We start from the raw sequence: 72,089 nt of genomic DNA on the forward strand, positions 1-72,089 counted from the left end.
TGGTCAGTTAACCAACTTTTTCGATTGTGATCTTGCTTTGAAACAAGGCTGCTTATTAAGTCCTATGCAGTTCTCATTTTTCATTAACGAGTTAACATAAGATGTTGTCAGACAGAGGAAACATGGTGTTCAGCTGTACCTAGACATTGTAAACCATCTGGACATCTTAGAAAAGTTTACAGATAAATGGAAACTTACAGTAAACCTAGATAAAACAAATGTGGTTGTGTTTAGGAGAGGTAGTCGACTCCCTAAGTCCGGAAACTGGTTTTACAAAAACACCCCCGTTAGTCTTGCAGATGAATATAAATACCTGGGGATTTATTTACTAAGACTTTTAATTTAGGAAAAACAGTCTGTCATTTTATACGGCTCGAAACTTTGGGTTTTTTAAAAATTATGAACCAATAGAGAAAATACATTTATTTAAGAACTGACCTTCACTGTGTGTGATTTCAGTGGAGTATGAACCTTCATAGAGTGAGGGCCAAACTGTATGAACGTCGGAGCTTGCGACGACGTTCATACAATATTTGGCCCTCACTCTATGAAGGTTCATACTCCAATGAACTTACACAAAGTGAAGGTCAGTTCTTATATTTTTTTTATCACAATTTCTTACCTCAAAAGATGTAGGCCTAGATCTAAACACAATTTTATTTAGTACGTGTGCCTAGGCACGGATCGAGTCGATACTACGATAGTTTAGATGTGCATTTCTTCGTTTGTTCATTAGGATGGGCCGTAGCGAGGATATTCGTGAACAATCATGCAGTCACGCTCTCTGACATTTCTCAAAGTACACTGAAACGCTGAGACCAAGAATAAAGGTTCTAAATGATCAGAAAGAACGCTTATGCATGTTTTCGTGCTAACTAAGAACACTGACACATGTTAAATGTATAATAGAATGTTAATTCATAAAGTTTGTTGTAGAAGTATATTCGTTTAGCATTTTAAAAACTTATTTTTTATTACCCGTCACCCATACAATAGAAATGATGGCATGTTCGATTTCCAAGAAATGACCTCTCTCACAAAATTCCGAGAAATGGCAGCCAGTCCACAGTGTACAACAGTGTACAATAGTTTGGTGGAAATTAAAAGGAGTTAGGGAGTGTCATTTGTCAACTTCTTTTGAAAAAATATGTGTTTTGAACACTTATTGAAAAACTATGTGTTTTGAACACTTATTGAAAAACTATGTGTTTTGAACACTTATTGAAAAACTATGTGTTTTGAACACTTATTATGGTGTTTTTAATCTTGAACTTTAGTAATAATTGTTACATATATATGACTACTTGGGACCACTTTTCTTAATGTTTTAAGTTTGCAGACCTGTACACCTGTGTTATTACGCGTTGCAAGAGAGCGCCGTTTTCAGATCGTTGTTGCCGTCATAGTAGAATGGAGAATAAACCTACTGTGTGCGCTAAAGCGCTCGGTTCAAAATTATAATAAAGAGCATCTATTCTACAGTGGAACTACATCAAATTTCAAAACACAGTAGGTTTATCTCCTAATTATATGCTATTTTATCACGGTTTCGGTTATGTGTGGTTGTATCAAGGTGTCAGTAATAAATATGATTTTTTTTCCGATTATTTCATAGAAAGTCACTAGATATGTCTCAGAAGGATTGGAAATCGACACTTGAAGACAGTTCAAGAAATGTCATGTATAGATCTTTTAAATCGTTGATTGAACCTAAATTGTATTTAAATGTTACAACATGCAAATCTCTGCGCATAACATATTCAAGATTTCGTCTCGGATTGTCTAAAATAATGGTAAACATTGGATCACATCGTTCTATACCGAAGCCATTGAGATTGTGTCCTTTCAGTCAAACTTGTATAGAGGATGAACTTCATATACTGCTTGTTTTTACTGTTTATACTGATTTAAGGGATGCATATATTCCACAGAAATACCTGCGTTTATCAAGTATGAATTCATGTAAATCTGTTGATATCGAGTAATAGAAAAACAATTCTGAAGTTAGCACTTTTTGTTCATCATACACTGTCTTGGCGCAAGAATCTTATAGTTCATCATACACTGTCCTGGAGCAAGAATCTTATAGTATTGTGAAGCCACTTCGTAAAATAATTGTGTACACCCACTTTTTAACATTGTCTCCACATATGTATTGTATGCAGCACATCCCTTGGCTGTGTGGGGGCACGGGTGGCCCAGGGGCCGCGATTCGCTGTGCAGAGTTGCGTCCCTTGGGCACGCCAGAAACCTATGATTTCCCCGATTATGTTTCTAGGTTTGTCACCACCATACCCGTGCTCGTGGGTTTCGCCAAAGTGGTAAACGTATGTGACCCTTCATCACTTCGGGCTTTCCTCCAACATCAAGCTGACACACCGTGATATAACTGGAATACTGTTAAAAGCGACGCTAAACCCAACTCACTCACTTAGAAAATGTTTTTACAAAGTTGTGGAAATCTTAAACATGTCCTTGGTGCGTTACTGGCATGCACCGTCCTGAAGTAAAACGTCCACTGATCATATAGTTTAATGGAAACGAGAAGATTTTATGGTCCCTTCACAAAATATATCACTCGTTTCGAATGTATCTTCTAATTTTGCCTTGAATGTGCATATTTACGTATGGCTTAGACATGGGAGATGTGTGTCACTACACCTTTATTGGAACATAAGAAGAACAACATCTACAGTACTAAAGTACTTGTTACTGCATTCTCCGAAGCACTGTCAAATCGCCTAGGTGGGAAGGAATAACCCAGGCCATATTGAAATTTATTGTCTGTTTGTTAAATTTTGTTTAACGCCGCACTCAATATTCCAGCTATGTGACAGAAGTCTGTAAAAAAACAAGTATGGACCAGACAATCCAGTGATTGATATCATGAGCATCGATACGTGTAACTGGGATACGATGACATGCATCAACCATGTCAGCGAGCCCGACCACCCGATCCCATGAGTCGCCCAAGTATAGTCACCTTATATGGCAAGCAAGGGCTGCTGAAGACCTATTCTACCCTGCATCTTCACGGATGAGTTGTGCATTGAATGTGCATATTAACGTATAGAGTTGGAAGATGAGTATCACTGTTGGCACTTTAGCAGAACAATATCTACAGTACCTCAGGACTTGATATTGTTTTTCAAGAGCATGCCTCAAAGCAGCGTCAACTCGCTGAGATTGAAAGGAATTACCATGGCCATATTGCATTGCATTGCATCTTAGATATTATGGAAACTTAGATATTTTACAGACACTCCAGCCTGTAGATACAGATCTGCGGGTCTTAACATGATACCTTTGTAGAGAGAATATTGTTGGCACACTTTTATATTGCACATTTTCCCTTAACCGTCCTATACAATCGTTTTGAATCACCAGTCACGTCATGGTGAACTTATGGTTGAAAGAACTAGGCCTCTTTAAAGGAAATGACTCATATATGCAGAAATTGGATGAAACTACTTAATATCACTGTAATGAAGTTAGGTAAAATAGGGTTCAATGTCGCGTCCAAGATTATTGCACTTATATAACGACTTGTATTGTAGTGTGTGTGTGTGTGTGTCTGTCTGTCTGTCTGTCTGTCTGTCTGTCTGTCTGCCTGTGTGTCTGTCTGTGTGTGTATGTGTTCACTGTTCACAACAAGCATTAGAATCAACAATTATTCCACATAGACACTTTAACGTTTATGACAAGCATACGATTCAACAATTATTCCAAATGGACACTTCACTGTTCACAACAAGTTCAAACAAAATTCAACTGTACTGTCGGAAATGTTATAAAAATGTTTTTTGCCCGTTTACACATGACCAAGTGTTTCACACACATTTGCTATTAAAATATCAAGTAACTTCCGATCTACCTACATGTGGTTATTATCTGCTATTGATCTCTAAGCTGTCAAACTATGTTATTTCACTTACATGTACATTTCTTGATTGAAAACAAACCTTTAATTTATCGTATTCCATTTCTAAGAATTTGAATATATACACTGCTTTATTAATCTCCCTCTCAAGTTGTCCCTACCCAAACACCCCTATACCCACTGAAAATCTCTCTCAAACAGATCATACGGGTCAGTGACTGCACGGATTACACTGAGACACGGAGAAACCACTCATGCATGGTTAGACAACCCAGGCACAGTAAAGCTCTTAAAATTAGACGACCCGGGTTGTAATCGTTCATTTCGAGTTTGTCGGAGGTACTTCCAATTACCAAAAGAGTTCATGAGAGGTGCTCGGGAGAGAGTTTTTGCAGTTGCATCGTCCACACCTTCAATATGAAGGGGGTATCCTTGCAACAACAAACTCCATCAAATACTGGTAAGTGGCTTTCATTCTGTGAATGAACGTTGGCGAATAATGGTCAGGGTACGCAAACACTTGATCAGACGCTGATTGCATGTATACCGCAGTGTTTAATGGTATTGTGTGATAGGCATTACATAGAAGTTGGCGGATGACAAAGTAGACACAATGTATGGATAACAACTTCTTTATTTTACTCAAGAGCGAGGTTGGTGTAATGTGTCCAGACCACAAAGTGTATGGTTGACCATAGGGATTTGATGGCGAAAGTTATTGTAGACCAATAAAAACGTTCTTTTTTCGCAAATACAATACCAGTGTGTATGAATGATGTTTATTCTCGTATATCACGGCAGTGATACAGAGATGTAATTGGATACAGGAATTAGATACAATAGGAGAAAACATGTCAGTGGAACATTTCCATACATAATCTTATATAACTCACCAGTTTTGATAGCATTGGCTTATAAGTAATGGACATCAAATGAGAGAATTTACATGTACATTTTCTTTCCTCTTACAATATTATGTAAGGAATGTAAAGAACGTGAGAGAATCCTTAAGGACCTGTGTTCATTACCACCCCTCAGTGCAAGATGCATATCTAAACCTATACTTGAAGTGTACTACTCCTTTTAATTGTGGAATCAACTACTTATAAATGTACAATTAAAACTAACACGGTGCAGATAAGGATTTTCATAGAAGGCGGATGAAATAGCCTTTATCTATGTTGACTGATTGCTCATGGCAGCGAATGTGCACTGCTTCTGTTAGTTTTAATTTCGTGAAGACATGGAGATATGGAGGAGATGGACTGGGAATTCAATTACGTGATATATATATATATATATATATATATATATATATATATATATATATATATATATATATATATATATATATATTAGTGGGTCCATGAACATACTAAAGGACCTGTGCACATTACCATCCCTCAGCACAATATATACTACACATATACTTGAAGTGTACTCCTTTTAAATGTGGAATGTACAACTAAAACTAACATTGTGCAGACAAGGATGTTCAGGCATTGTTAAACATGGTGGAATAGAGCTAAAGTTCATGGATGAGCCGTAACAATCTTATTAAAATCAGGCCTTAGTGATCGCTACTGCAACACAAAAATCTGACGACATCCCATTACACGTTACAGGTCACGTTAAAACAATGTAAACTACGAACAGTGGCACCATCACAAACACATGCAAAGCCAAACCAAGTGTTCATCTGAAAAGAGCATCAGAGTCAAAATAGGAAATTGCATCGGACATAACTGTTGTCACCGATGCGTCAAATGTCCCCCACATGTCTGCTATAAAAACTCTTTTGAAAGCTTTACTGGGGCATTGAATATTGAAAACCTTGAACAAACAACGTGGATCTAAATATGAAACGGTCCTTGCTGTCTCACTGGTCTCAAGGGGTATTCCGTACGGCAGTTAGGGGCTGAACGATCGCGACAGGCTTGAAATGCTAAATAGCGTCTTATCTCTTGAAACAATTGCATAATCATTTAAAATGGGAAAGACTATGCACAGCCCAAGGATGGCATAAGGGACGTTCCATAGGCAGTAGGAACTACTGCAAAAAGTGTCACCATCTCTTATGACATTCCAGAAGTTTCGTTTGTTGTGATTTTTATTAAGATTAATAAACAAGAACATATTATCGGCAATACATAGAACATGCGAATGCTTCTATTCTCTCGAAAAGGAGGAAACAAAACACAGCAAATACCAAATTCCCTTTGTAAATCAACAAATACCGTCCAAAAGATAATCAAGCAAGTGTGCATGGTTTGCAATATGGTTACATTGTGTCACAAACATAAGATCACTGGATATTTTTCTTTATACGACGTGTACGTTATGCAACATACGTTTTTGAAACGTCAGCAAAAAGCGACATGAGGAGTACACAAGCCGAGTGACGTCAAATGTGTCACCCATTGTATGAAAGAAACGTCTGATACTCCGCTGACTGCGCACAATGACACAATGTTCTCATTGCTTTGTAAGTCCAAAACTCTTAAGCTCTGCTGTGGGATGTTTTCATTTTGCAGGGTTTGTTACCGAGAGTCAGTTGATCATGACAACAACGTTACATGGTGATGTACACTGCTGTGAGGATGGCGTCGCCAAAGAACCAGATGCTTTCCGGAATCGCATCCGGGTATCTGTCTGTGAAGTTATGTATGCTTGATCCATCTACATTTGATCCTAGCTGCAAGGAATCAAATGGAACATCCTTCATTATCCGTTACTGACGATCTCTAGCCCATTTTTATATTGTGATGTTCCTTAATACTTAATGCTTTTAAATGTTCCGCAACTAGTTTTAATCCTTATCTTTTTTCTACACTGAAAGGGACCGTTACAATTTAGTTTGTGATTTTTGTTAGTGCAGACTATCACGGTCAGGAACACCTACAAGTCTGCTGGACATTTTTGAATGTTATACAGTGGATAATTGCCTTCACTGCTTCAAAAACGTAAGTTGTCTTATTTAACTGTTGGTCAGACTCAGACGCAGTAATTACTTCCTGTTTGTGATCGTCTCAAAGCTCGCGTAGAGGATGTTTGAAGAAACAACAACATACCATGTATATGCCTCGGTCCAGTCGTATCTCCACCAGAGACTCTTTACCCACTGCCAATGGGACCGGCGATAGCCTAATCGCTGTTCCCCACACACCGGAGATGAGTGAGTTGAATACTAGACTGTTTTCATTCAGTCGGAAGGAAATATGATACAGGAGATTTCCTCCTCCGTAAAAATCTGTACTTAGTCTAAAAAAAAGAGGACATATTGTTAGTATATTATATGCTTTTAAAAATGTTTACAGCTCGAATACAAAACAAGCACCAATTTTGGAAAAGACGATGGTGGTTCTGCCAGTTTTTCTTTGCGCTGTAGAATCCTCATTTGATGTTTGATTAAAAAAGGTGTATGGAATTGGAGCAAAGTGATTACGTTCTTGACGAGATTGGTATAAAGGCTGTTTGTTTGTATTTGTAGCCAATCAAATATGTTTGATTTTGAACAGCTTTCTAAGAGGTTGATCTGCAGACCCCAGAATTAACATATGGAAAAAAATGTTTTAAGGCACTGAAACCCTGCTTCCTGTTTGGACGACAACCCCAGCTTCTGATGGGAAGCCTTTTCGATCCTGATTTTTTCGGGTGTGCGTGTCAATTCCCTTTCTTAAGACAACACACGCCGATTTATCTGTTTCGGTGCCTGGACTGAGCCCCGTTTTTTTCCAAATCGACACGACCCTTGTGTTTGTTTTTTCATAGGAACAAAATGCATTTTCCATTGGAGAGAAAGCACAAGTCGCTCAGGTGCTGTCTTCTGATTACTCGACAACCCATGGTTCTGATTGGCCAGATGTGTTGACCAATCAGAGACCAGCACAGACCCTGGGCCACCTTCTGATGGGTCGACAACCCAAGCTTCTGATTGGTCAGATTGGGGGAAGGTTTATCTATATAAAGGAGGGCAGACGTTCATCATGACTGGCAAACAGAGTACACCGTACCGTTTGGAGAAGGCAGAGACGTCTTGATCCCTATGGTTAAGAAGCGCTAACCATACTTACCGTTTGACATTGAACCTAAACTACTTGGAAACCGTACCGCCTGCCCCTAGAGCTACCACCTTTATTTTAAAGGGTGATCGAGGACTTCTATCAACAGATATTAGGCCAGAAGGGGGATCGCATTGGTCTGGGTATCCGACACCCCTCTTTGGACACCATTAAACGGATTCCAATTCGCCGCTTTGAAGATCTCCATGGCCAAGATATCTTGCTTGCCGTGGAAAACGTCCAACAGTCCAACAAAAACCTTGCCATCGATGCCACCATGGTTGCGACTTTAGTACACGTAACAGATCCTGGGGGGCTAGGATCAGGCAGTGGCCGACGTCTAACTAACATGCTGGGAGTGAAATCAGTTTTAGAACACAAAAAGTGCCTTGTACAGATCATGAACGAAGATCAATCCTGTTTGGGAAAGGCCATTGTGTTGGCACAGCATTATGCCCAGAAGCCCAACCCTCCGACCAAAGAATGGTCAAGGCTGAGAAAGAGACTGACGAGAACGGATCAAGCAGATGTTCAAGGCAAATAGGCACGGGGATTGTTTCAGCGCCTTGGCATTCCTGAAGGCCCCTGTCAGAGCCTGGTCGATCTAGAACGTGTGGGACGTGCCTTGGCCCAAATCAACTATCAACTGAAAGTCTACAGTAAAGATGTGTTCAATAGTCTGTTGTACAAGTGTGAAGAGGCACCACCCGACGCCACCGTGCTGCATTTATACCATTATCATGACCACTACGATGTGATCACTTCCATGGCAGCCTTTTATGGGTCTAAGCATTACAGCGAACTCTGCGGCCACAGTTATGTTCATCCCGAAAAACATCCCTGCTGCAAGCAATACCACTGCCACCGCTGCCTCCACTCTACCCCTTGTGGAGTCAAGGAAGATCTTGGGATGTCTTGCTTGACATGTCAAGGATGGTTCCGAAATCAACACTGTTACAACCGACCTGTTTTCAGCTTGTCTGCATCTTGGAGACGCCAATAAGCGGGCTTCATTCTTAGTATGTTGAGAACCCGTGACCCCAGATGATTGATGCTACGTCACCCATCTACGTGGAGCCAATGATGCAGAGGAGGGGGAGGCGGGATGCTACAACCAAGTCCGACGAGACAACAAATTCCTCTACTATGATTTTAAATGTACGCAAGAGACGGGGGTGCACATCCCGAATTTGTGCGTGGTGCATTTATGATGTGGACGGTGCATCGGTCAAGCGACAAAGGAGAGAAGAAGGTCATGGTTTCCAGCCGCGAGAAAGTGTTTCAAGGCCCCACCACGCTAGACGTGTGTGCATGGTTGATGACCCTGTCCAAAAAACCCAAGAAGAGGAACCAAGAGGAGGACGTACGCAAGGGGGCAGCAGCACACCTAGGCAAAAGAAAACATGACAGAACCCTCTCAAGCAAGCCCCCTACAAAGGAGGAGGGGGAGGATGCCATGGAGGTGGACGCACCCGCCCTGATTGAGGAGGAGGAGACAAAGGAGAACACACCCGTCCAGCCCCCTGAGAAGGATGACGTCATTTATGCTCATAACGCGCGGGAGTATGATCTACACTTGATCATGAAGGGCATGCTCCCACATCTGGTGAAACCCCCAGCTGAGATTCTAAAAGGGCTACAGATTTTACAGACGACCGTGGGATGCTTGTGTTTCAAAGACAGTTTGAATTTCCTGACAGAGTACGGCATGGATCCTTTTGTAGAGCTGGTGACACTCCCATCCTCTCCGCGAAAATCTTCCAAAACCTCTTTCTGAAATTAAAAACCATAGCCGTCATCCCAACTCAAGGCTACCAACCCAAGAGAAGATACTCCCAGGCCTTTATGAACTGGTTATGTTATCTCATGGAGACCGACCCTGATCTGCACATCTAGCACGCCAAGAATGGGGGTGAAAAGACGTTCACGTGCGGAGAGGGTAAACTTTGTTACAGTGTGGATGGCTACGATCCAGCGACAGTTACCGTCTATGAATTCATGGGCTGTTTCTGGCATGGGCGCCGGTCCTGTTACAAGACCAAACGTGGAGACCAAACGTCGGGGGCTAAAGTGACACGCTGTTAATCAAGTCACTGTGCCTGACCACTCGAACCGTTGCTTGGCAAGCATATGTTGCTTGAGACCAACTCTAACCCGGAATTCCCACGGAGACAAATACACATTCAATACATGTAACAACATTCTCTGAGCGCTCACTCTTGTTCTTTTGTTCACCATAATTATGAATGCAAATATCTATCCTTTACCGATTAGCGGCCTTTGGAGTGATGTTCGTTGCCACTTTGAAACGCCTTGAATTCCGACAAGGCACGACCAAGCGGGAGTTCATCACCTGTGTAAACAAAAAAAGTATGAATTATTTTTCACAAGCTTGATAATTTCTGTATCATTTTGTCAACAGTTTACGTACGTCTCGCAAACATCAACGTAATAAAGAAAGTTCCATGATAAGTCGTAAATAAACAAACATAACTCGGACAATTGAACATGTTTGAAGGCAACATACGGGAACTCAGGTCTTTTATGTTTAATTACCGCCTTTGATTTTATAACTTCTTTCGGGATATTTGGAAATCATTCTTGCTTATTTATGACATCAAACAATCCACCTTAATTTGCGGATTATTAATAAAAACTGTTATGGCAAGGACGTATTAATTGTACAATAACTATCTCTGTCTCGGCAACATCCAAATAATTGCATGCTCTTATATGCTGTTTATGGAACAGTTGTGCACAAATCTGTATTGCCAAAGCAAATTAATGCCGCTTCTCAGATGTGCTTTATTGTACGAATGTCTTTGTTGTTGCGTCGCTATATGGCTGAAATAATGACGTTAAATTTTAACTCACTCACTTTGTTGCTGATACCTGCCTTTGTGCGATGAACATCGAATTGAATTTCCGTTATACATTTATTGCCACATACTGTTCCTTCCCTCTCTTACACAGCTACAAGAATCGTCTTATAAGTAATAATTCACACAAGGGCAGACAGAACCAGAACAAGTGCCAAAGACCAAAAAAGCCCAAAATCTGCTTCTTCTTCCATTGCCTATATTCAAGAGTATATTGATAAGTGCACTACGTGTTGTTTCTTAATAAATTCTTAACGCAGTTTTATTTGGTCGATATTTTTCCATCTTGTCACAATCCTTATTATACACGGAGAAGGGACGGTCGGTGTTCGATCCCCGACCGCGTCATACCAGAATACGTTAAAAGTTGGTACTTGTTGTTGCCCTGCCTAGCGTGGTGCATTATGGACCTAAAACAATAAGTGGTCAAGCTAGTACGAGCACGCACGCACACACACACACACACACACACACACACACACACACACACACACGTACGTGCATGAACGTCGTTGTTAAAGTGTAATAATATTGAACGCGACGTAACACCGCATTTCATATCACCTTACCTTGAAGATACATTCACACTCAACGTTAATTTTACCACATAACAATCCTACCGGGTTGTCCCAACTGTACTGTGCGCACGGGCCGACAGAACCGTTCCAATTCCCTGTCAACTGGCAAACTCTGCTGTGTCTAGCAGTGCACATCATGAAGTTGTTCTTGCAAGTGTATTCTGCCACTGCTCCTTCGTACACTCCGTCATAATGCATCTCAGCATTGGCAACAGCAGGTGGTGCTGCACAGCCTTGAAACTCTGTAACATTAAATAACAACAAAAGCGATATAGATTTTACTTAACGAATCGGTCATAATCAGGATCTTAGATTTTAACCCACTAATAACATCAGATAAATGTGGTGGCTACTGATATATACCGAACGGCAAAAGAAACGTCACCCCAAGTAACATTGCGTGAAAAATGAAATTTGATGATAAAAAAACAAAGCAGATCACAATAAAACCGAGCCAAACGCATCACGGCAACGGCCATGGTAACCTGATGCATGTTAGTTCAGTGCAAATTTAAATGCACATGCGTTCCACCATTTCTTGCCCTATAGAAATCCACGCAGATCGGATAATATTCATTCGTTATTGAATTGCTACCACATACCAAGATTGACAAGAAATCAGCGACACCACGCCCTTGGACGATTGCAAACTGGACAAACCGCCTGGCAAGTAGCCAGTGGCAAGTCCACGTAAGGACCATATACAGGCTCCAGCAACGGTACCAGACCACCAACACAACAGATGACCAACCTCGTAGTGGAAGGCCAAGGGTCACCACCCGATGTCAGGATCGTCAGATTGTGTGACAGCATCTTCAAGATCGCTTTCAATTACTGCTGCGGAAACTTCTCGACAGACCATAGGGACACAACAGAGACGCATTAGTGTGGACACCATGCGTCGACGATTGACGAGCAGACACCTCCACTGTCAAAGGCCACACAGAGGACCAATTCTTACACCACGTCATCGTAGGGACCGTCTTCAGTGGGCAACACAGCACTAGCATTGGTGCCATCAGCAGTGGAGTCCTCTTCTCAGACGAGAGGAGTTACTGTATCTCAAGAGCAGATGGCAGAAAGAGAGAGTCTGGCGGCGCCGTGGGGAACGTTATTCGGATGCTTGTGTTGTTGAGATAGACTCGTGGCGTGGTCCAAGCATCATGGAATGGGGTGCACAGAGGGTCGGCCCTGTAGTCTTCCAGAACATCGGTCCAGGAGAGTCAATGGTGTACTAGCAGTTCGGCACATTGATCAAGCCTCGAGACCACACAACATACCTAATTTGGCATGTCGCCACAATCAAGAGTTTCAGCATGATAAAGGCAGTGCCCATACTGAGAGAGCAACAAGAGACTTCCTCCAGCAGAATGGCATCAGAAACATGCAGTGGCCTGCCCTCAGTCCCGATTTAAATCCCATTGAGCACCTGTTGGACGAGATTCAAAGACGGCTGAATGACGTCCGACCAAGGCCGACAACAGCAGCTGAACGGCGTCAGACGTTTCTCAGAGTGTGGGCTCAAGTGCCTATGGCCTTCATCAACCTCCTCATCCATTCCATGTATCGACGTTGCACGGCACTCATTAATGCATATGGCGGACACACGAGATACTGACTTGTGATGCTATTTTCTCCGAGACTAGTTTTGTGTTTCACTTTAAGAATTTTTGACACTTTAATTTCAACCTTGGTGATGAGTTTGGTCAAGTCTCAAAGTATGTTTAGTGTGTTTGGACAAATAAGGTATATCATATATCTATTCATGGTGACGTTTCTTTTGCGGTTCAGTATATTTTAGAGGTCACTGTCAGTAAAGAATCATTTATACTCGGTTGAAACTCGGTTTCTTTTCATGGGTATGGTTCTTGCAGGAGTTACATTGCTTTCAACATGATCAAGGTTTTTTGTTCTGGTCATGTGAACTGAAATAGGGTTCAACGTCTCGCCTTTCCGCGCGTGTGTTGCTGCTTGTTCTAGCCAGGAGTTATGCCGTGCCACAGTTTAACATGGATACTCCACTTAGACCAGTCCTTGCTTTATCCCCTTAATGCCTAGCACATTAGTAATAAATGGTACCCTCTTTTATGTCCTTTCGTATGACGCGGCTCGGGATCGAACCACTAACCTGTCCGGCCAGACACACTTTCTCATTATGCTTCCTCATCCAAATCCAAGCCAAATGATTCCAAATGAATGATAATGTAAAATAGTGTTGATGTTCTGTTCAAGTCAATAGCTTACCCGTCTCACATGAAGCCCGACCCAGTCGATCTAGATAACATCTGGACATTGGACAAGCTTTCTCCGAGCAGGCGCCAGCGAGTGACTGTGTAAAACAATACATGCATATGACATTACGTGTGCTTCCAATACACAAAAAGACTCAGCTGACCGTTCAGCCAGCCAAATTTGGAAATGTAAAATGTTTCAAAACCAATATTTCTTCCAGCTGTTTTGATATAGATGAAATGCGACTGCTAACATCCAATCGCCTCACAGGGCGTTGTATACTCCCCAGGGAGATGAGAATGAGAATGAAAAGCGAGTACCCACAGGTCAAATTATTGTTGGCGCTTTGAGCATGCACCGAGTGTGGAGGCCAGCGCAATATAACTAGCCACATTATGATAATGATTATGATTATGATGTCCAGATTAAATACAAAACGCAGCAAATAGGGTTTGGCACAGTCAGGCTGGTCAGACTCTTGCCCCTCTACACGCGACAGCGAATGGGACTTCTTCCTTGAAGTGCTGCCTAGTGGAACCCAGACTGAACTTTTCGGAAAATTTGAAGATTCCCTGCACTGCAGCCTCCTGCATTACCCAGATTGTCAGAAGGGCTGTATTCGTGGCAGCAAACCTGGGCAGTCTAGGATTTTCTGCTAGATCATGTTTAAGACTGACATTTTTTTATATCTATATGGGACTTGTAATCTTTGGTTTTGGTTTGGTTTGATGTTTAAAGCAACATTCAGCAATATTTCAGCTATATGACGGCGGTCTGTAAATAATCGAGTCTGGACCAGACAATCCAGTGATTAATATCATGATCATCAATCCACGCAATTCGGATAGATGACATGCATAAACCAAGTCAGCAAGTCTGACCACTTGAACCTGTTATTCGGGTATTACGACAAGCATAGTCACCTTGTACAGCAAGCATGGGTTTCTGAAGACCTTAAAACTGTATATATAGAAAATAACTGAAGATATCAATCTATGACCAGAAACCAGATTTTTTTTATTTTATGAAATAGGTGGTGTTAGAATATACCTCTGATATATTAGTTATTAACTGGTACTATACTGTTTTATAATTCATCTGTAAAACTTTTGAATGTCTTTGTACTCGTATGTATTTATCTATCTATGACACTTCTTTGAATACAACTTTAGTTTTGCTAAGAATGTTTTTTTTAAACTATTCTTTACAATGTAATTTAAATAGGGCAGATATATGTTAATACATATACAGGATTGAACTGACAACAATATATCATCAACGGCAGAGCCCAAGTACTTTTCAAATTTGTATTCCACAACACGAAAAATGATATGTACATGTAAAAACGCAAACGAAAAACCTCTAACCCTGACAAAATCGTCATCACTGAAGGCCTGACCAAACATCGCCATTCACTAATTAAAAGGCTCCTAGAACTCAAGAAAGCCACCTCAATGTACTCATTCTGGACCTTTGATGGTAGGATATCTGCATGCAAACAAGGCGGAAAGCGATTTTGGATCAACTGTCTTGCAGACATTGATGATTTGATAAATTCATAAATGTGTTGTGACCTCTTGACCAGTACCTGTTTAGGTATTATGCCAACGGCATCTATATTCTGAAAGTGACCATCATCTTCTGACTTCTTCCTACATTAAGATGTCATTAAACAGATGCATCTTGGTCACAGCTATAGCTGTACTTACATAGTCCCACCTAAGCCAACAAAATAAATTTGTGGCAACACACCCTACTTGTCGCCATCATTATGTTTCACACTGTACGCTTTTGTATCATATTTCCTCTATTCATTTTGAACAAGACCAAGCTTTTTCCTGGATCTTTTCTATGTTACTTGTACATACTTCATGTGTTTGTCCTTTGTCCACAAACAGACTACAGTTCAAGACTTTTGAACATTTTGTACTACACAATCAAGAAGAACTTATATATTCATTATGCCTCTACAGCGCGCTTAACATTCGATTAGTTATATTCTCCAGGGCGACGATTGGATTATTTTATAATAAATGTATGCCATGTATGTATGCCATGTATTCCAACTCCACAGAAAAGGGATATGCATGCCCTCTATCGACACACCAGCGGGCATAGCAGGCCCATCTATCCTCCTTCGTTTGTCGAATCCCTCTGCGAAGCCAGTATTGTGTCTGCAACTCGTGTAGGAATACCGGTCTTCTGGAGGCGATTCCTGACAGTGGCCAAGCCACCCACTGAATCCTAGGATTCGGGTGGAGTGCCCCATTCTAGGATAGGAGGTCCGGTCTTAAAGCTAATAGAACAGGAGGCTGAGCCAGAAACCTGAGTATTACGGGAAACCAACTCTGCGCCAACCAAAGAGGTGCCAGTAGCACAAGAAGCCGCGCAAGCTGAATGGCTAGCTGAGAAAGGACCCGGGGAATCAGAGGAACTGGTGGGAAGGCCCACAGAACTATGTCCGTCCAATTTAGCTGGAAGGCATCCGGTGCCACCGACCTCGGGTCTGGGACTCGAGAGCAGATTACTGGTGTCTGGTGGTTCACCCCAGACGCAAACAGATCCACCTGGAACGACCCGTATAATCGGGAGATAATCCCGAATATCCCCGGGTCGAGCCTCCACTCGTGAGGAGCGAGGATCAGGCGAGACAGAGCGTCCGCACGGACGTTGTCCAACCCCCAGGAGGTAAACAGGTATCAGCCTGATAGCGTGAAGGTCGCACCATAGGAGGAACTGTCACGTCTCTTGGAGAAGCGACGGAGAAACCGTTACCCCTGCTTCCGGATGTAACTCATCGCTGTCTGGTTGTCCATTTCTAGACGAATCACCTAGCCACGAAGCAGACCCAAGAAGCGTTCGAACACCAACCTGTCCGCTCTCAGTTCCAGCACATTGATGTGCAGCTCGATCTCCTGCAGGGACCACAGTCCCGAGGCAGTGTGATCGTTCAGAACGCCTCCCCAGCCGGAGAGTGACGCGTCTGTCTGAACCGTGAGAGACGGAACGGGAGTGTCGAGGGGGAGCCCCTGGGACAGATTCTCGTCCTTGGTCCACCACTGAAGGTGTGGAATGAGCCACTCTGGGGTCTCGAGAACATTCTCGATATATTCGTCCTGATATTACGTTGTCACAACGTTATTATAACGTCAACGTGCAACGTTATTTCACAACGTTATGACAACGTTGCACATTCACGGTGTGAAAACGTTGTGCATTGGACATCACACAACGTTTTGTAACTACTTTTCTGAAACGTTGGTGAAACGTTATAGAGTTTGCTTCTCGATAGTCATAAAGGAATAGAACTGCTTTATCAAAATCAACATGAATTTGTCAGAATATCAAGGCTGTAATGCATTACCTTTCTATATATTCGGCATTTGAATTTTCATCTCTTAATACTAAAATTTCCAGGACGTAATTGCGTATCTCTATGACACCGTTCTATCAGAATGACGTCACATTGTCGCGGAAGATTTGTTGTCAACAGGCATCTTAGTTCAAGCTCACTCTAGACGTATTAAAAGTGTACAACCAAGAAATTGTGCAGCAACTGGAACTGGACAGATGATCTGTGAATTCGGAAGAGGTAAGTTAATTTTTCAGAAGCAGCCTCCGCTTGTTGATATGTTTCTGTACATGCCGATCGTCAAATGATTTAAATATATCATATTATTCAGCAGTGGCAGGGTTTAGAATGCAGTTTGCCGGTCACTTTCACTGAGCGTCAGTGTTGATATTAATATTTGATATACAGAACATGATGTATATAGAGGTGAAGGAGAGCCAAGACTTTTTTCCATATTATTATTTTATGGATACCAAGGGTAATTACCAAGGGCAAGCAGTAAATGTTTGACCAGAATTCAGTCTGGCGGCGTTTTGTGGCCATCATATTATGTTCGGGTTTCGATCGTAAACGTGTAGGTCTGTAAATAGGCCTAACTTATGCATCGCCTACTGACCACTGACAGTTATCGCCATTTCTTCCGTGTTATTTCGGAAATCATTACTATTTAAAGTTTACATGTACTAATCTTCTGACTTTGATTTTTGTGAATGTAGCTCATTCAGGCTATGGGAAAGGTTAGGTTGATTTCTCTTATACAGCGAAGAGAGGGAATCAAAACAATGGAAGTATTTTCAGATCGACTCTCTGTAGGCTACAAGTTATAGCCTTAGTGTTAATGCGCTCAATGATGTTATGAAAAATTGTATTTTCGGGAAGAGACAGAAACATACTTGTTGTTTCCGAAAAGGCCTAATTAGCACTGACTGAAGTAGACTAAATGTGGACCATCAGGTTGTTGGTGCTGTCTATAAAGTTTATTTCAGCAAGACGCTTATCATGGTGTATTTTTATTATTTACAAAAAATAATCAATTCATCATTTTCCGATAACTAGATCTATGTCCGACTCCCTTCTAATGAAAACGAGCAAAGGTAAAACGAGTCTCTCGTCGCGCGCTTTAACGGTGTGTTTTGGGTATTGTCATATTGGTGATGATAAGCTAGTCGATAGTCAAAAGTTAAATATCACCATATATTGTCAGTGAGTTGGTCATCGTTTGTTTGATTATTAAGGTGAGATAGGTGTAGCCAGTGTGCACCAATGAAAAAATACAATGGAATTGATAGCAACTATATTCGTTCGGTTTTCGATCTCCATTTGTTGCCACTTAGGCTACCATACTACAGAATTATGTTTAACGATATTGAACTGTATTACAGTAAACTACGGTTATAACGAACTCAAAGGGACTACTAATTTTAGTTCGTTATAACCGTAATTCGTTATAAGCATATGTACAGCATAACTACATCATAAAGTCGGGACTTAAAATTTAGTTTGTTATATCCGTTAGATCGTTATAGGCGTATTCGTTATAACAGTAGTTTACTGTATATTAATAAACGTAGTAACAAATAAATTTCAAAAAATATTTACAGAGCTGTTTCAACTTCGTCTGGTATTGTATAAGCTATTGCATTTTGTTAATTTTCCCATGTTTCTATCTTTGTAAATGTTAGAACATATATAAATATCCTGGCATATTAATATGGAAAATATCAAGGTTAGTATTAAAAAAAAATAATCACAATTTTGATTAGGATAAATACCCTAAAGTGTTAACACTTCTATTTATAATTCATATTCAACATTCATGCTTCAAATATGGGAACTATATATTTTATTTGGCAATATATATTTTTCATTTATGTATATATTTTTCAAATAAGGTTTTAGAAACTTGGCCAACATATTCACTTGAATCACTAGTTTGTGATGTACAACAGAAAGGTAAAGTTACTGCTTTTGAATAACTACAGCTGATCTATTGACTGATAAAACTATTTGCCAATACTACCACCAGTTACATCATACTCTAAGTAAATGTGATTTATCTATACAGTACTGGTTTATTTAAAAATGTGATACTTTGTGGTTTCTGTTTTTCTTTCAGGTGGAGAAAACAGTATTGTGGGAGCATATTTGGTTCAAGTACACCACTGACAGAAAGGTATGTACATCAAAATATTATTTTGGGGAATACAACCATTATTTTGTTACATCAGAAATATGTCCCTTGCCTTGCCATTTTATAACATTTGTGTCATTTTTTATTCAGTTAACAAGGCATAAGGGGAGACTATGGATACAGTTGAATATCATCCCTGTGACTTTTCATTTGAGGACTGAAAAGGCTCCTCAGCCACTCAGCCCAAGTTCTAACTTATCATTTAATAAATAAATAAAGGTCACCTCAATCAGAATTCTGTTGTCATTTCGTTGCTGGGAAATGGATCTTAGGACATCAGATGCATAGACTATTCTGTTTGTCACAGTGTTGCTCTCAATGCTGAATGTATGGGGTAAGGACAAGAAAATTTAAATGTTTCAATTTGTGCAGGGCTTATTGTTTGATGGGTTTAATTTGCAAATTCGTGGGAAAATCAAATATCTTTTAATTGTGTTGAAACATTTGTGAACAATTTGCACATAGCCTTGAAAATTGATTGGGAAAATAAATATTATATAACCAAATTGTACATGTAATTTAAAACATTTAGATTTTTATCTTGGCCGTATTTCAAACTCTGCCAAAAGAGAGTGCATTTCATTGACTTGCTGTTTCATGGATAGGGTTAAAGTGAATTCAGTTTGCAGATTGTTTTGCTTGGTACCTGATGTCTTAACTAGATTTGTACAAACTTTTCAGGCTGCCTGGGAGGTATTGAGGAATAAGACAGGCGTTAATCTACATAGACATTGCAACAACATGCTGCAATGGCTGTAGTGTCGCCATATGTATGCGATACCTACGTTGTCGCGACGTTTTGGATAAACGTTGTAGCAACGTAAAAAACGGATGTTGTGACAACGTCTTGATTTGGCTGTATTTTGGTTTACGCACAACGTTGTACCAACCAATCTGGGAGTCTACAGATTTACGTTGTGACAACGTAACATCACAACGTTGTAGCAAGGAAAAGTCAAAGCTGTCACAACGTTGTCACAACGTAGAATTGTTTGCTGGGTAGGGTTCAGATCTGACTTCGTTAGGTTGACCATCCACCCGAGAGATACCAGAATGTCTAACACCGCTTGTGTAGCTATCTGACTCATATGATGAGATAGCGCTCGTAGCAGCCAGTCGTCGAGGTACGGATGACAGAACCGACCCTGCGACCTGGCCACTTGGGCAGGAATCAACATCAGCTTGGTGAACACCCTCGGGTACATGGAGATAGCCATCCTTGAGGTCTGTCGACGTCAGCCATTCCCAGGTCTCGACAGCAGAGATCACTGAGCGCAGTGTCTCCATCCTAAGGACGGTACCTCTATGAGTTTGTTCAGTTTTCTCAGATTGAGAATAGGCCTGAACCCTCCGTCTTTTTAAGTGACGAGGAAATAAGTCGAGTAGTAACCCTCTCCTTCCTGTCTCAATGGAACCGGCTTGATAGCAGCTTTGTCTAGCCGTGCTACGATCTCGGCACGAAGTATGTCCGCCTTCTCTCGGGTAGCGGGCACCAGAGTGTGCCTTATCCCGGAGAAGGGTGGCGGAAGAAGTTTCCACTGAGGTAAGTGGCCCTCCCCGAGTGTGGACATGACCCAGGGATTAGATGACACCTGCTCCCATTCCGTCAGGAAGAGAGAGAGTCGGCCGCCCACGGGAACTTCCGGCAACAGGCAATGAGCCCCAACAGACGGCAGCCCGAGGACTGTCAACGGTTGGGCCACCTGGGGCTTGCCCTTCTTGCCCCTCCCAACGCCCTTGCCTGAAGGAAGCAGCTGCTTCCAAACACGCTTGGACTTCCGATCCGGCGTATCGGCATAGGTGGAGGGAAGGGGGGAGGCCAGCTTGTGCAGCTTGGTGCTAGGCACCTCCAACAAGGCCTTAGAGTCCTTGATGGATGCGTATAACACAGCGGTCTCACGAACTACCTGCTGCGCCCCAGGGAAGAGGGTAGAACCAAACCTATATGGGAGCGCAAGTAGTTCTTGGCGTGTGGATGCCGAGTACATGGACACGGACATCCACAGCTGGCGCATGCCCATGACTGCACTCATCAACTGGGAGGCGCAGCTACGGATAGCATCCCTCGCCAGATGACTGTGGACCTCGGTGAGTGGCCAGGCAACTCCAAAGAGTCGGACTGCCCCTCCGCCACCAGCTCACGCTGCACAGCAGACAGGTAAGCTGAGTGGACGGCGATACGGAGCTGTTGGCCAGCTTTACGGTATTGCTCCTCAAAGCAGACGTAAGCCGCCTTTAGCTCCACCCCGCACATAGGGAAGGGTGGCAAACGCCGGCCCTGCTTAGCCTTGGCTAAGTGGGGGTCGAAGACATCACCAGGGTCACTGAAGTCCAGACGCACTCATCCACGACCGGCACCTCGAAGTCACGGTCCTCCGCCTAGTAAGTTTGGGAAGATCGAACCTTTTACGGGCACCCGATAGCAGAGGACCGATGACCTCGAGTACCAGCAAAGTCAGAATGCGGAGCCGCACCTGGGGCGCTTTGCACGGAGCAAACGCGTCCCCCAGAAGGCGAAACTCAGACGGATCCGAAATGGGCATAGGGGCAGCCACCTGAGGCAGTACTTGGACAATCTTATCCCTGACTTGCTTCAGCGAGGATGCGAAGGAAAAACTCCCCAGAGCCTCCGAGTCATCCCCTCCCTCCTCCATCCACTCCTCACCCCTCGACTCCGAGCCGAAGGTAGCCTCCGACTCCTCATCGAGAGAGGAAGTAGATGGAACAGGAAGGGGCGCCCTAAGGCCTGGGCCATCCCTCCGCCAGGGAGCGACCGCGAACCGCATCTGACGCCGACGCCCGGGGAAGCCCCGCCCGGAGCTGGTACTTGACATCCTCGAACATCGACGCCAACCTTCGACCGCAGAAGCCCCGAAACATCAGCAAGGTTAAAAGGTGCAGGGGAGGGGGGTACCTCGAGGACCCGAGAGCCGTCACCCCCGGACTGCGATACAGGCGCAGTGGAGGTGGAAGGGACCAGGGCGGAAGACTTGGTCGTCTTGCCCTTACCTTTTGACGGGGGGGGGGGGGGGGGGGGGGGGGGGGGTGGTCAGATTTTGCCGAACGAATGTCTGCCCCAGCCTCCAATAATCCCGTAAAATGAATTAAGTCAGCGTGTCTACGTTTTCTGGCCCAGGGAGTGAAGGCGCCACATATGGCACACGACTGGTCATCGTGGCCCTGCTCCGCCAAGCAGCGATTGCACTTAGGGTGGGAGTTCTGCGGTGGTATCGCCGCGTCGCACCCCAAACAACCTTTGAAAGTCTGCAAGAGACCGACAACTCTAAATGGATAGGGGATGATATGTATCAGTGCGAATTGCAAAAATTGCAGAAAGATATATGTATAATTACAACACAACATATGCAAAGGCGTAACGAAAATGCGACACGCAAAATCGATAGCCAAGGCCGTGTATACATTTGTAACATATAAAGGGAGCGTAGTAAACCTCCCCCCCGAGCGGGAAAAAAACCACAGTAACTTGCGCCCGCAGTGCAATTTATTAAAGTTACAGCCGGGTTGAAAAGCGAAATAAAGTTAAGATAAAAAAAGCCATGTAGGTTGTACCCGAACATGGAATTTTACCAAACAGAATAAGCTACACAGCGGCCTCCATACGAGAAACGAGCACGTGGCGGCCGAGGGACAACATATAAAACCAATAAATGCGAGGAATTACGCCTTTGCAAGAAAGAAAGGGAAAATATCACACATACAGATTGAGCCATGTCTTCAATATTCCACAATAAGTAGGACGAAGTTTTCAATTCTCAGCGGTCTTAGAAGTACGTCTGTACGCTCCCCTCGGCGTGTGTCGCCTGTAGAGGGTGAGGCCCCGTTGGGGTTGTCGTAAATCATACAAAAACGCTGTTTTTTGTGCGGTAACATTTTTTATTAAGGAAAATGGTTACAACTATGTCATGTAGATTTTCTTGAGCAAGGAAAATGCAATAAGTGCCCCAAGGAGGATTTAACCTGAAAGAGAATACAAAAATACGGTGTAACGGGCAAGCTATTACTATGGTTAGAAGACTATATTAGTCAGAGGAGACAAAATGCTTTTGTAAATGGCAGCTTTTCATCTTTGAAATTCACCAGAGCTGGTGTCACCTAGGGCACGGTATTAGGTCAGTTTTTGTTTTTAGTCTACATCAACGATCTCACTGATAATCTAGTGAATTCTACTCGCCTTTTGGCACACGATACTTCCATTGGTACATCATCTCTTCACTTACAAATGATAGAACACGGATTAAACAGTGATCAAGAGCTTCACAATACCTGGGCCAATAGATTGCTAGTTAAGTTTAACCCGGACAAAATAACATTTATTCTGTTCACCCATTGTCAAAACCTCCGTGCATATACTATTTATAACAATACTGCACTTAGCGCATCTATCTTGCACAAACATTTGGGCGTTACTCTCTCTCATGATATGAAGTGGACAACTCACGTTGATAACATTTGCCGTTCAGCTTACAAAATTATTTGTTCGTTAAGAACCGTTAAATATTTACTTGACAGACCAAACTTGTCCCAAGTCGATCTTGTTTTCGTAAGGCCTATATTAGAATATGCTTCAGAGGTATGTGATAACTGCAGACAAGAAAATTCGGAAAAAACTTGAAATGATTCAACTCGAAGCCGCTCGCATAGTAACAGGTCTTCCTAAATTCTCAAGATCTAATTTATATTTTGAGACAGGATGGGAATCACTATCTTATAGAGGGAAAAAAAACAAAAAACAATTGTACAATCTACAGTATTGTTAATAACCTATGTCCATCGTATTTACATGACACTTCACCACCCACAGTATCAACTATTAGTAGATATGAGTTACGAATTTAGAACACCATGAATTTGGCGCATGCATGAACAGTTACGTAACAACACTCATTTATACCTTCTTCAATCTAACTATGGAATAAGTTACCCCGGAATACAGAAGTGCAACATCATTATCAAATTTTAAACATAATATTAAAACAACCATTGCGGCTCCACCTCTATACTTCTCAACCGGTAACCGAAGAGCTAATATTTTACATACATGCCTAAGGCATTCTTGCAGTTCCCTAAATTCAGAACTCTTTAAAGTAAATTAATCTGATACTTTGTCCTGCTCTTGTGGAAACTTTGTGGAAACTTGTTTTTGCATGTCCCAATTACACTATTCCCAGAAATATCATGTTCGCTAACATTATAAAAGCTGAAACTACATGCACAATGCAAAATATTCTCTATGATGTATCCCTAGCTGAAAGTCACAATAACCTCATCTTCAACAGCATTCAAAAATAGATACGAGTAACCCTTCATCATAGATATAGAATATCGCTCTGCGACCACTTATTATGAATTATGCCATTAGTGTATAAAGTGCTTGCATGTATATGAATACATGGGTATCTCTGCCTCTGTCTGTAAGCATAATGTTTACGCGTATGTATATCTTGGTGTATGTTAGTAGATATGTATGCGTATGTATATATATGTATGCATGCATATACAAGGGTATATGTGTATGTATGTAGTGTATGTGTGCATATATGTACATGTATATAAGTGTATGTATGATTGTGTAATTATATATATGTAGCCTTGCATGTGTTTTGGATTAATGTGTATATACAAGTAAATTGTGTTTAGATAGGCATTTCTTATGTATGTCTATGTTATTCTTGCAAACATTCTGTTTGTGGTCTTGTGTAAATATAAGTCTCTTTGTTACTATAAATGTAATATCTGCATATGTTTTTGAGTATGTGTATGTATGTGTGAGTATATATGATTATGTGTATATATGATTATGTGCATATGTATGTATTTCTGTATACGTATGTATTAGTATGTGTGTATGTGTATGTGTATGTGTATGTGTATGTATAATGAATGTCTGTACATAGAGAGTAGGGAAAGGGCCACCTAAGTTGGATAACTTTTGCCCAATCCCATTGTCCATATATGTTAATAATATATGTTTAAAACAAAACAAACACTATATATCCCTGTCGAGGAGATTAAAATCTAGTTTAACATGTTTTCTATAAATGTAATGATGATCATCATGATCAATACGACCATCATGATCAACAACATCATCATCTCCAAATATATTTGTTTTACTCTGACGAATGTCGACAATATACGCAGTGAACTCTGGCATATTTTGTCACTTGTGACAGTATATGCCTGGCGACAAGATGTGCCGTGAACGTTGGCACACATGTATATTGCTTCGCGACAATATATGCGTAACATAGCCTTATTGTGTGTGAAACATAGCAATAATTAATGATATAACAGTACCTTAGGCCAGTGGTTGATGTCACTGAAGAGAAATCCCGACTGTGTTGTGACTGCCACCTGGTCACTGCTGTTGCTGTTGAGTTCACAGATGCGGGTCTTGGTCTCAAAGTTGAAGGACATGCAGACTGAAGACATCAGACATGCCGATGCACAGGAATAGACAGACTGTGACCTTACTTTCCTAAATATGTAACGTTCAATATGCGCATCTACCGCCACAACAGAAGAGGCGTTGAAGCAAGTGCAACATCCTGATCCTACACCAGTCAGGAATAGGACCATGGTAGAAAGTCTTAAATGCATTTCTGTTTTCTGAGAAACAAGATCGGTAAAAGAGAAGTATCAATGAAAGTTGCTGACGAAAACGTAGTTCTTGTAGATATATTGTCCATCCACCCGTCTTCTTTGTCAGCTTACTATGTTTGGCTTCAAGGATAAGACCGCCCCTTTTAGAAACAGTACTGGAGTTTGGAGTCACTTCTAGATTAGGTATTCTACAATAGGAGGTCTTGGATATTCTCTTTAGCAAAGTAAGAAATGATTGAGGAAGGCATATAGTCAACTAAACCTCTTTCATCTTTTCACCATTGTCAAAGAATCAATATAACTAAATTTTCCATGGATTTGCCATGAGATGCTACGCTTGAAAGTCTGAAAGGAGAAAGCCATGAAGCTTGCAAACAACGTTTTACAGTTAAAACACGGTGTTCTTTTGTACCAAACGACCCAGGGAAACAAGCAGAATAATCGATTGCAACTATGTTTCTCAGTGATATAGAGTTTGTTAAGCTGCTGAGTTCAGATTGAGAACTGACAGCATGACAAATATGGCATACTCACACTAGCTGCCAAATTCCGTTATTTGGATTCACAAGCATATACAATGTACTGACAAACAAACATTTAATGTCCCAGGAATTTAATTCAGGAATTTTCACCAACGATCGTAGGATGCTGGCTCGCGTAAAGGACAGCCTAGCGAATTCGACCATTGTAGATATGGATAGTTTTTCAGTAAAAATGTCCCAAGCGTTTTCCAACACATTGGTATGGTGCTGACATACCAAGGAACAAACTCGAGGGGCTGCTTGTACTAGTCCGGATCTTCTGCTCAAAGGGCAGACGCGAACGACCACTTGACCATGGAGGCGGTCTTCTTCAGAAGGGTTATGACGATATATAAATTAGATAGTGACTAAGGGAGCTCAACAAATTCTAATAATTGTCAATAAAATGAGACAAAACTGATCCTGATCGCTAACTTTTGTGTTCAGGAGATATTACATCATACATTCACATGAAAAGAGACTCATGATGTGGACAAAACACATCTGAACACATCAGCTGCATAGCATGTTGTCCTCCAGTTTCGTCTTTTGCCATTGATTCGTTACTTTTATCATGTTTATCAGGGACTTAATAATAATATCCATTTTAAAATACATTAACCTTGGATGTTATAATTAGCGCCTGTTAAAACAATGGCCAAAATAGTAAGAATAAGTATAGAATTCTATGGTGGATTGCAGAAATAGTGGTTAACAAACCACGTTAATTCACGCTGACCTTAAAGGCTGAAAACACAAACATCCACTTCGTCAATCAGCATCCAAGCCTCTCTGAGGTTACCGGATATAGCACTCTTCAAACAAGCTGGGGATCAGGACATGTTTATGCCATCTATTAGAACACAGATAAATTATAACGACAAACATCCCACACGAGAACGTTTATGTCTGTTACCTATAATACCAAATACATCCTATGGTTTCCATGTACCTCACGCAGTACGCACAGGCGTAGGGTGTCATTCTTGATTTTGATACTTTCAAGGATTAATCAATGTGGACCATTATTTTTCTCAGTCTTAGTTCTGTTCTTCATACAGTTGTGATTTACTTTATGTCGTTCATTGTTAGTGAAGAGGCGTCTGCAAAGCACGGAGTACCTACGTGCTTTCGACGCACTGGAAACTGGTAGTAGGCTGCAAAGCACGGGGCGTCTACGTGCTATCGACACGCTGGAAACTGGAATGCAAATGACGGAGCTGTCTACGTGCTATCGACACGCTGTAAACTGGTATGCAAAGGACGGAGCTGTCTACGTGCTATCGACACGCTGGAAACTGGTAGTAGTCTGCAAAGCACGGGGCGTCTACGTGCTATCGACACGCTGGAAACTGGAATGCAAAGGACGGAGCTGTCTACGTGCTATCGACACGCTGGAAACTGGTATGCAAAGGACGGAGCTGTCTACGTGCTATCGACACGCTGGAAACTGGTAGTAGTCTGCAAAGCACGGGGCGTCTACGTGCTATCGACAAGCTGGAAACTGGTTTGCAAAGGACGGAGCGTCTACGTGCTATCGACACGCTCAAAACTGGTAGTAGTCTGCAAAGCACGGAGCGTCTACGTGCTATCGACACGCTGGAAACTGGTAGTAGTCTGCAGGTCGACTGATCCGAAACCAGTGTTGTGCCGCATCTGATAAATCGTCATATTGCCAAAGGTGGTCAATGGTGTGCACAACGTCGAAACTGTGGAAAACGTTGCTGGTCGCGTGTGATGTTTTCAGATGAGTCCCGATTCACTTTGCACTTGATCGTGCCTGGCGACATCGAAATGTCAAGCCAAAGTCAACATGAGATCATACCAGATTTGACTTTGGATCGGTTATAGTGAGGGATGGCATCACTATGGCTGGCGCAACCCCACACCATATTGTGCAAGGAAGGGTCACTGGACAGTATTATTGGGATAACACACTGGCACCCTTGTTGTCCCGTTTGCAGGGCGTGTGGGTCGAGGTTTTGTCTGTCAGGGCGACAACGCCCGTGCTCATCGTGCAGCACAACATCCATAGAATCCGATGGCCAGAAATCAACCCGGACCTTTCCCCCACATGTCTGGGACATGATGGAAGATGTGAGCATTAACGTCATAGGCCGCCGACCGCGTGCAATTTACTTTTGGACTTGAAAAAAATTGCCTTGCCTTAGCATGAGTTTCTGACGATGCTGCTGACGGTGCCGGCTTTTCGGTAACACTTTGTGTTGTTATTATTGGACAGTGATTTATAATTACATGCTCAAGATATAATCAGAATACAATGAACTCTGTTTTTAGCCGAGATTTCCTAAGATCATGAATGTGATTTTAAAGCTTTTATTATTTGATTTTATTCATCCATTGTATCCAATATGCACACATATACATATAAAGCAAAGCCCTAGCATGTTGTCATTGCGGTCAGTTCAACTGGATCTGTGTGTAGTCAGATAACAATCCTGGGGAGCTAAATACTACACTTGTCGCAGCATGCAATTATAATACATGATTCGTAACACTAGAGAATTGCAAACATTACACGTACAGTCATAGCAACTGATTTACAACAACCATTGTCTGAAGAACATTTGATTTATAGGGTTAATTACCCTGTTAATCCCTGTTGTAGGGCGCAGACAAACCAAAGCTGTAGGGTTATCGAGTCACACTTTTAAGCTAGACCCGTATTTTCAATAATCTAAACCATACAATTTTGTCATTTGTTACAAGTTTTTAATGTGCACAGTTTGGTACAAAATTGAATGTATTGTCTAAAACTTTGAATTAAGATTAGGGACATTTTTGGGTAAGCCACCCCTACACATATGTATATTGTATGTCAGTATTACGTAATTAACAGCAAAGCAGTATTCAGCATTTAAGAGTTTTGATGTCGGAATTAAGGATTATTCTTGGGCATAGCAGCCACAATATATGGGCAAGCTCCGTCAAAGACACGGGAAGAGCACCCATTGTACTTAAAAGGGCAAAGGTACCCACAAGTACCGTTTGAGTTGCGCGATAAAGTTAGACTCCTGGCTTCAAATTTCTTTATGCGAAAAATGTGATGTTTAATTTGTACTTTTTTTACATTACTCATTATCATTATCATTATTCGGTACTGAATCGCACCGCCAAGCCAGACTCCTGAATTCAAAGGACCTTCAGTGACATATTTATTGAATCTGTGCAAAGCGGTAATTACCTTGTATTGAAATTGCGTCTTACAAAGATCACTTGGTAAGTTTTCAAAACTGACACTTAATCAAATTGGCTAGATTATTACTTTCATACCGTCATTACATAGGTACATGTGTATGTGTATTTATGTGTGTGCGTGCGTGTGTGTAAATATATGTAAGCCTAGATTACAAAATGCATGCTTCGGTCGTTTGAAGCCAGAAGGCAGAGGTAAAGAAGCCTACTCTCGCAGTTGGTCACTAGAGCTGAAACTTCTCTCGGGTTGTTTTTAATAAGGCGAATGGAGCAGAGTAAGCTTAGGGATTGTCGGCTGTTGTGTGAAAACAATGCTTCAGAAAGATCGACGTCCTGTGCCTATGAACAAAACTACAGATTACGGATTGAACGTCAAAAGTGCCTTTCAGGTTTTTTAATGCTTAACTACATTTGCTGGAGAATATGTTTCTTGTAGAAGCGCTATAAAACATGTTAACATAAAAATATAGGAATGTTGAAGCTGGACTTCACTTCAGTTATCAAGTCATGTCATGCCATACATGAAACTCCCCCCCCCCCCCCTACAACGAAGTATGGAGGTTTATATCTATTAAATAAGCATATTATTTATCATTTAACCCCACCTTCCCGTCGACGAAATACAGGACTGTGAAGTTGACGTAAAACCTCAAACTTGATCATGATAATAAATGAATGTTAATGCAACAAGTGTTGCGTGTGAAGATATATTGAATACATTTGACACATTAACATATTTCAACACTTTTTTAACTATACAATTAGATACATTTAAACGTAATTAGCATATAACCGTTGAAATCAAAAGGTCTACAAGAAGATGTATTTCTTATAATAGAAGGTCCATAAGAGTACCTAGTATATTTCGTTATGAAAATATAGTTCTCTTGATATTCAATACTGGACATTTCCCCACACCCCACTTTTTGTTTGTTATGGTAAAAGTTCAAAAGAGGATGTTTGGTGGCAGACTAGAGGTATCTTTTCAGAGGGTGTTATTCTGGCATTACCCACTTTTTACTGGAAGATATTGGTGATGAATATGGGCTGTCATGTTGTCTGACTACAGATAGGATTTGTTACTGGGGGTTTCACATTAGAGGTGATTTTTAGAATTGACTAAATGATCCTGCTGAGTATTGATGCATAGTGATGTCAAATGGGTGTCTTCGCGTTACGCCGACCTTTAGACATTTGGGGTCAAAATTAAGGTCGGCAAAACGCGAATAGTTCCAGTTGGGTTGTTAACTGGGGATTAAGAGAACAATGGGATTAGCGCGTGTGATTTTAACTTTTAATCCGGATTATCTTAATGGTAGGACTGAATTCGGGTTCAGATGAACACTTGTGAGAAGAAAATGATTGAAAATCTCACTTTTGAGAAGAAAGGTATTGAACATCTCTGTTGCCTGATCATGTCACTGTTTTTGATACTATATAATGTGTGGAATATAATGTGTCTTATAAACGACACAAAAATCATAAGTCTCTTATGTTTCTACTGTTAGAATGTGTCCTGAACACCATTCAAAAACATATGTCTGTTATGACACTATTCATAGCGTACTTGTAACAACATCGTGTGTTAACATAAGACGTACATTTCATCAAAGAAAAAACGCTGGTCGGCGTAACGCGAACATTTTTTTTCTGAAAGTCGGCGTAACGCGAATGAACCATCAAATGGAACATTTTGTTATTAGAGGACATTGGTAGTGAATACTTAATACCATCTATACAGGATATCTTCAAGATGTTTAGCCCTTTCTTTCTCTGTGTGTAATTCTGATGGAAAGAAGTCACTCAACTAGTTTATGCATTCCATGATAAACAGATAGAACTTGGTTAGAATCCGCGCTTATCCGCGACAACTTCCCACTGGTGACATTGTAGTGAACTTGGGATGGGTGATGCTTTTTTATATTCATATTGTTATAATCTGTCAAAACCGTACATAAAAGTGTGTGTGTGTGTTAAATCATAAAATTCAAAAGGACTGTTTCCTAAACCCATCAATATCATAATGAATGAACATGAGTTTATTGTATGGATTATATAAAGCTCTCACTAAGTATATGTTTACATTGCATGAAAGATGGGATTAAGGGAGAAAGGAAATATTTTCCTGAACGTTTCTAATAACTAGTGGAGGAAATTGGAAATGGTTGAACCTGCAGTTAGCGTCGAATCCGTGATGGATTTGACAGATCTCGCAGGGTAACATTCAACAGGCTCATTACCTTGTGATCATGTTAACGTTTTTTCTTAACAGTTTTGAAAAAGAGAAGATATTTGAAGTGAACTACATTGGAAAATGAGAGAAGAAATTAATAGTCAGTGTTTTTCATCATAAAAACTCTCTGTTCAGTAGAAAACAGTTGTTATATATTTTAGTACTTTCAAGAGGAATCCCAAACCTTCCCATACTGTGTAATGATATATAATGTCAAAGTGAAAGCAAAAAAACATTATCGTGCAACAAAGCATTTTCCATGGACTTGTTTATTTGCTATTTTGATATGTGTTACACTTGCCGGGAAGCAAGGTGAGATGCAGCCAAGACACCTGTGGGGAAAAGTAACTAGGTGCTTTACTGTCAAAAATGGTGAGGCTCATGAAGTCAAAGATGAGAACCCCATAGCTGAAATACCATATAAGGACGTGCTTACATAGAGTTGCTTCCCCTTTGACCACGGTTGACACGATAAAGAATGCCAAAGCTGCCGTAACTGAGTCACGAACTATTAGATTTTGTGGCCCCTCCTTTTTAAATGCAACATTAAATAAAGCCATTAACCACATGTTACATACATGTATACATGTGTTCAGGTTGATTGAAAAATATACAATATCAACTCCGCCTCCGTGGTCTTGTGGTAGAGCGTCCGCCCGGAGAGCGGAAGGTCCAGGGTTCGATCCTGGGCCGCGTCATACAAAAAGACGTTAAAAGATTTTACTTGTTGTTACCCTGTCTGGCGCTCGGCATTAAGGGGCTAAAACAAGGACTGGTCGGCTCGGAGTCAGTATACTGTGTCTGAGTGGGGTATTCATGTTAAACTGCGGCATGGTATCTCAGTGAGCTAGCACTATAAATCGGCATCAGTCCGGACTAGTACAAGCATGCACGTCGCTATATAAGTGCAATAAACTTGGAGGCGACGTTAAACCCAATTTCACCTCACCTCACCTTCCAATGGCTCCCCAGTTCTCATAATGCTTCATATGACAACGTTCTAACTGTCAATCGTCTTAACAGGACAATAACGTTTGTTATATATCAACGACCTGTCTCTATGTCTTAAGTTGTTAATCGGTAACTGCGGTGGTAACTGCGGTCCAAATTTATCAACTTAATCATCTATTGTTGCAAACTTGACTGATTTGTTTACACAATAAAAATTATATTTGATCAGGCAGTCAAGCACCTGTATAAGAAAAAGAAAAGAAAAGAATATTTTATTAAGGTGTCGCATGACATACATACATAAGGACAAGCAGTTAAAAACAATTATTGTATATCATCCGGCCGATATGGCCTATGGGACACCAACTATCTCATAAGTACAAATAAAAGCACATAGTGTGCTAAAAGCACAAATGTTAAAAAAACAAACATTTGAAATAAACGATGTAAAACGTGTAAGAGGCAGGGGGGCGCGACATGTATCCCGCATTAAGTAAATGATTGGATAGATATAGGTAAATAAAATAGATGGATACAACTACATGTGCAACAGTCATAGCAATGCGAGACAGACGGCGTGAGCCCAGGGGCTATGGCATATTACTAGTTATTGTAAAATGCTTTCTACGCTGAAACATAAGGAATATAAAAGCAGCCATTTTACAAAACGTCATGTTACAAAAAGTCCCAAAAGCTGGCAATTATTTTGCCGCTATATAACTAAAAAAATGTTGATGTAACGTGACATATAAACTTACCCACAGACGATACATTTTTCCAGTGTAGCACAATTTTATCAAAGTTTTATTTACAATTTGAAAAACTATAATAATATGAATATTAAAAATCATCATCACTTTCCAAGTTTACTAAAATGTCACCAGTTGGAAGATGTCACAGGTAAACAAGGATTCTAACTAAGTTTGATCGTCACAGGTTTATCCACAATTTGCCAGCACAATGCAGATGATTAACAGTTACTGTGAGTGAGAATGGTTATACAAGCACAGAAGTCATGACAAAACGCTCATGTGTTAGTGAGTAAATGTAGCAGTATTCTTGTAAATAGAATATTGTTAGATTTTAAAGTATCATCATAGTAACCAAACATGAATTAAATTAATAAGCTAACCTAAATATTTAACATTTATTTTACTAAATACTTGTGTTAACTTCAGCACTTGCACAAATCTACTAATTCACAGGTAAGCTAGTCCTGTATATAGCTTGGGTAGTTCAGACATTTTTTTCTTGGCTATTGTCAATGGGTTGGTCACAGGCTTGGCCTGTGATTAGGTGCTCTTTGTGATCTAGCTTTGTTGCATGTTCTCTGCAATTATGTGGGGACACTGATCACACTTCTACTGGTCAGTCAACACCTATTTTCTCAACACGTTCTCTACACTGAATCATATAGGGGCTATTTCACTGCACATCTCTATAAGAGAGTTTCCAGCCTGCGTCCCTGAGACGAGGGCAGATCCGGACTACCATGTAGTTCTCTACGCCCATTGAAAATAAATCCCTTAAACCCAACAAGTACTCTCTTATCTTTGAGAGGACCAGAGTACCGCTGTTACATAAACTCAACTGAGGATTATACAAGTATCCATCACAACCTTTGAAAGCTAACATGTGAATAAACTCAGTTCACTGAAATTTAAAAAAAAAATAAGGCACTTGCAGTGACCAATTAACAAGTAATCAGTGAGATAGTATAGAAATACTGGGAACGCTAAACAACTTCCTTGTCAATAGACAAATCCACCTGTGAATGGTCAAGGTTTAAAATACCAAGTGAAACAAAGACGAGGTGCCAGCCTACTCTGGAAAAGCTGTATGCCGCATGTCCAGCCTCCATCAACACCTCCAGTGATCTTTTCGCGATTCCGAGCCTTGCGCATAACCATTGTCATGACCTGGTTGAGTGACTTCCTTCCATCAACGTGAAAGGATTACCCACAGAGAAAGAAAGGATTAAAATCCTAAAGATATCCTATCCAAATGGTATAAGTACTCACAACCAATTTCCCATAATAGTAAACTGCCACTTTTGGTCTCCCAAACAATACTCACCATGGTCATTGGGCAAATGTAAAAATCACAAACCCTAACGAGATTCTGTCTGAAATTCTATCAACAGTGAGACAAAATGGCTGTTCATATTCATTTCCAATATCCTCTTAGAATTAGTGATAAATGTTAAGTCCCACACAAAACTTTCTCTTAATAATTCTACAAAATACCAAACAGAAAGTGGGGTGTGGGAAAATGGGACATAGTCCTACGTGAAATAATAAGACATAAGCAGTGATGATTGTTCTATCATAATTGTACTATCTAAAGCATAAATTTGGCGAACGAAAAACGTTCCTGAATAACTCACGTGGGCAAAACTTAAAACGAATATGTTCGCAATCCACAAACAATCACTTCATTAATGGCGAGCATTAACCAACCCGCGACAATCGTGTCAACTCGGGGATTCCCCTAGCAATAAACTCGCTTCGAAACCACTGTCGTGTAGCCACAATGTCTAGACTGGACCCTCGTGGAATGGTTCATGCCTTAAAAGGGTGTCTAGCCGGGAGAGCCACATTTCAGAAATGGCTATTGCCGGTAGAGCCACATTTTCAGCTGAGTGCATTTCACCTATTCTAGCGGGTAATTACTTAATCCGATTACCGATACCTTTATATGAGTGTCCCACATTTAAATTATTAAGCGTGGTGTTCTTTAGAGATATCTTTAAATGAGTGTCCCACATTTAAATTATTAAGCGTGGTGTTCTTTAGAGATACCTTTAAATGAGTGTCCCACATTAGTTGGACTTTGAACGTGCAGCTCACAATGCCGTGACTGATGTATTTCCTGGGACATTAGTTAGAGGGTGTTTCTTTCACTTCACCCAATGTTATTCAAGTTTCTTGTTATGCAATTTAAACTATAATGTAATTCAGAGACATTACGCATGCCTGCACACTTAGAATGTTATTCAAGCTTCTTGTTATGCAATTTAAACGATAATGTAATTCAGAGAAATTACGCATGCCTGCACATTTTGACGAAAACAACTGCACATACACAGCCCGGATGTGATGCAGTGAGGCTGCAACGTTCCCACAACTACTTGTGTGCAACGACTTCGGTATGTGCTACCCCCCAGAGATAACATTAACATACACACTTAAACTCACGATAAACTCATAGACACCAACAGGCATTTATCATGAAACATACAACTGCGCAGTTGGTGATCATGAAACGTAAACGATACCCAAAATTGTTTAAGCTGAAAACGCCCAGCCGACAGGTAGCAAACAAAGTAACGATTTAAGCTTAAGTCAGCGAGCCTGACCACCCGATCCCGTTAGTCGCCTCTTACGACAAGCATAGTCGCCTTTTTCGGCAAGCATGGGTTGCTGAAGACCATTTCTACCCCGGATCTTCAGATGTGACATGTCTGGGACTTAGCTACTTACCGGGCCAGTCCAATGTCCGTATACCTTCTCGTCTGCCTCCTTGGAGGCATTTCAGCGTGTGCTTAGCTCAAGGCAGGCAAACAAATAACCTTCTTGTGGATACCCGCCCACGTAGGAATATACGGTAATGAAAACGCCGTTAAAGCAGCTAAACTATCCCTCAAAATCCCAGAAATAAGCTTAAACTTACCCATCTCAAAATCAGAAATTAAAAGTGTAAACAAGCAAAAAATCACAAAAATGGCATAACCTATATCTAAACTCAAATAGCCAAATCATAAAAGTGCTCAGCAATCCACTAACCAAACCAAAAATTCTCCATCCATAAAAAAAATCGACAGAGTAATCACTAAACTCCAAACAGGACACACCAACCTAAATAACCACCTAAAAAATTTAAAAAAACACACTACAGGTAACTGCCCACACAAGGTCTGGTGATGGACTATAAGGAAGGTGACGAGGTGAAGAAGCTGGTGAGAAGAGCTGCTGCCCTCCCTCTACTACCTCGTGACAAAGTGGATGATGTGTGGCTTGATGCCATTGCTGACTCTCCTGCTGGCCCTAAAGTGACTGCCTTCATGGACTACGTGACAACCAGTTGGGTTCAAGGAGGGGCCTTCATGCCAGAGATTTTGAACCATTTCGAAAACCAAGGCCACCGTACCAACAATCACCTTGAAGTGTGGCACAACAAGATAAAGAAACTTGCCAAGAAGTGCCACCCGAACATCTAGGAGGTAGTGAAGCTATTTCAGCGAGAGCAGTCACTCAAAGAGGTTGCAGTCCTGAGACTCTCTCACCAGTGGTCAGAACCTTCACGAAGAAAGAAGTACAAGGCAATCGATGCACGTATTGCGTCCCTCAAGATCCAGCTCCTGAACCAACACCTGAGTGAGATGGAATATGCTGACCACGTGGGCGACCTCCTTCATATGCAGTAATGACATTAAATGCATTATGATATTCATATGCTATTCATATTCATCAATGTAAAGTTTTGATGAATATGTTATCCTTGTTGAATAAAAAATGAGAAAACAAGACTTGTTTTGTTATATACGGTAACATGTTAGAATCACAAAGCATGTTTTGACAGCATAGCCGCGAGAGCCACATTATACAATCACGCAACCATAACCATTGCCGCGAGAGCCACATCAATTTGGGCTATCTATTTTCGAAATGTGGCTTTGCCGGCCTGTAACCCTTAAAAGTCCAGCAACCGAACACTAATTAAGACGGGCCGACCTTGTGTTCATGGTCTGGTGAACACAGGTCAGTGACCGCTCATTAACTCAAGATTCACATCTCACTGTTTTGATTTATCTAACTATCCATTTGATATATTTTCCAACTACAACTGAAACCCGGTCCCGTGTTACACGCATGGCACACGCGTGTGCAACGAGTGACTCATGCATGCTCAACGGGTTGCACACGCGCTGCACACCCGTTGCACTCGCGTATTCAACAGGTGCTCAACCCGTGTGCAACACGTTGAGCACCCGTGTCACATGCGTGTTACACGCGTTGAGAACGCTTGTTAGGCGAATGAATTTTTAGGCAGTAGTATATATTTGTTGCACAAGGATTTCAAAGATATCATAAACTCACCTAACAGCTTATGTTCACATTTGCACTGTTTACCGTTGGTGAAAATGTTCACACATATCAATTACGACTTGTTTAAGCTTGGGGACATGTGCATGTCTCCATAACTTAATTGTCTTTATGTATTAGGAAGAAGAAGAAGAGAAGAAGAAGAAGAATATTTTATTATAGTGTCACCCGCTGTACATATAAAATGACAAGGCAAGAATGTAAAAATTCAGCGGCCGGCCAAAATGGCCTACGAGACACTTTATGTATTAGGTGCTAATCCCCGTTGTTAATCCCCACCACCATTTCGATGGATATTGACCCAAGTTTATGATATGCCATGTAATTTCAACACCAAGTGGCTAGTCTCTTCTGTGGAAAGGATATTGACCGATCATTTTCTACAATCCTGGAGAAGTTCAATATTGTCGAGTTCAAAAGGTTTCTATTATAAATATCTTAAAGAAATGCCATTATTTGAAAACTATCTCTACCTACCTAAATCTGTTTATTACCCGCTCTTAAAATTTCGCACTAATAACCACAATTTACCAGTCGAGACTGGCCGTTGGAATAATGTACCCAGAGAACAACGTCTATGTTCACTCTGTAACTCACCAGCAATAGCAGATGAATTACATTATATATTTCGATGTCCAGCTTTTGATAACAAAAGACTTGCACTTATTTCTAGAAGATATTTAACTTGGTCAAATGTGTTTTCATTAAGAAGCCTATTCTCAACGACCAAACTAAACGAGCTAAAATGTCTATCAAAATATGTACTATTTGTATTTAACACTTTGAATGCTAAATCTAAATGCACACAGCCGTCTTGATGTACATATTATATCTGTCTCTGTACTTTATGTATGCTCTTGTACCACCGTCGGTGGTCTATGGAGAATAAAGAATCTGACTGTCAGACAACCTGGACTACTATATCACTAAAACAGCCACTGAAGCAAGGCCAGACGTGAGTGCTGTGGCCCGTTCTCTTTGAAGTACATACAATGAGACTTCTGACTCGATAACCCTGTAGCCAAGTTACTGTGTATGGTGTCCAATTTTAAGGGGGTCGGTTTGAAAACCTGCAATATCAAATATTTAAGCTGTTCTGGTCGACCTTATACATATAGTCAGCTTGCTGAAGTACATGGTTTGCTTCAGTTAGTCCCATCATAATAATTTCTTCCAATTATGACAAACATTTCAATACGCGGACAGCCTCCGTGGTCCAGTGGAGAAGCGTCGGAGTCAGTATACTGTGTCTGAGTCGGGACATACACACATGAGCATGCACATTGCTATATATGTTCAATAACTTTGCACGCGACGTTAAACCCCATTTCACCATATGTTTCACAACACATACTTCTTTTACTTGTTATTCTTACACTACTCTATACTGGTTAGACCTGTGACTATCCGGGATAGATAGGGCTTCTGCAACCCATGCTTGATGTAAAAAGCGACTTTGTCGTCGTAAGAGGCGACCAACGGGATCGGGTGGTCAGGCTCGCTGACTTGAAGCATGTCATTGATCCCAATTGCATGGATCCATGCTCATGATGTCAATCTCTGGATTATCTGGTCCAGACTTGATTATTTACAGACAGCCGTCATTTAGCTGGAATATTACTGAGTGCGGCGTGTTTAAACAAACAGACAAACATACTTCATGGATAAGTGAATGCTCATTGCTACATTAGCCGTGTTTGTAATTTGAGTTGGATGCGGATGTAAAAATGGAAAAAAGGGGAAAAAAGACCTTCCTTCAGTATTCATCTGATACATTAATTTATTCACCAGTGTTACTCAGCAAGTTCTGAAGTGTGGCGTCCGGTGAAGGTACTTCTTCCATTTCATGATAAGGGTTTGTTGTTGTTGTTGCTGTTGTTGTTTTAGAGGTTGCCTGCTGTCCGCAGCATTTCGACTAACTTGACCCTGTTTAATTGTTGTTTAACGCCGCAGTCAATATTCCAGCTATGTGACAGAAGTCTGTAAATAACCAAGTATGTATCAGACAATCCAGTGATTGATATCATGAGCATCGATACATGCCTTTGAAAACTGCTCTCTAAAGGAAACGACTTTTTAGTACTCCGATCATATATACATAAATCGGATTAAACTACTTAAAATCACTGTAATGAAGTTAGGTGAAATTGGGTTTAACGTCGCGTCCAAGATTGTATCACTTATATAACGATGGGTATGGTGCGTGCGTGCGTGCGTGCGTGCGTGCGTGCGTGTTGCTGCTTGTATTTGTCCGGGCCGATGCCGATTTATCAAACCCCGGACCTTTAGGTCTCCGTGTGTGCGGTCCACCACAAGACCATGGAGGCAGTCAAATCACTGGAATGAGAACAATGATTGCTTTTTGAACATGCGTTATTCCTTTGTAAAGTATCCTATTTTTATGGTTCGAAGATCTGGGTTTTTGAAAACTGCTCTTCAATGGAAAAGACCCACCTTGATCTCATTAAAAATTGTTATCAAAAGGAATAATCCACTCTATTACCGTATGCAGAAATCGGATGACACCACTTTAAATCACTGTAATGAGGGCAATGGCTGCTTTCAGAACAGAAATTACTCATTGGAAAATATCCTATTTCATGTATAAATTGTTGCATGAAAATGCAATAAAAATTATACTACCAGGTGCACAACAATTAAAAGTATTCCTTTAAAAACAGGATACAATGGTTGTTGGGTCAATAAATCTCCATGAAGACGTCCTGAATATTAATTCAAACAACAATGGCACTCTTATATGGAGGAATCCTCAAAATCTAAATTCTATGAAGTTATCAAATGTGAAATTGAAACAATTTTATCTAGATGGAAATTTACCAAAAAAATACCACAAAAAAGGTGGAAAAGGTCGCTGATAAAAAATACCATTAATTATAAGGGCATGTCCGTTTTTTAGTTGCACTCTTTTCTAATGAGTATCATCATATCTTAATTTGTGAAATGTTTATTACCTATCGCTAAAATATATCCATTCTTATTATACAAGAAATTCGCTCCAAATTACAATACGTAACAGTTCAATAGGCTTGTTATCGTCTTCACGGAGATTTGTTGACCCGACAACCATTGTATCCTGTGTTTAAATGAATACTTTTAACAATACAATGCAATACAATAGGTATAATACATTTGGTTTCAACCCTTTTCTTCTTTTTAAATGGGTAAACAGGAGCTATTAGACAGGCCAGGTATAGTCAGGGATGAGTGGCTTTGCTCGTTCGACAAAGTAGTCATATGGATCGATCCATTTTACTGTGAACAGGGATGCACGAAATTATTTTTTTTTAAAAAGAGACATTTTCTTGCATCATTTACTTATCTATCTTAGAACATAGAAAGAACCACAAGCATAATGTTGTCAACAAATGTCCGACACAGATACGTCACTGTTCACAACAAGCATAAAATTCAACTGTACTGTCGGAAATGTTATAAATGCTTTTTTCGTGTTTAATCATGATCAAATGTTTTACAGACAGTTGCTATTTAAATATCAACCTACCTGTGGTTATTATCTGCTATTGATCTCTGAGTCGTCAAACTATGTTATTTCACTTACATGTACATTTCTTGATTGAAAACAAACCTTTAATCAATCATATTCCATTACTAAGAATTTGAATAAATACACTGCTAAATTTATCTCCCTCTCAAGTTGTCCCTACCCAAACCGGCTATGCCCATTGAAAGTCTTTCCGAAACAGATCATACGGGTCAGTGACGACACGGATTACACTGAGACATGGAGAAACCACTTATGCATGGTTAGACAACCCAGGCACAGTACAGCCTTTAAAATTAGACGACCCGGGTTGTAATCGTTCATTTCGAGTTTGTCGGTGGTACTTCCAATTACCAAAAGAGTTTATGAGGGGTGCTCGGGAGAGAGTGGTCGCTGTTACATCGTCCACACCTTCAATATGAAGGGTTATCCTTGCAACAACAAACTCCATCACATACTGGTAAGTGGCTTTCATTCTGTGAATGAACGTGGGCGAATAATGGTCAGGGTACGCAAACACTTGATCAGACGCTGATTGCATGTATACCTCAGTGTTTAATGGTATTGTTTGATAGACATTACATAGAAGTTGGCGGATGACAATGTAGACACAAAGTATGGATAACAACTTCTTCATTTTACTTAAAAGCCAGGTTTCAGTATTGATCAGTGTACTGTTGTTAAGCAAGGATAAATAATTAATGAACATGGATTCAGAATATATATATAGTAGGGTTAAAAGTACCAACAATTGTATACCTTGGGGAAATTAACATGACTGCATTAAATAACAACAGACGATCACTACTGTAAAAATATGACGGAAAGAGAACTCATTATACGGAAGCCAAGAGGACGGGAAGTCAGTTAACTGGATTAAGTATACGTAGGTGGGGTGATTATTGTTTAATGATTTAATAGTTGGCGGTTCGGATGAAATAGCTTTTATCTCTGTTGACTGATTGCTGATGGCGGCGAATGTGGACTGCTTCAGTTAGTTTGAATTTCGTGAAGTCATGCAGATATTTTGAGAGAATTGGGAATTCAATTACGCGAGCGAGACAGAGAGAGAGCGACAGAGAGAGACAGAGAGAGAGAGAGATTAGTGGGTCCATGAACATCCTTAAGGACCTGTGCTCATTACCATCCCTCAGCACAACCTATACTACACATATACTTTTAATTGTGGAATGTACACTTAAAACTAAAACACTGGACAGACAAGGATGTTCAAGCATTCTTGTACATGGTGGAATAGAGACAAACTTGGCCTTACTGAAGACATTATATATTAAGTTTATGGATGAGCTGAAACAACATTGTAATCATGGAAAGTTTACTAAAAGCGATGGATGCATCATCACAAACACATACAAAGACAAGTCAAGTATTCATCTGAAAAAAGCATCAGAACCTAATAGTATAAGTACAAATTGCATCGGACACAAATGTTTTCACTGATGCGTCCAATATGCCCCACATGTCTGCCATAATATTTTTCGAAAGCTTTACTGAGACCTTGAATTTTGAAAACCTTGAACAAACAATGTATATGTAAATATGAAAGAGGCTGTTTCACTGGTCTCATTGGGCATTCCATACGACAGTTAGGGCTGAAAAATTGCGACAGATTTGAAATGCTAAATAGTGTCTTATCTCTCGATACAATTGCATAAACATTTAAAACATGCCGTGGGTGGGATAAGGGACGTTCCTGAGGCAGAAGGAACTACTGCAAAAAAGTGTCGCCATCTCTTATGACATTCCAGAAGTTTCATTTGTTGTGATTTTGATTAAGATTATTGAACAGGAACATATTATCAGCAACACGTAGAACATGCAGATGCTTCCATTTTCTCGAAAAGGAAGAAAGAAAACACAGCAAATACCTAAATTCCCTTTTTAAATCAACAAATACCGTCCAAAAGACAATCAAGCAAGTGTGCATGGTTCACAATATGGTTGCATTGTGTCACAAACATAAGATCACTGGATATTTTGTTTATACGACGTGTACGTTATACAACATACGTTTTTGAAACCGCAATATCAGCAAAAAGCGACATGAGGAGTACACAAGCCGAGTGACGTCAAATGTGTCACCCATTGTATGACAGAAACGTCTGATACTCCGCTGACTGCGCACAATGGCACAATGTTCTCATTGCTTTGTATGTCCAAAACTTTAAAGCTCTGCTGTGGGATGTTTTCGTTTTGCAGCGTTTGTTACCGAGAGTCAGTTGATCATGACAACAACGTTACATGGTGATGTACACTGCTGTGAGGATGGCGTCGCCCCCGAACATGATGCTTTCCGGAATCGCATCCGGGTATCTGTCTGTGAAGTTATGTATGCTTGATCCATCTACAGCTAGCTGCAAGGAATCAAATGGAATATCCTCGATTATCCAGTGTATTTTATTTACCCTGGACACATTCCCTACCACAGCCTCTTTTGGAGACGCTAGCAATAACTATCTGAGCACATTTCTATCATTATCGAAAGACATTCTGTGCAAAGTTTTTGATAGGAGACATGGATATGGTGACGTAAGAAACAAGGCTACCATGGCGAAAGTATTCAAGTGTATTCATCATAGTAGAATGGAGATATAATACAATGGGTAATCGAGGATGAAGGTTGAACAGAATGAAAAAAAGTTGCATCTTGATTTTACAATGCAAAGTCTCATTCTTTTGTTTGAGATGACTAAATAAATATCCACTGAACGTTACGGATAAAAGCATTATGTATACATAATATTTGATTCTAAAAAATAAAATATATCTTAAAATTCTCAAGTAATATATTTTCGAAAATGGCAGCATTTTTTTTTTTGGGGGGGGGGGGGCTTTCTTAAATTAGGACGGAAGATTAAAACAAATAAATTTAGAATCGTTGTTGTGTATAGTTACGTCCAATGACTTTGCCAATTTAAATTTGTCCGCATTATTATTCTTGCTGTGGCAACCATATCCCCCTGCTGTTAGGTCTCTCCAAAGTGGGAAAAGTTGCCCTGATATGACTTAAATGCACTTCAAAAAGGCCTAAACCTACTTCACACACTCCTGTGTCTATGAGACACCAAAGACACCATGCCTGCTGCTCAACAGGACAATGGTTTTATTACATTGTATGGGACCGTTACAATTTAGAGTGTGATATTTGTTAGTGCAGACTATCACGGCCAGGAACACCTACAAGTCTGCTGGACATTTTGGATGGTATACAGTGGCCTTCACTGCTTCAAAAACGTATATTGTCGAATTTAACAGTTGATTATACCCAGACGCAGTAACTACTACCTGTTTGTGATCGTGACAAAGCTCACGTAGAGGATGTTTGAAGAAACAACAACTTACCATGTACATGCCTTGGTCCAGTCTTATCTCCACCAGAGACTCTTTACCCACTGCCAATGGGACCGGCGATAGCCTAATCTCTGTTCCCCACTCATTGGAGGTTTGTGAGTTGAATACCAGCCTGTTTTCATTCAGTCGGAAGGAAATATGATACAGGAGATTTCCTCCACCGTGAAAATCTGTATTTAGTCTAAAAGAACGAGAATATATTGTTAGTATATTATATACTTTGAAAAATGTTTACAGCTCGAATACAAAACAAGCAGCAATTTTGGAAAACACGATGGTGGTCCTACCAGTTTTTCTTTGCGATGTAGAATCCGCATTCGAAGTTTGATTAACAAATGTGTATGTAATTGGAGCATAGTGATTACGTTCTTGACGACATTTGTATAAAGCCTGTTTGTTAGTATTTATAGCCAATCAAATATGTTTATTTTTTAACAGTAACATGCTTTCTAACGGGTTGATCTGTAGCCTTCCAGAATTGACATATGGAAAAATTGCCCATGTTATATGAAACACGGAACCATAAATTGATACGAGTTTTAGCATGTAGTGAAGCCTGATGGTGTTATCAATATTTTTGGTTGCATTTGGAAGCCCTGAGTAAAAAGGCAACATAAAAAACGAATCGCCAAAACGCACCATTTCAATGAATATGTGGGTATGCATCCACTTCTCGCAAAATCGAAAATGCACGAACTGTCACGAACGTTTGTGGGTATAAAACTGTGGCCGATTCTTGGTCCTACCACTCCTTGGTCAAAAATGCGACGCCTAACTCAAATTCAGAGAAACCAGGTTATCGGACGTTAGGAAGCTGGAGAGTCTGTCCACGATGTTGCCCGTCATTTCAACGTCAACATAACCACAATTAAATTGAAATTGAAAATAATTAACATGTATACTGCATACTCGACTTGCGTTTCTTTTGCGGCCTAGTTTTGATTCAAGCAGTAAAAAATATTAATTCTATGTTAAAATATGTTTGACGGATTTTTTTAAAGAAAGCAAATGTCAAGTGAGTATGGTTTTAGCAATATTCCAGCAATAGCACGGCAGGTGACGCCAGGAATGGGCTCCACACATTGTACGGATGTCTGGAATCGAAATCCGTTCTTCGCTACCCGACCGGCCCACAAATGTCATGTATTGCCACAACTTTCTAAACTCTGTAGCCTGAAACGTGGGGGGACATGACATTAAAGTTTAATTAAAATGCTTGTGACTGTGATAATCGAATCACTGAAGCGGAGATGGTGAGTGAGTTAATATTTAACGTCGCATCGGAAATAAATAGGGTGAGTGAGTCCAAGCAATTAGGGGAGACAACTTTCAAAAAGTCATACTTCTTTCACAAGATTGCACATTTGTATGAACGTGCAGTTCACATTACCCAATAATAAAAATTAAACAAATACCACAAGAAATATTTTCAAATCAGTAACGTCATACGATCCAAGTCACTTTGACAGAGGTCCAACAAACGCATAATTACCCATGGACAAAGAGACCAGCAGCTTTCTTAAACGTGCCGAAAAGGGGTCACATGACAAAGATTAGAAACATAAATTACTCACGTTCAAGATTAATCCTTCTCATTTTATCATGTTTGATAAGCTTTCGCTCTGATAGGCATTCATATTTAACAATGTTTTAATTGGCAATTTTTTAATGTGAAAAGGCATGCTACTTTAGAGGTATTGAATGCCACTAGATACAAATGTCAATGAAGCATTATACAGAGCCATGGAAGAAGAGTGTGTATCCCAGTGGGATTCTGGGTTACTTTAGGTAGGCAGCAAGGTAATGTACCATATATACAGCCAGTTGTCGCTTCCCTTGGGTTTGTGTAACGGTTACAGCTTCTCAAGGCCGAAAGGGCGGGTTCACTGGGCGGAAGACTAGAACTACCAACCAATGAAATACATAGATACAGATAATCCGTCCTTCCTCGTCACGAGTAGTATATTGTTTTTAATACCCATCGTGGTGATTTAAAATATGAAGGTAAAAAGACAAGAAACAGGTTACACTTATAACAGAGGCGAAGTAGCTTTTCATAATATTCATACGCGTGTGTATTCGTGGAATTTTACTTGATCACACACAGTCTACACTGAACACTTAGATACCGAGAATGCGAAATATTTCGTTTAAGCAACATCAATTCTTCAACGATTTAAACAATGTAATGAATTTTGGCGATAAATATACAGTTTGATTAACAGTGATTAATGTTTAGTAGTACAACAATGAATCTAAAATGACTAGGCATTATTGTTTATACAAAATTCAAACACGTGTAGTTTAAACTGTTTCTCTCAGTCGACATGGCCGCTAGTTGTTTCAAAGTCACTAGCTCTCGTGACTACGAAATGACGACCAAGGCTCAACAACATCAAACTGTGTAAACTGATTCTACATAAAGTAAGATAGATTTGACAGACTCTTTCAAACGAGCATATGCCTTACATTTTAAAACAACAGTAAATATACTCTTCAAAAAAAGAAACTTGACAGATGTAAAACCACTTTTTGCCAAATATCTAAAATAGGTACATTAAATGAGAACCAAAATAGTCAAACAGAAAGTCGATGTGTCTATAAGTCGCGAAAACACATGCAAAGCACATAAACGTAGCGTTTGGTGATCAATTCTACAGCTACATCCAAACGCAACCGCCTGTAAAAAACGTGCAGCACAGGATCCTGCATTTAGGCATGCAGGCCCCACCCTTGCTGAATGGGTATAAAAATCCACATCAACGGCTGTTCGTACAGTCCTTATAACGGCAGTAGAGGCGGTGGCAGAATGCCAAGACTGAATGCAGCTCAACGGAACAACGCCATTGGGAGATTACAAGCTGGAGCAACTCAGCAAGAAGTGGCCAGGCACTTTGGCGTATCCAGACAGACAATCTCCGCACTGTGGACACGAAACAACAACACCAACAGAGTTGACGACAGACCAAGGTCAGGAAGACCAAGGGTGACAACCCAAGCACAAGATCGATACATCCGACTGCGACCTCTCCGAGACCGCACTACCACAGCCACGTCTACAACCACACAGATCCCTGGGGTACGCAGAATATCAGATCAAACGGTACTCAACAGACTGAGGGAGGCTGGACTTTTTCCTCAAAGACCTGTTCGACGTCATGTATTGACCCCAAGTCATCTGGCGGACCGTCTGCTTTGGTGCCAAGAGAGGGTTAGATGGGCACGTGCAAGATGTACTGTTTACTGACGAGTCCCGTATCCTACTCACACGTGCCGATGGGCGCGCACGTGTCTACAGACGTCGGGGTGAACGTTACACCCCCAACTGTGTGCAGCAGGTTGTCCCATTTGGCGGCGGGAGTGTCATGGTATGGGCCGGAATTCATCTCAGTGGTAGGACGCCTCTCAGGCATGTGGCAGGTGCATTGACAGGTGTGCGTTACAGAGACTTGATCCTACAGCCCTACGTTCTTCCTCACGTCAACGTTCATGGTGGACAGTTCCAGCAGGACAACGCTCGACCGCATATTAAACGTGTTTGTCAGGACTTCTTACAGCACAACAACATCCAGACATTACCTTGGCCAGCTTGATTGCATCTATGGGTCGTGGGTGTCAAGCGGTGATTGATGCACGTGGTGGGCACAACCGATACTGACATTTTCTGTACCCCTGTGACATTAACTGTATCGTGTACGTATGTCTGTCTAGGTGACACGATTAATGTTTTGAACATTGTGTACATCGTTTTTCAAACAGTGTTTCAATTATGGTTTCTGTGCGTTGACAACTGCCACACAACGCCTCCACATGGACCTTGTGATGCTTGTGAAAACATGATTGGGAAGACGAAGACATTGTTGCTGCAAAATGGTGCCAAGATCTTGTAAATTCTGTGGTTGGTTCTGGAGAGTGCGCAGACTTCTGCAAAGAGCATCCCAGACGTGTTCGATGGGAATGAGGTCGGGAGACCTTGACGGCCAGTCCATGACGTTGACTCCCGCATTCTGAAGAAAATTCCTTGTCAAAATTGCTGTGTGGGGTCTGGCATTGTCGTGTTGGAAGATCAAACCGGGTCCATGTGCTGCCATAAAAGGCAGATGTTCTGGTGCCAGTACCTGGTCGCGATAAGCAGCAGCGTTGAGGTTGCCACGGATTACAAGAAGCCTGGAACGTGCATTGCCACAGAAAGCTGTCAACTTTATTCCTTTATTAGGAATAAACACTATGTTTATTCCTAATGCAGGATATTTACCATCCCCAAACACACTCGCGTGATAACCTATATTTATACGCCATTGCCAAATGGCCTGGGTTATCTCTAGTCATTCTTGACTTCCAGGTGATATCGTAGCACTTATAAGTATAAAAACACATGGTGGCAAAATGTATAGCGTTGCTTTAATGACGAGCTACATAAGTACGGTATTGAGGAGTTTTTTAACGTAAGAGCCAGATTATGTCGTCCCTACACACATGGTGGCAATTTGCTTTAATGACAAATCTTTCAAAACTTTGCTTCAGCCAGAAATATATTTTCCAGTACTCACGAATGCAAACTTAAGAAAACATTTAATAAACTATCTACTTGATTTACTAGACATATTTGTAAATGAAGTAAGAAAACCGCCTATAACAACTTGAAAAGCATTTGTCCATCATGTAATCTAGAGAGAGAAAATGAAATTCGTTTCATGTTTGTCCATTTTACAATGATCTTCGAAAGAAATACATGTATATCAAAGATTATTTAATAGCAATGTCACCGATAAATGTTTTTTTGTAGTTAATTACACGACATTGCCAAAAATGGGTCATCTCTTGTCTTTCTTGATTCCCATGTGATATCGAAGCTCTTAGACGAGAAGTACAAACACAATATGTATAGTATGGCTTTAATGACTCGCAACATATACGGTCTTGAGAGTCTGTATATTCTAACACAGATGCCAGATTATGTGCAGCAGGTGTGCGTTCTACTGTTAGCAGAGAAACCGTAATGTGGGTGCAATTCAGGTGACCAATGATACATCATAAAGCTCGAAGATGGCTGCCTGCAGCCTTAAATAACAAAAACCAATAAGCGTATGTGTTTGCTCTTAAACGCCACAGTCTGTCATATTCAAGCAGTATAACTGTAGCCTATAAATTATGGAGTCCGGGGCAGACAATCCAGTGTTCGATTTTATGAGCAACGACTCACACTGTCGGGGGGCTAAAGTCACCATGCCTGATCACTCGAACCGTTGCGTCGCAAGCATATGTTGCTGGGGACCAACTCTAACCTGTAATTCATACTGAGTCAAATACACACTCAAGACATGTAACAACATTCTTTGAGCGCTCACGCTTATTCCTTTGTTCACCATAATTATGGATGCGAATATCTATTTTTTACCGATTTACGGTCGTTGGAGTGATGTTCAATGTCACTTTGAAACTCGTTGAATTCCCACAAGACACGACCTTGAGGGAGTTCATCACCTATGTAAACAAAAAAAGTAATAAATATTTTTCACAAACACGATAATTTCTGTATCCTTTGGTCAACATTTTACGTACGACTCGCTTGCAAACATCCACCTTATAAAGAATGTTTCATGAGAAGTCGTAAATACAAACATAATTCAGACAATTAAACATATTTGAAGGCATAATACGGGAACTCGGTTCTTTTATGTTTAATTTCCGCCTTTCATTTCGTAACTTCTTCCGGGATATCAGCATTAGTACGAGCAGCCACACACACACACACACACACACACACACACACACACACACACACACGTGCATGAACGTCGCTGTTAAAGTGTTAAAGCGACGTTACACCCCATTTCATCACACCTTACCTTGAAGATACCTTCATACTCAACGTTCATTTTACCACAATGTCATAACAATCTTACCGGGTTGTCCCAACGATACTGTGCGCACGGGCCGACAGAACCGATCCAATTTCCTGTCAACTGGCAAACTCTGCTGTGTCTAGCAGTGCACATCATGAAGTTGTCCCTGCAAGTGTATTCTGCCACTGCTCCTTCGTACACTCCGTCATAATGCATCTCAGCATTGGCAACAGCAGGTGGTGCCGCACAGCCTTGAAACTCTGTAACATTATATAACAACAAGAGCGATATAGATTTTACTTAACAAATTAGTCATTATTAGGATCTCGGATTTCAACCCACCATTAACATCATATAAATGTGGCGGCTACTTATATATACTGAACCGCAAAAGAAACATCCCCACAAGTAACATTGCATGAAAAGTTGACATTTAAGTATCTGGGTAATTTTTGCCAAGGTTTCTAAAATAAAACATTACCTTGTCTGGAAAAATGAAATTTGATAATAAAAAAACAAAGTAGATGACAATAAAACCGATCGCCCAAACGCATCACGGCAACGGCCATGGAAACCCGATGCATGTTAGTTCCGTGCAAATTTAAATGCACATGCGTTCGACCATTTCTTGCCCTATAGAAATCCACCCAGATCGGATAATATTCATTCGTTATTGAATTGCCACCACATACCAAGATTGACAAGAAATCAGCGACACCACGCCCTTGGACGATTGCAAGCTGGACAAACCGCCTGGCAAGTAGCCAGTGCATTTCAAGTCCACGTAAGGACCATATACAGGCTCCAGCAACGTTACCAGATCACCCACACAACAAATGACCAACTACGTAGTGGTAGACCAAGGGTCACTACCCGATGTCAGGATCGTCAGATTGTGTGACAGCATCTTCAAGATCGCTTTCAATTACTGCTGCGGAAACTGCTCGACAGACCATAGGGACACACCAGCGACGCATTAGTGTGGACACCATGCGTCGACGATTGACGAGCAGACACCTCCACTGTCACAGGCCACACAGAGGACCAATTCTGACACCACGTCATTGACGGGACCGTCTTCAGTGGGCAACACAGCACCAGCATTGGCGCCATCAGCAGTGGAGATGAGTCCTCTTCTCAGACGAGAGCCGTTACTGTATTACAATATCAGATGGCAGAGAGAGAGTCTTGCGACGCCGTAGGGAACGTTATTCGGATGCTTGTGTTGTTTAGATAGACTCGTGGCGTGGGCCGAGCATCGTGGCGTGGGATTGAATTGATCTTGCACAGAGGGTCGGCCCTGTGGTCTTCCAGAACATCAGTCCAGGGTCGAGTCAATGGTGTCACAGCAGCTCGGCACATTGATCAAGTCTTGAGACCACACACCATACCTCATTTGGCACATCGGCGCAATCACAAGTTTCAGCATGATAACGGCAGTGCCCATACTGCGAGAGCAACAAGAGACTTCTTTCAGCAGAATGGCATCCGAAACATGCAGTGACCTGCCATCAGTTCCGATTTAAATCCCATTGAGCATCTGTGGGACGAGATTCAAAGACGGCTGAATGACATCCGACCGAGGCCGACAACTGCAGCTGAACTGCGTCAGACGTTTCTCAGAGTGTGGGCTCAAGTGCCTATGGCCTTCATCAACCGCCTGATCCATTCCATGTATCGACGTTGCACGGCAGTCATCAATGCACATGGCGGACACACGAGATACTGACTTGTGATGCTATTTTCTGAGCGACTAGTGTTGTGTTTCACTTTAAGAACATTTGACACTTTAATTTCAACCTTGATGATCAGTTTTGCCAAGTGTCATTCTTTTGATATGTCTCAAAGTATGTGTAGTGTGTTATACAAATAAGGTGTATCATATATCTATCCATGGTGACGTTTCTTTTGCGATATTATATTTTAGAGGTCACTGTCAGTAAAGAATAATTAATATTTGGTGGAAACTTGGTTTCTTGTCTCTGGTATGGTTCTTGCATGAGGTGACATCGCTTTCAACATGATAATTATATCAAGGTTTGTTTTGTTCTGGTGATGTGAACTGAAATAGGGTTCAACGTCTCGCCCTCGCGCGCGTGTGTGTTGCTGCTTGTACTAGCCAGGAGTTATGCCGTGCCACAGTTTAACATGGATACTCCACTTAAACCAGTCCTTGCGTAATCCCCTTAATGCCTAGCGCCAGTCAGAGTAATTAAAGGTACCCTATTTTTACGTCCTTTCGTTTGACGCGGCCCGGGGTCGAACCATCAGCCTCTCGGGCCAGACACGCTTTCTCATTATGCTTTCTCACCCCAGTCCAAGCCAAATGATTCCAATGAGTGATAACGTAAAATAGTGTTAATGTACTGTTACAGTCAATAGCTTACCTGTCTCACAAGATGCCCGACCCAGTCGATCTAGATAACATCTGGACATTGGACAAGGTTTCTCCGAGCAGGCGCCAGCGAGTGACTATGTAAAACAATACATGCATATGGCGTTACGTGTGCTTACAATACACAAAACGACTCAGCTGGACGTTCAGCCAGCCGAATCGGGAAATGTAAAATGTTTCAAAAACCAATAATTCTACCAGCTGTTTTGATATAGATGAAATGCGACTGTTTACATCCAAGCGCTTCACAGGGCAGCTTGCGTTGTATACTCCCCAGGGAGCTGAGAATGAAAAGCGAGTGCCCACAGGTCAAATGACGAGGGTGATAATGTTGGCACTTTGAGCATGCACCGAGTATATGGAGGCTAGCACAATATAACTAGCCACATTATGATAATGATTATGACTATGATGTACAGATTAAAATATAAAATGCAGCAAATAGGGTTTGAGTGATCCTGGCACAGTCAGGCTGGTTAGGCTCATAATCAGCTCAGGGCCCTTGCCCCCTGTACACGCAGCCCAGACAGCGAATGGAACTTCTCCCTCGAACCCAGCCAGAACTTTTCGGAGAATGTGAAGACTCTCCAACACTGCAGCCTTCTGCATTACAAAGATTGTCAGAAGGGCTGTATTCTTGACAGCAAACCTGGGTACTCTAGTATTTGCTGCTAGAGCATGTTAAAGAATGACATTTGTTTTGTTGTCTATATGGAGCTTGTAATCTTTGGTTTTGGTTTGGTTTGTTGTTTAACTCAACAATATTCCTGCTATATGACGGCGGTCTGTAAATAATTGAGTCTGGACCAGACAATCCGGTGATTTATATCATGAGCATCGATCCACCAAATTCGGATCAATGACATGCATCACACAAGTCAGCGAGTCTGACCACCCGATCCCGCGCGTGGTCTTTTATGACAAGCATGGGTTGCTGAAGACCTATTCTACCCCAGAATCTTCACGGGTCGACTTGTAATCAATTATTTTTTTTAAATTATTGGTACTGATAGTGGGGATATACCAAGTCCTGTCTGATAGGTCCAATTGCTGACCAATTATTTATTGCGCTTTCTGAAAATAATTGCATTAACAACAACCAATATGAACTTTGCACAAATCCTCTCCTTCCATTGCTTAAACTTCCTTCCTCTGCATATGGCATTATATGGTGGGGAACAATTGATGCAATGGAGACATCTCTGTTTGTTATTGGTAGGGATAAGTGATTGAGGGAAGAGCGAGTGTGGTGGGATCTTTTGCCTGACATGATTATTCGTGTGAGGGTGTCAACACACGATACCGACGGGTGCAGCATGAGTATTTGTGTCTACATTTGTATTCTGCCGAACGATTGGCTCCAACCTGCATCCCTAAGTACGGGTAGGCCTGAGATGGTCAAAATCTGCTGTCCAAGTAAACTATTCTACAGTTGTTGTTTTTGTACTTGTGTTCAGGCAAGGTCAGGCTTTATATATGTTGTAGTGACTAATTTCGCTCCTCAAACATAGACAAATATAAGACAGCAGTAAGACCGAACACATCCCAAGTGGACATTTTGTATACATTCAAAATGCTAAACATAAACAATTTTATGAATGGATCACTGAAAATCAGCAAAGAAACCAGGTATTCGTGAAAAGGGTAGATGTGGCCTGCTCAGTAGTGTTCTTTACGGCTATTAACATTTAAAACAACAGTAAACTACGTTTATAACGAACAGACTTATAACAAACTTTTTTGTTTGGTCCCGGACACTTGACGTATATAAGCTGAATAGAGGCTTATAACGAACTACGGTTATAACAAGCGAAAATGGGGGGACCCTTCGAGTTATCTATAACCGTAGTTTAATGTAATCCATAACACATTAAGCCATATCACTTTGACCCGACATGTTCAGAAATTTAGATTGTATGAAAAAAGTGTCAGAAATATGTGATTTAGCCCTTCACAGGAATATTGATCAGTTGAGATCACAACTCATGTGATAATTATAAGGAACCACTGTGTGTGTTTAACAAGATGAAAAGAACGTTTTGTCAAACTTAGCGCACCCTTTGTTCGACCTGCCATGCCTGTTTGTACATTTAACTATCCAGTTCAGGGGGCAAACAGAGATGAGGCACAGTCAATAGGATTAGTCCAAAATGCCACAGCACCTATGCCCCAAACACCAAAAGCTTAGTAGTTCGCCCCTGACATTCATGACTTTCTTGGTTGAATAAATTGCTTGTTCAACACATGCAGTAAGGATGAGTCAATAAATCGTGTTGCATCTGCAGCATCAAACTGCAGTGTGACTCTGGCTGTTTTGAGAGATGCCAGGATTTGCCTGCATGTTAAAAAAGAGTAATCAATACATGCAGTAAGGATGAGTCGATAAATCGTGTTGCATCTGCAGCATCAAACTGCAGTGTGACTCTGGCTGTTTTGAGAGATGTCAGGATTTGCCTGCATGTTAAATAAGAGTAATCAATACATGCAGTAAGGATGAGTCAATAAATCGTGTTGCATCTGTAGCAACAAACTGCAGTGTGACTCTGGGTGTTTTGAGAGATGCCAGGATTTGCCTGCATGTTAAAAAAGAGTAATCAATAAATGCAGTAAGGATGAGTCAATAAATCGTGTTGCATCTGCAGCAACAAACATCTGTCTGGGAGTTTCGAGAGATGTCAGGATTTGCCTACATGTTGAAAAAGATCTAGAGTAATCAATACAACTCTTGTTTTCCGACTCTTCCCCACTCGAATGCACTAAGCCAGGTTCCCCATGGGGATAGCTGTAAAACCCTGTGTATGGTTATGGCAGTTGTCTCAGCTGTTGCCTGGTAATGCTCGTTGAGGAGGTTGTGTATTTATGTTTAATCTGATTTGACCTTCAACGAACACACACTGCCAGGAAAAGCAAATGCAGTAGTAATTATTAATGACTATAACATGAAAACTATTGTCATTAGTATTGTACTTAACACTGGGAAATAATTGAAACATCTGACGGCCCATCCTTCAAATGTAGCGCGTCTACCAGCCATCATTAATTTTAATTAATCAGACTGAATGGAACAGTTGTTGGCAGCTTCTTAGAATAGGCTGATTTTTTTATGTAAACAACTGATTGAAATTGCAGAAGATTCCACTGGGATATACGTCAAGTGACTCTTCGCCGTAAGTCACCAAACCCTGGTGGAATAGAGAAAGGGACGAGAGGCCAACAGGCAAAATAACACAGGATTAAATATAGAGAGAATCTCCCTCATTTTTCAAACTTGTTCAGTTTGTAGACAGTAATTAGCAGTGTCTTAGGTGAAAAAAAGTAGTTATAACAGCTTCAGTAACAAAGCCATTGGTGATGTCAAATGACGTCACAATGGTCTACAAAGCATTGTTATGCAATTTCATTGCAGCGATATCTACAGTGTAGATATCGCTTGATCTCACCCAAGCGATCTCTGGTGTGGGAGCCAGTTTGATAAAAGGCACATCATGCCTCTCTCCCAAGTTAGTTTGCAAAATTAAGGGGAAAAAACAACGCAGAGGTCCAGCACATCGCCAGAAATCCAACACGTTTTAGTTGGCCATCTTTCATTTCTAAAATGAATAGATATTCTTCGGTAACGCCTTTTTGTGCAAAGTATAAATGGTATCAACATCAGATGACCCATTCCTTCATTACGTCCAGACAAGTCACGTCTGTGTCTACCGTCAAGGTTTCGAATGTACAATGAATGTTTGTATATAACTTTAAATCGTTATTGTACCCTTTCACATAAACAACATTTACTTATGGCAGCCATTTTGGCATTATGACCTTAAGTCATGATCAGATTGTGTCATAAGTTAGCATTTGATTGACACTGGTAAATTCATGTTAATTCATTTTTGCGTCAAGCAAACTTGGTAAACAGAAATGAGGTAACCTCTGCTTCCATGATCACCTAGGTTTTGAGATATACATATACGTACACTTGACATAGGGATTAAATGGTAAATGTTAAAATTTGATCAACTACAAAACCAATTACCGTTGATTCTCGTTAATATAAAAAATGGACGGTCAAAAGAAACCATAGTTTTAAAGCGCTCTACTAAAAAAAACAAAAATAGATGCATGAAGTAAAATGTATTGAAAAGATCAAAATCTCAGTGAAATCAGCCTTTAATATAACAGTGATACAGCTTTAGATATTGTCATGGCATTTGCTTTAATTGAGGTGGTGTAGCAGAAACAAGTTTTCAACGGAATGGACAAAGGGCACACACATCTAAAATCGCTCAAGTTTAATCTCACGTCACAAGACTGGCCTGTATTGGTCTTGGCGTTGTGGTGCTGATAAAGGACACTGCAAGGCAGACAATCGGGCGTAAAATGGCGCCAGTGGTGTTCTCTCCTGCTCACAAATTCCTCCACCACACAATAACACCCCCCTCCACCATACATCACGACCTTCTGAACGCAAAGTGCAGCCGATCGTTCTCCACTCTGGGGGGTAAATACGCTGTCTTGCATCAGCTATGAATAGACAGTCATCAGTCCGGGCACATCTCAATCTCTGACGACGATGTTGCCATGTCCCTAAATCCTTGATCCCTGAGTCGCCTAGCCATTGTCTTACGACTAGCCATATTCCCTAAGGCAGACGATGTCTTTGTCAGAAATCGATTCCGGAGATGCAAACTATGCCAGTACCGGTCTTCAATGCGCGTAGTTACCCTGTTCGTGGCCTGTCTGATATCTGTCCGGTCTGTCTGTAACGTCCACCAGGTTAGGCACAGTAAAAAGGGAGCAACTAAATGTTCTTGCAATGTCGGCATGGTTGGCTTCCATCTGTATTATACCAAGGTCGCGCTGGCGTTGTTCGAGTGTCTGTCGTGGCATTTCAGTGGTGTTGTTTGTCAGTGTGTGTGTCTGACATGTATCATTTATAAACCCTATCATGGCATATATTGTCGCCGGGAAGATGCCTTTCATTTGGCCTCAGTGTACGGTTATTAGATGTAAATATTACTTCTATAAGAATTGATATGATCTTAAAACTGTTTTATAAGGAAAATAACTGAAGATATTATTCTATGACCAGAAACCAGAAATGTTTCATTTAATGAAATAGGCAGTGTTAGAATATCCCTCTGATAATTTAGTTATTAACTCGTAATATACAAGTGATACATTAGTTAGACATCTGTTTAATAATATATCTGTAAAACTTTGGAATGTCTATGTACATGTATGTATTTATCTATGACACTTCTTTGAATACAAAGTTAGTTTTGCTAAGAATGTTTATAAAACTATTCTGTACAATGTTTGGTGTAAATAAAAGGGGCAGAGATAGTTATACAGGGGAAACCTTGTTAATAAATCCCCACTATACACATACAGGATTGAACTGACGACACTATATCTCCCTGTCGAGGGGATTAAAATCTAGTTTAACATGTGTTTTATAAATGTAATGATGATCATCATGATCGACACGACCATCATCATCAACAACATCGTCATCTCCAAATATATTTGTTTTATTCTGAGGAATGTCGACATATGCGCTGTGAACTGTGGCATATTTTGTCACTTGCGACAGTATATGCCTGCCGAGAACATGTGCGGTGAACGTTGGCATACATGTATATAGCCCCGCGACAATATATGCGTAACATAGGCTTATTGTGCGTTAAAAATAGCAATAATTAATAATATAACAGTACCTTAGGCCAGTGGTTGATGTCACTGAAGAGAAATCCTGGCTGCGTTGTGACGGCCACCTGGTCACTGCTGTTGTTGTTGAGTTCACAGATGCGGGTCTTGGTCTCAAAGTTGAAGGACATGCAGACTGAAGACATCAGACATGCCGATGCACAGGAATAGAGAGACTGTGACCTTACTTTCCTAAATACGTAACGTTCACTATGCGCATCTACCGCCACAACAGAAGAGGCGTTGAAGCAAGTGTAACAACTCAATCCTACACGAGTCAGCAATAGGACTACGGTAAAAAGACTTAAATGCATTTTCCTTTTTTTGTGAGAAACAAGATAGCTAAGGAAGAAGTGTCAAGGAAAGTTGAACAAACCACAACTTTTATCCTATCTCATTCATTAGCTGTCAAGTTAGAACCCAGGGCTGCTGATCGACATAATGTCCATCCATCCACTCGTTAACCAGTCAAGCAAAGCCATATAAAATTCCTCTATGTGATCTGATTATCTGTCCTTTCAACTGAAAGACTACAGCCACGCCCTTTTTGGCGACAGTTGTCTTTGTCATTGCCACGTAGGTGAAAACTCGTTCACTCCTACAATATGACTTGGCAAATCGTTATTAAAGGTACCGGCCCACACAAAAAGATCTTAAATCTCATCCTTGAAAGCTAATAACTTTGAATTGATTGATGTAGGAATACAGTCGACCAAACAATTTCATTAATAGTGTAGACGCTTTCCAGCACATCAATACTCAATATTGAGTTGACATGCCAAATGGGAATATGTTGTATTTGACTTGTATTTATCAGATCCTGGACCACTACAAGACGTGGAGCTCCTCATGTTCTCGTCTTTTCATTTCCTAAAGAAGGATTAGAACGATATATAAATTACGTGACCACCACAAAGTGTGTGTGTGTTTGTGTGTGTGTGTGTGTGTGTGTGTTATCGTGTTTTCAGCGATTCTGATTGGCTGACTTGGAATCAAAATTGAATGTTATTTTTCGATAACTGCAGAAAGACTTGCAATCCGGAACTACTGTCTCAAAAAAGATTTACTGACACCTCGTCAGTACACCAGCTTCCAACATTTGAAACAGTGTTCAAAATAGTATCACAACACCCATGTATCCGACAGCCAATAGATTAATGAATTAAACAAACTGTTCAAAGGAGAATATTCTTTTGCGATAATAGATCAGAGTACCGTAAAGTACATTCTTTCTCTCAGTCTTCAGTCTTCAAAACTTCCTTCCTTTTCATTGCACGCCGGGACATCCATCAGCTCAATCGATCGTTCGTTCGTGTAAATCTCGAAAACATGTTCTCAGCTAGTGCAGCTGTATAGAATCCTGTCTGCCATCTTGTCGTCTGACTTTGATCGGAACTGTTATCAATTTTGTCAGGGACTTACATTACTGTAATATTAACTTCCAAATACATTCGGTGTGGTGGAGTAGCCTGGTGGTTAAAGCTCTCAAACAATTGTCAGCTACTACAGCTACTACAGGGATGGTGTAAATCCTGCTTGGCTATCATGCAGGTAGTAAGAGTTCCGTGAATCCCATGGCCCCTGGTGTGGTGATCTATTTCTGGTTGCTCCTCATCTGTTGCCCCATTTTTATCTTCTGTCTTTGTTTTATAGTCAGGCAAGTTAAGTGTGTCCAGCTTGTTTTAAGTGTACGTCTGTGTTATGACACTGGATGTTTCACCGTCCTTTTTGATAGGATTACATTTGATGTAAAAGAATCAAATACTCCAGTTGCAAAATGCTTGAAGTACTGCCGATGTGACTTATGTAATTCACTCACTCTAAGAGAATCAACTGTTTGTTTCACTGACATGCATCATGCTGACCATTTCATGTCAGTTGTTTTGATTCTTAATGATGTGTTCCTTAGCAACGCAACGACATCAATACATTGTCATTAAAACGCAAAAAAATATTTTATCAAATGTTAGTTCTTTTTCAGAGAGGAACGACATAACACTGCATTAAGGAGACGAGCCCACCACTTGACCGACGGTTTATTCTAGATATCACCTAACACCTGTCCCGAGGTGATGAACTCACACCGGCCCGTGCATTCGCATAGACTGCAGACCCGTGAAGATCCGGCCTATCATAGGTCTTCAGCAACCCATGCTTGCCATAAAGAGGCGTCTAACGGGATCCGGTGGTCAGGCTCGCTGACTTAGTTGATGCATGTCATCGATCCCAGTTGTGTCGATCGATGCTCACGATATCAATCACTGGATTGTGTGGCCCAGACTCGATTATTTACAGACCCCCGTCATATAGCTTGAATACTGCTGAGTGCGGCGTTAAACAAACAAACAAACAAGCATACACTACATTATTATGATTATAGCGGAATCGCTTGCCCATATTTCTATAGTCCGTTTCAGATTTCCCTCATTGGACTTACAATCTCAACGTTCTGTTTTCGTTCGAATTTTTCTTTTGTAAAATTGTCGAAAGGGCTCCTTGTGACTGAAATACTTCGGGTGGGTAGATAGGTAGTAGCTCAATTTGTCAAACATTCTATCTTGTATTAAAAAACAAAAATCATTTTCCTAGCATTTCCGACAGTACTACAACTACGACTACCAATTTATATGTACCATCTGACGTTGCTAGTTGTTTCGGTACCATTCCTTGTACTGTAGAAAAATATGTGACATACACATGCTGTAGAGTGGACCTCTTGTACTGTAGAAACATGTGTGACATACACATGCTGTAGAATGGACTCCTTGCACTGAAGAAACATATGTGACATACACATGCTGTAGAGTGGACGCCTTGTACTGAAGAAACATATGTGACATACACATGCTGTAGAGAGGACGCCTTGTACTGAAGAAACATATGTGACATACACATGCTGTAGAGTGGACGTCTTGTACTGAAGAAACATATGTGACATACACATGCTGTAGAGTGGACTCCTTGCACTGAAGAAACATATGTGACATACACATGCTGTAGAGTGGACGCCTTGTACTGAAGAAACATATGTGACATACACATGCTGTAGAGTGGACTCCTTGTACTGAAGAAACATATGTGACATACACATGCTGTAGAGTGGACTCCTTGTACTGAAGAAACATGTGTGACATACACATGCTGTAGAGTGGATCCCTTGTACTGAAGAAACATGTGTGACATACACATGCTGTAGAGTGGACCTCTTGTACTGAAGAAACATATGTGACATACACATGCTGTAGAGTGGACTCCTTGCACTGAAGAAACATGTGACATACACATGCTGTAGAGGGGACGCCTTGTACTGAAGAAACATGTGTGACATACACATGCTGTAGAGGGGACTCCGTGTACTGAAGAAACATATGTGACATACACATGCTGTAGAGTGGACTCCTTGTACTGAAGAAACATGTGTGACATACACATGCTGTAGAGTGGACTCCTTGTACTGAAAAAACATATGTGACATACACATGCTGTAGAGTGGACGCCTTGTACTGAAGAAACATGTGTGACATACACATGCTGTAGAGCGGACTCCTTGTACTGAAGAAACATATGTGACATACACATGCTGTAGAGTGGACGCCTTGTACTGAAGAAACATATGTGACATACACATGCTGTAGAGGGGACGCCTTGTACTGAAGAAACATGTGTGACATGCACATGCTGTAGAGAGGAATCCTTGTACTGAAGAAACATATGTGACATGCACATGCTGTAGGGTGAACGCCTGGTACAGAAGAAACATATGTGACATACACATGCTGTAGAGGGGACGCCTTGTACTGAAGAAACATATGTGACATACACATGCTGTAGAGGGGACGCCTTGTACTGAAGAAACATATGTGACATACACATGCTGTAGAGGGGACGCCTTGTACTGAAGAAACATATGTGACATACACATGCTGTAGAGTGGATGCCTTGTACTGAAGAAACATATGTGACATACACATGCTGTAGAGCGGACGCCTTGTACTGAAGAAACATATGTGACATACACATGCTGTAGAGCGGACGCCTTGTACTGAAGAAACATATGTGACATACACATGCTGTAGAGCGGACTCCGTGTACTGAAGAAACATATGTGACATACACATGCTGTAGAGCGGACGCCTTGTACTGAAAAAACATATGTGACATACACATGCTATAGAGCGGACGCCTTGTACTGAAGAAACATATGTGACATACACATGCTGTAGAGCGGACTCCGTGTACTGAAGAAACATATGTGACATACACATGCTGTAGAGCGGACGCCTTGTACAGAAGAAACATATGTGACATACACATGCTGTAGAGTGGATGCCTTGTACTGAAGAAACATATGTGACATACACATGCTGTAGAGCGGACGCCTTGTACTGAAGAAACATATGTGACATACACATGCTGTAGAGCGGACGCCTTGTACTGAAGAAACATATGTGACATACACATGCTGTAGAGTGGACGTCTTGTACTGAAGAAACATATGTGAGATACACATGCTGTAGAGTGGATGCCTTGTACTGAAGAAACATATGTGACATACACATGCTGTAGAGCGGACGCCTTGTACTGAAGAAACATATGTGACATACACATGCTGTAGAGCAGACGCCTTGTACTGAAGAAACATATGTGACATACACATGCTGTAGAGCGGACTCCTTGCACCGAAGAAACATGTGTGACATACACATGCTGTAGAGCGGACGCCTTGTACTGAAGAAACATGTGTGATATACACATGCTGTAGATTGGACTCCTTGTACTGAAGAAACATATGTGACATACACATGCTGTAGAGTGGACTCCTTGTACTGAAGAAACATATCTGACATGCACTAGGTGTAGAGTGGACTCCTTGTACTGAAGGAACATATGTGACATACACATGCTGTAGAGTAGACTCCTTGTACTGAAGGAACATATGTGACATACACATGCTGTAGAGGGGACGCCTTGTACTGAAGAAACATATGTGACATACACATGCTGTAGAGGGGACGCCTTGTACTGAAGAAACATATGTGACATACACATGCTGTAGAGGGGACGCCTTGTACAGAAGAAACATATGTGACATACACATGCTGTAGAGTGGATGCCTTGTACTGAAGAAACATATGTGACATACACATGCTGTAGAGCGGACGCCTTGTACTGAAGAAACATATGTGACATACACATGCTGTAGAGCGGACGCCTTGTACTGAAGAAACATATGTGACATACACATGCTGTAGAGCGGACTCCGTGTACTGAAGAAACATATGTGACATACACATGCTGTAGAGCGGACACCTTGTACTGAAGAAACATATGTGACATACACATGCTGTAGAGCGGACGCCTTGTACTGAAGAAACATATGTGACATACACATGCTGTAGAGCGGACTCCGTGTACTGAAGAAACATATGTGACATACACATGCTGTAGAGGGGACGCCTTGTACTGAAGAAACATATGTGACATACACATGCTGTAGAGGGGACGCCTTGTACAGAAGAAACATATGTGACATACATATGCTGTAGAGTGGATGCCTTGTACTGAAGAAACATGTGTGACATACACATGCTGTAGAGCGGACGCCTTGTACTGAAGAAACATATGTGACATACACATGCTGTAGAGCGGACGCCTTGTACTGAAGAAACATATGTGACATACACATGCTGTAGAGTGGACGTCTTGTACTGAAGAAACATATGTGACATACACATGCTGTAGAGTGGATGCCTTGTACTGAAGAAACATATGTGACATACACATGCTGTAGAGCGGACGCCTTGTACTGATGAAACATATGTGACATACACATGCTGTAGAGCAGACACCTGGTACTGAAGAAACATATGTGACATACACATGCTGTAGAGCGGACTCCTTGCACTGAAGAAACATGTGTGACATACACATGCTGTAGAGTGGACGCCTTGTACTGAAGAAACATGTGTGATATACACATGCTGTAGATTGGACTCCTTGTACTGAAGAAACATATGTGACATACACATGCTGTAGAGTGGACTCCTTGTACTGAAGAAACATATCTGACATGCACTAGGTGTAGAGTGGACTCCTTGTACTGAAGTAACATATGTGACATACACATGCTGTAGAGTAGACTCCTTGTACTGAAGGAACATATGTGACATACACATGCTGTAGAGGGGACGCCTTGTACTGAAGAAACATATGTGACATACACATGCTGTAGAGGGGACGCCTTGTACTGAAGAAACATATGTGACATACACATGCTGTAGAGGGGAGGCCTTGTACTGAGGAAACATATGTGACATACACATGCTGTAGAGGGGACGCCTTGTACAGAAGAAACATATGTGACATACACATGCTGTAGAGCGGGCGCCTTGTACTGAAGAAACATATGTGACATACACATGCTGTAGAGCGGACTCCTTGTACTGAAGAAACATATGTGACATACACATGATGTAGAGCGGACTCCGTGTACTGAAGAAACATATGTGACATACACATGCTGTAGAGTGGATGCCTTGTACTGAAGAAACATATGTGACATACACATGCTGTAGAGCGGACGCCTTGTACTGAAGAAACATATGTGACATACACATGCTGTAGAGCGGACGCCTTGTACTGAAGAAACATATGTGACATACACATGCTGTAGAGCGGACTCCGTGTACTGAAGAAACATATGTGACATACACATGCTGTAGAGCGGACACCTTGTACTGAAGAAACATATGTGACATACACATGCTGTAGAGCGGACGCCTTGTACTGAAGAAACATATGTGACATACACATGCTGTAGAGCGGACTCCGTGTACTGAAGAAACATATGTGACATACACATGCTGTAGAGGGGACGCCTTGTACTGAAGAAACATATGTGACATACACATGCTGTAGAGGGGACGCCTTGTACAGAAGAAACATATGTGACATACATATGCTGTAGAGTGGATGCCTTGTACTGAAGAAACATGTGTGACATACACATGCTGTAGAGCGGACGCCTTGTACTGAAGAAACATATGTGACATACACATGCTGTAGAGCGGACGCCTTGTACTGAAGAAACATATGTGACATACACATGCTGTAGAGTGGACGTCTTGTACTGAAGAAACATATGTGACATACACATGCTGTAGAGTGGATGCCTTGTACTGAAGAAACATATGTGACATACACATGCTGTAGAGCGGACGCCTTGTACTGAAGAAACATATGTGACATACACATGCTGTAGAGCAGACGCCTGGTACTGAAGAAACATATGTGACATACACATGCTGTAGAGCGGACTCCTTGCACTAAAGAAACATGTGTGACATACACATGCTGTAGAGTGGACGCCTTGTACTGAAGAAACATGTGTGATATACACATGCTGTAGATTGGACTCCTTGTACTGAAGAAACATATGTGACATACACATGCTGTAGAGTGGACTCCTTGTACTGAAGAAACATATCTGACATGCACTAGGTGTAGAGTGGACTCCTTGTACTGAAGGAACATATGTGACATACACATGCTGTAGAGTAGACTCCTTGTACTGAAGGAACATATGTGACATACACATGCTGTAGAGTGGACTCCTTGTACTGAAGAAACATATGTGACATACACATGCTGTAGAGTGGATTTCTTGCACTGAAGAAACATATGTGACATACACATGCTGTAGAGCGGACTCCTTGTACTGAAGAAACATATGTGACATACACATGCTGTAGAGTGGACGCCTTGTACTGAAGAAACATATGTGACATACACATGCTGTAGAGTGGACGCCTTGTACTGAAGAAACGTATGTGACATACACATGCTGTAGAGCGGACTCCTTGTACTGAAGAAACATATGTGACATACACATGCTATAGAGGGGACGCCTTGTACTGAAGAAACATGTGTGACATACACATGCTGTAGAGTGGACGCCTGTCACTGAAGAAACATATGTTACATACACATGCTGTAGAGAGGACGCCTTGTACTGAAGAAACATATGTGACATACACATGCTGTAGAGAGGAATCCTTGTACTGAAGAAACATATGTGACATGCACATGCTGTAGAGGGGACGCCTGGTACAGAAGAAACATATGTGACATACACATGCTGTAGAGCGGACGCCTTGTACTGAAGAAACATATGTGACATACACATGCTGTAGAGTGGACTCCTTGTACAGAAGAAACATATGTGACATACACATGCTGTAGAGTGGACGCCTTGTACTGAAGAAACATATGTGACATACACATGCTGTAGAGTGGACGCCTGGTACTGAAGAAACATATGTGACATACACATGCTGTAGAGTGGACGTCTTGTACTGAAGAAACATATGTGACATACACATGCTGTAGAGTGGACGCCTTGCACTGAAGAAACATATGTGACATACACATGCTGTAGAGTGGACGCCTTGTACTGAAGAAACATATGTGACATACACATGCTGTAGAGTGGACGTCTTGTACTGAAGAAACATATGTGACATACACATGCTGTAGAGCGGACGCCTTGTACTGAAGAAACATATGTGACATACACATGCTGTAGAGTGGACGCCTGTCACTGAAGAAACATACAGTAAACTATGGTTATAACGAACTCAAAGGGACTATTAGTTTTAGTTCGTTTTAACCATAGTTCGTTATAAACACATATACAGCATAATTACAGCAAATAGTCGGGACTTAAAAGTAAGTCCGTCAGTTCCTTATAAGCCTGTTCGTTATAACCGTAGTTTACTGTATGTGACATACACATGCTGTAGAGTGGACGCCTAACGTCTATACATATGTAGTGCCTTCTGTTGACGGTGGAGCTTGTCAGCTTGCTGACGGGGTTAACCTCTTTGGTCATATTGACAAGGCGTCCGACCTCTGATCAGAAGGTCCGTGGTTCGAATCCCATCACGGGACTCTGAAATGTTATAGCTGCTACAATGACGCCCAATGTGGGGCTGAGAACGTTCATATCAAATGTGAGCAAAATAAGCATCAGTACCGTACTATGCGGTCCGGGACGTGCCTTCTGTTGACGGAGGAGTATCGAGTATCCTTACGACATCCTTACCTTGTCAGCATGCTGACGGGGTTAACCTCTGATCAGAAGGTCCGTGGTTCTAAACTCATACATTCATAAACTTATAAAAAACTCGGCGAATGACAGTACTTTGATAGGGGGCTGATATGTATTCAAAGGCAAAATCAACTGTGACGTAAGTTTATTGATGACTGAAAAGTGATGATATACAAGTTGATGTTGTCATCTCAAATTGTCATCCTCGTTCAATCATATCCACATACAAAATATCTTCATCTCCGAGCACAGTAAACAGTAATACACTTAAACTCTTCACAAACAAAAGAGACATTTTTGTTTATGTATTTTGAAAAAAAAAAAAAAATTATGATAATAAGAATGTGATGACTATTCCACACAGCGATCTTATCGCTACGATTGTCGTAAGTCTGTGTTGAAGTATGGGAGGTACGATGGACTTAGCGCTATGGAAGAGATTGGGGCACGTATTTAACACACAACATATACATAGTATCTGCAGTATGGAACAGATATATCGCTTCATATATATAGTATTCAGTTATTCCCCTCAGAAGTTTTATGCATCCACAGATGACCAGAAACTACAGTTCTTGTTTTCGTCTTTTGATTACGATTTGTCTTTCATATCCACCATCCACACATATGTTACAGACAGCGATGATATTACAAGTGTATCATACACACTGATCTTGTTCTACCTTTTTTATTGTATTTACATCTTCCCCCTATTCTTCAAACAAATCAATCCACCAATTGAACGTTCTCTTTTGTTTTAGTCCTCTCTCCTTCTCCCTCCCCCTCCTCTCTCTCTCTCTGTTTTCTCTCTCCCACTCCCTCTCCCCCCGCCCCCCTCCTTTCCATTGCTATTTCAATTACGTCCCCTTTTATTCTTCAAACAATTCAATTCACCATTTCAACGTTCTTTTCCATTCATTACTTCGTTCAGTTTATGACCGGAGGGCGATACCCTCAGTATACGATAATGAATATAATAACTGTTTGACCCTTCGATAAGGAAACATGTACTCACGTAACGATAAAGAGTTCAATAACCTCTCTCTCATCATGATAATGTGAAATGTTGATACTCTAAGAAGAAGATGTTGTATGTACAATCAAGGCCAAAGTGGTCATATTGTTACAGCAGATAAAGTAACTACTATCCAAGGAAAATTAACATTTTTTTCAATCTTATTACTTAAACATTAATAAACCTCTCTCTCTCTCTCTCTCTCTCTCTCTCTCTCTCTCTCTCTCTCTCTCTCTCTCTCTCTCTCTCTCTCTCTCTCTCTCTCTCTCTCTCTCTCTCTCTGTTTTTTTTTCTCTGTCACAGCAATGGTACATGTTAATACTTAAGCATTAATAAATAAGAAATCGCCAATTGTTACAGATTACCTGTTGTGGATGATGTGCATATAACATTAAAATAATATTGAAAATACATTAAGGAGAAGCAATACAATACAAACGGGGTACCTTGTTACAATCAATGAAGCATTATAAAGACAAAATGTGTAATCTAAACTAACAGCATCTCAAACTTCATTTTCTCTCTCGCTCTCTCTCTCTCTCACTCCCTCTCTCTCTCTCTCAAACAAATAAACAAACAAACAAACAAACACTTTCTCCATAATTAAAAGTTAGGTTAGGTTATTTGTTGTTTAACGCCGCACTCAGCAATATTCCAGCTATATGACAGCGGTCTGTAAATAATCCAGTGTTTGACATCGTGAGCATCGATCCACGCATTATGGGATCGATGACATGTAGCAACCAAGTCAACGAGCCTGACCACCCGATCCCGTCAGTCGTCTCTTTCGACAAGCATAGTCGCCTTTTAGGGCAAGTATGGGTTGCTTAAGACCCTTGTTGTAAGAATATAGGAACGTTATGTGTCATCATTCATGTTCGCTGTCGGCAACCTTTTCAACATTGTCCAGCTTGATTTCATCGAAAGCCACATTGTCCTTCATGTCAAGGGTTGGTTCACTCGTGGAGCTCTCCAGTCCGTCCTCAAATTGACTATGTTGTGTCTTTCGGGTGACTATGTATTTTCTGGCAACAGCTGTGATTTTCCGGCGGTTCAGTAGAACGACGACCACGATGACGACCAGCACAAGCACACCAGCACAGACACCAGCAATGAGGGCTACAGGAACATCAGGGTCTTGAGCAGGGCTTCCAGCTGTTGTGGTTGTGCTGGTTAGACTGGGTGTATCTGATGACAAATAGTACATTTATTGTTTCATCACAGCTAGTATTCAAAGGTGGGAGAGTTTGGTTTAACCTGCTGATACATTTTTAAAAGGGATATTGATTTGTCCTGGAAAAGTGAGTAGATTGTTTTTGTTTTTGACCAAAATGCAAGTTCCCCTTCATGACCAGCCTAATCTCAAGAGTCCCCTAGTTAATGATATCACGCGTTACTTGGGGTAGCCCAGTGGTTAAAGCGTTCGCTCGTCACGCCGAAGGCCCGGGTTCCATTCCCGACATGGGTACAATGTGAAGCCCATCTCTAGTGTCCCCCGTCGTGATATTGCTGAAATATTGCTAAAAACAATACTCACTCACGTTACATGTTGGGCAACTGTACTATAATCAGAAGAAAACATAATTTTACATAGTCCCTTCAATCAACTCTTTCGGGGGCACGGGTGGCCCAGTTGTCTAAGGCGCCGTGGTTCGCTGTGCAGAGTTGCGTCCCTTTGGCACGCCAGAAACCTATGATTGTAGGTTCGAATCCCGGTTCGTCCCGATGATGTTTCTAGGTTTGCCTCTACCATACCCGTGCTATTGGGTTTCACCGAAGTGGTAAACGTCTGAGACCTGCATCACTTCGGGCTTTCCACCCACATCAAGCTGACACGCCGCGATACAACTGTTAAAAGCGGCGTTAAAACCAACTCACTCACTCAATCAACTCTTTCAACCTGAAAACTTTCCCACCAACAGAGTCTTTTTACTATGCGCCATGAGAGATTTTACGAGCGGACTGTGCTGGAACGCAATTCGATGAATAATACTTGTGTGTGACAAGGTTCATCTTCTGACCACATTTAGACTCTCAGTGTGGTACTCAAAGTGCAAACGGTGAAATTTGTGACGTAACATCAACATATTGACGTCCTAATGTGTTTGGGTATAAACGCGACGAAGGACCAATCAGTATAGCTTTGTTTGTTTGTTTTTTACGCCGCAGTCAGCAATATTCCAGGTATATGACGGCGGTCTGTAAATAATCGAGTCTGGACCAGACAATCCAGTGATTGATATCATGAGCAGTGATTGTCACTGTGCAACTCATACAACTGGTAGGTTCTTGCTATGCAGTACAACGTAAACAATAAACAAGACTTAACAACGCGAGTGAATGCTGTTTAATGCCTGTAAATGTTCGAGTTAATAAGATATATGTGACAAACCGACCTTATGGGAGGTAAATCACATTTTGATTTTTCATTTTATTTAAAAAACTATAGTAAATTCGGAACACAAAAATACAATTCAGAAGCTTCAATTCATGTTTATCATATAGATACATGACATTTAAATTTCATCTTCCGACTGATAACAGGTATAAACACAGTTATTAGACATAATGTCTGATGAATAGAAAGTAGACATATATTAAGGTTGGGACGAGTCCAAATTCACTACCCGGGTACCCGACCCCCCTTACCCGACTCTACCCGGGTACCCACATTAGTTCTTAAGTTAGGTACAAAATATTCAAATAGGAAGTTTTTTACTGGCAAAAAGTATTTAGATGTAGTATAAAGCAATCGGATCGTGCATACACTGAAGTTGACTGAATCTTTGTCGTTACTAAAACATATTAAAATCAGAAGGAATGTGTGCACAGTCAGAATGAAATGCAAACATTAGCGACTTGTACTTATAAAGTGTGACCATGAAATTTTATTGTTATGTTAATGTCCTAAAAAATATATCACATGACTAACCACGGGTTCGGGTTGTCCTGTGGGTATCCGGGTCCTACTCAGTACCATCCCGACTCGAGTACCCGAGTGACCCGTCCCGCCCCTGACATATATGCTTAAAGTTTTTTGATATAGTGCTTTTTTTAATTACATTACGAACTAACGACAGAAAAATAACATGCATAGCACAATTATATCTAAGCACCCATAAGGTCATTTTCTGGTTGGTCAATAGTAACTGTAACGAGCAAAGATATACATCTACGACATCAGCTATGACACAGAGATTTACCAACCGATCGAATTTAATGAACTTGGTCCATCAATATTTGCCAACCAATCTGATCCTTACCAAGCATAAATAATTTTACCTCTTGAACTTGTTGTCAGTGTCTTAC

General features: G+C 41.0%; 3 protein-coding genes across 3 annotated transcripts in view; all 3 read right to left on the reverse strand.

The window, feature by feature from the left end:
* Window positions 1-6,452: 6,452 nt before the first annotated feature.
* LOC139472898 (uncharacterized) lies at window positions 6,453-25,794 on the reverse strand. The gene is made up of 6 exons (XM_071255361.1): window positions 25,492-25,794; window positions 13,643-13,727; window positions 11,441-11,640; window positions 10,209-10,294; window positions 6,952-7,141; window positions 6,453-6,575 (listed from the first exon to the last, which is right to left on the reverse strand). The coding sequence occupies exons 1-6, from the start codon at window positions 25,792-25,794 to the stop codon at window positions 6,453-6,455; spliced, it is 987 nt and encodes a 328-aa protein (XP_071111462.1).
* A 17,810-nt stretch (window positions 25,795-43,604) lies between these two features.
* Window positions 43,605-58,970, reverse strand: LOC139472900 (uncharacterized). Its single transcript, XM_071255363.1, has 6 exons — window positions 58,668-58,970; window positions 52,952-53,036; window positions 50,625-50,824; window positions 50,117-50,202; window positions 44,710-44,899; window positions 43,605-43,721 (listed from the first exon to the last, which is right to left on the reverse strand). Exons 1-6 carry the CDS (start codon window positions 58,968-58,970, stop codon window positions 43,605-43,607), a joined length of 981 nt encoding a protein of 326 aa, XP_071111464.1.
* A 10,678-nt stretch (window positions 58,971-69,648) lies between these two features.
* Window positions 69,649-72,089, reverse strand: part of LOC139472713 (uncharacterized) — a 9,382-nt gene continuing 6,941 nt past the window's right edge. The window contains exon 6 of the mRNA XM_071255164.1: window positions 69,649-69,968. Within this exon, the coding sequence (XP_071111265.1) occupies window positions 69,649-69,968 (320 nt within the window). The remainder of the gene's footprint in view (window positions 69,969-72,089) is intronic.

This window comes from Haliotis cracherodii, unplaced genomic scaffold (assembly GCF_022045235.1).
Source record: "Haliotis cracherodii isolate W230 unplaced genomic scaffold, xgHalCrac1.p SCAF_25, whole genome shotgun sequence".
In the NCBI taxonomy this organism is placed as follows: Eukaryota; Metazoa; Mollusca; class Gastropoda; order Lepetellida; family Haliotidae; genus Haliotis; species Haliotis cracherodii.

Coding starts and splice junctions, on each gene's coding strand:
- LOC139472900 (XM_071255363.1), bottom strand. CDS start 58,970: ATGCATTTAAGTCTTTTTACCGTAGTCCTATTGCTGACTCGTGTAGGA. Junction 44,900..50,116: donor ACTCCAACGACCGTAAATCG/GTAAAAAATAGA, acceptor TCGTTCTTTTAG/ACTAAATACAGATTTTCACG. Junction 43,722..44,709: donor TGGACCAAGGCATGTACATG/GTAAGTTGTTGT, acceptor GATTCCTTGCAG/CTAGCTGTAGATGGATCAAG.
- LOC139472898 (XM_071255361.1), bottom strand. CDS start 25,794: ATGCATTTAAGACTTTCTACCATGGTCCTATTCCTGACTGGTGTAGGA. Junction 13,728..25,491: donor ACATCAACCACTGGCCTAAG/GTACTGTTATAT, acceptor TGTTTTACACAG/TCACTCGCTGGCGCCTGCTC. Junction 11,641..13,642: donor TCGGGCTTCATGTGAGACGG/GTAAGCTATTGA, acceptor TTAATGTTACAG/AGTTTCAAGGCTGTGCAGCA.